Source organism: Rutidosis leptorrhynchoides, chromosome 10, assembly GCF_046630445.1.
Source record: "Rutidosis leptorrhynchoides isolate AG116_Rl617_1_P2 chromosome 10, CSIRO_AGI_Rlap_v1, whole genome shotgun sequence".
NCBI lineage: Eukaryota > Viridiplantae > Streptophyta > Magnoliopsida > Asterales > Asteraceae > Rutidosis > Rutidosis leptorrhynchoides.
Window position 1 is genome coordinate 99,630,896 of NC_092342.1, and position 72,089 is coordinate 99,702,984.

The window sequence follows — 72,089 nt, forward strand, 5'->3', positions numbered from 1 at the left end:
TGATTACAAATACAAGAACCATAGTGAAAAGGGAACCCTTGATCTTGTGATTGTGTTTGCGTGTTTATTCAAGAGAACTCTTAGTGAACCTATTAGATAACTTACACACATAATTATTCAATCAGGCCTTAATATCAAAACTTACATCCAATACCTAGGGTAAAATATCTAGATGAACATTTTATCTCTTTGATTTAAATCAAAACTATCTTACTTGCTTTCTTTGCATTTATTTTCATCTTATAAATTTAAAAGACCAAAAATATTGTTTTTACATTTAAACCTTCTCTGATTTGGCTAAATCGTTAAATGGCCACCAAAACATAAAACTTGTACCTTTAAGTTTCATTTACTTAGTTAATCATAATATAGTTTCTAATTCTAGTTTGGCTAATACAACTGTCCTTGAAACGATACACGGAACTAAACCAGTTACTATACTACTATACGATCGGGTACACTGCCCGTTAGTGTGTAGAAATCTTTAATCGGTATTTTTCCATATTATTTTATACGACAATTTATACGACACTTCTCGCACATCAGTTCTGATTTCCCGCTTTACCTAGTTGAAGGATTGAGAGATTGTGTTCAGTCACAATTTTTGTATTGTTATAGTATAAATGATGATCCTAGAACCTTTGATGAGGCTATGAAATCTCATGACTTTGCTTTTTGGAAAGAAGCTGTTCAAAACGAGATGAGTTCTATTTTGGAGAATAATACTTGGGCATTGACAGATTTACCACCTGGATGCAAACCTCTGGGGAACAAATGGATCTTCAAGAAGAAGATGAAAGTCGATGGCACAATTGACAAGTTTAAAGCTAGATTGGGTATCCAAGGCTTTAAACAAAAGGATGGCATTGATTATTTCGATACATATGCTCCTGTTGCTCGTATTACTATGATTAGATTATTGATAGCACCCACTACTACATATGATCTAGTAATCCATCAAATGGATGTCAAAACAACATTTTTGAATGGTGATTTGGAAGAGGAAGTGTATATGAGACAACCAGAAGGATTTGTTATGCTAGGTCAAGAGCATAAAGTGTGCAAGCTAGTTAAATCATTGTACGGGTTGAAACAAGCTTCTAAGCAGTGGCATCAGAAGTTTGATGATGTGGTGTTGTCTAATGGTTTTGAGTGAAACCAATATGACAAATGTGTAAATTGAAAATTTGATCAATCTAGTAAAGGTGTGATCATTTGCTTATATGTGGATGATATGTTGAACTTTGGTACTGACCAAGATCAAGTTGATAGAACAAAAGTCTTTTTGTCTTTAAAGTTTTCCATGAAGGACATGGGAGTGGCGGATGTAATCATAGGCATAAGGATTAAGAGGGATGATAGAGGTACCACTATTCCTTAATCTCATTACATTGAGAAGATTTTGAAAAGGTTCAAATGTGATACATGTTCTCCCTTGAACACTCCCATTGATTAGACTGTGAAGCTTATGCCCCATTCGGGTAAAGCTGTATCACAACTTGAATACTCTCGAGCAATTGGATGTAGATGTATGCTATGACTAGCACACGCTCAGATATTGCTTTCATAGTGGGAAAACTAAGTAGGTTTACTAGCAATCGAAATGCTACTCATTGGCGTGCTGTGGTAAGAGTATTCAAGCACTTGAAGGCTACGATGGATTATGGTATCACTTATTCTGGGTTCCCTTCAGTTTTAGAAGGATTTTGGGATGCAAGTTGGATCACCAACTTCGAAGACCATTCATCTACCACTGGTTAGATATTCCTACTTGGAGGAGGTGCTATATCATGGGCTTCTAAGAAGCAAACATGCATTACAAATTCAACCATCGAGTCTGAATTTGTAGCTTTGGCTGCAGCTGGTAAGGAAGCTGAATGGTTGAGAAATTTAATACAAGAAATTCCTTTGTGGCCAAAGTCAATATCTCCTATCTCCATCCGTTGTGACAGTGAAGCTAATTTCAAATGGTTCGCGAGCTGATTTCAAATGGTGTGATATCCTTAAATTTTGTTAGATCACAACAAAATTTGGTAGATCACTTAACGAAAGCATTAGCCCGAGACTTAGTGCACAAGTCGGCTATTGAAGTGGGATTGAAGTTCGTATAAATCTTCGAAAGTGAGACGCCCGATTCCCTTATAGTACAACGCTATGAGCTGAATTCAATGAGGAAAGCTTACTTTCTGAAGATTGAAACGCATAAAATTTTTTGATCCCAAAGTATGTGTTTAGACCTGCAAGTTGAGTTAGGTTGAAGTTACTCTTCTTAATAGTTCTTTTGAAAAATTGCATATGCAGGTGCAAGATGTAAAAGAACTATCTATGTGAGCATGAAGTTTTGCTGCTTCAAGGAGCTTTGGACTTAGCTGCCGATATGTTCACTGAAGGATTGGGACACATGACTTATAATAGTGTCAATTTTATCTTAGGGATATGTAAGAAACTGATTTGTATATTATTTTATAGTTTTTAAATAAATTGAAGGGTTCAATTCTTCATGAACACCCTGATTTATTCTAGTAAATATTATACTAAGTGGAAATTCAATTTTTCATGAATATTTTCATTTACGCATTATTTTGTTCTGTTTGTTTGATTATTTTAGTAAATCAAAGATTACACTAAAATGAGGGGGATTTGTTGGTGATTTTAGAGTCATCCAACATTCATTTTAGATAATTGTGATTTACTTGAATGCAAGAGTTAGCTAGTTATACTTAACAACGGGTTCGGAGAGTGTGGAGTACACGTCCGTAAGAGTTGGCTACTAACTGTCGCGTAATTTCAGGGGTCTAGGGGGATGTGCCCCCTTGCGAGGTCCAAGGGGCAGCGCCCCTGGCTGGGGTCCCGCTCCCAGGTGAGCGGGCAGCGCCACGAAACCTCAACCAAAATACACTATACGTTATATTGTGAAAGTGTATTCCAGCCAAGTGGTGTAACAGTTTTTCCCGCTCGAAATGAAAGGTTATATCCTTTCAAGTATTAACTGCCGAGAACCGGAGTTTTTCTTATTTCGGTTTTTGGTCATTCTGCAATCATAAAACAACAGAAACACACACAAAATCTCTCAGATAATTCTTTAGTGATTTCATTGCCAAAATCATTAATTGCGTTCTTGTCTTATCTCTGTAAAGATTTCATAAAACCAAGACAATTATTGGGTCGAAATACTTTACAGAGAAAGTGAATACACGATTCAAGAATCAATCCAGATAGTCAATTCATAGCCAATTTCTAACACATTATGTATTTCTATAGATAGTAAACCAATAATGCAATATACCGCACAGGGTTTATATCATTCAAGATATACTCCGTATTAATTAGTGTATGGGTTGGAGGTCCTTCTGGAAGCAGTCACTAATACATGGATGACTTGCTCTACTTAATGTTAATGGTAGATAAATAACTCCCTTTATCTTTGAGTAACTGAATGGTATACTTCGTACCTTAATTCTCGTACCTCGCTTTGCGATATTGTGTGTTGTTGTATTCTTTCTAGAGTAGTGAATGACAACTGATCAACATGGACATTTGTCAACAATTTCTTGACTTGACAACCTCATTAAATGGGTGTTAAACAGTCGAAGAGAGTTGAATTATCTAACATATTACATATTGCATCTCTCAATATACATTAAATGAACATATGTTAAAGAGAGTCAAGTTAAGATAGTAAGGGTAAAAAAAACATTACAAGGAATCAAAGACAGAGCTATGGAAATGAAAACCTTTGAGAAAGTGGAAGAAACATTGAAGAAGCCAAACTATAGAGGAATCAAAGCTATGCCATATGTCATCGGTAACCCCTTCATATCGTTTTCATCTTCCGATAAAAGTTCTCTATTATAGTATTCGTTATTTTTGAAAAAACATCACTTGATATAATTTTATTATATAATTAATTTTAGTAAGTTTTTTAACAACACACCTTGCACTGTAACTAAAGTGCATAAATTTTTTTTACATAACGATTGTATATTTTACTTTCAAAAGGTAGGTTTGAAATTGTATGAGTTTTATGCACCTTAGCTGTTGTTAGGAAAAATTCACATTTTAATTATTTAATTACTTAATGTACAACATTGTTCAAAAGATTTACTAATTTTTGTAGGAAACGAGACATTTGAGAAAATTGGGGCGATTGGGACACAATCAAATCTACTTGTGTATCTAACAACAGTATTCCATATGAACTCCATAACAGCAATGAACTTGGTTAACATCTTTAGCGGTACTTGTAATTTCGGAACGTTAAGTGGTGCTTTGCTCTCGGACACTTATTTCGGTCGCTACAATGTGTTGGCATTCGCTTCCGTTTCATCATCTTTGGTACGACATTAATTAACCTCAATGATTTTCAGTATAGTTACGTGCTATGACGAGTTAAACTTTTTAATTGGATTAAATTTTCGTTGCGTGAATAATTGAAGTTTTTGGAAGTAATAGAAGTAATAGATAATGCACTGAATGCGAGAGTGACAAAACTCTACTAATGGAGTAGTCACTTAATGCAAGGAGAGGTGATATTTCCACTTCTTTTTCCTATAAATTTACTACAATTTCATACAATGTTCCATAATACCTTTCAATAAATACTAATGGGAGATTTATTATCATTTAAGGGCGAATTAGTAAATCTAAATGTATAAAATCAAACTTGAAAATATCTATCTTCATAACGGAATTGCATGTCAGTAAATTTATTTATTCATTTATTATTTTTCTTTTGTGAAAAACAAGCAAATACATTAACAATATAACATTTCATCAAAACGCATATAGAAATAAGAGAAAATGACGTAGATACATTTTTTTCAATTTTTATGAGAAAATACAATTTTTTTCTTCGAAAAATACATCATTCATCTGCACGGATGTTGTGGGGACACAATGTGACCTGTGTTTTTTGAAGTTATCTAGTAGTCGAGGTTACGATATCGTTAAATGAGTCAAAACGTACCCGCACCCACATACGCTCTGACTCAGATTTGAGATGTTCGTTTCTTCGTAATAAATTAACAAGCATAAAAAATATTGAGTTAGAGCAAAAAAGACTGAATCCACACAAAATAATGTTTACGTTTGTGCGGGTTTAGATCCGCAAATCTTTGCGCAAGTACTTGTGCTTTTAAGTTCGCACAAAAGTTAAGTCCACACGTACTTTTGTGCGGGTAAATGCGGACTTCATACAAGAGGTCGTAATTTTTGCTTCATGGAATAAAGAGGGCGTCAGAACAATCTATGTCCTAGCGTGTGTGTGCGGATATGTTCGAACTAAGGTAACATTGTCGTAACTTATCGTGCTTGGTATGATATAAAAATAAAATAAAAAAAGTCAGGAGTTCGCACAACTTTTGTGCGGACGAGTTGTATATTTTTGCATTTAAAAAAAGCTCTTCCAAAAGTTTTTAAAAAGTGCATCTACGTCATTTTCCAAGAAACAATGACGGCACGGGCGTGACTGACCCCAAAAAAATTAACCAACAAAAAGGCTAGACTTCTCTCCAGCCCAACAAAAACACTAGAACGTTTAGAGATGTCTAAAACAAGAATATAGACCCTATTACATTACAAACTATCCCGAGCGGGTCCTATGCTTTGGACCAAATTTGTCCAAATAAGAGAAAGAATTGCACGAAATTTTAAGATAAATATGTAAATCCAACACAATTAATAGGGTAATGATTATATTCTATAATTTTTATCACTTATTTTGTTATTGTTATTGTTATTATTATATTAACTAAAAATTAATAACTAAAACTATAAGATTAAAAGTTAATTATAATTAAGAATGTAAGTGGGTAATCGATTCTTACGTTTTGTTGGACCACGTTTGAGTTTTCAAATAAATTTTTTGGTTTATAATTTTATATTTAAAAACAACTTCTTTTTTTTTTTTTTTGAAAACCAACATACACAAAAGCTAAATTAATTTACGTTAACGTTTTACGTTTACAATTAAATTATGTTTTATGAAAAACGTTAATGTAAAACGTAAAAGTATAACGTAAATAGAAAATGTTAATGTAAAGCTTAAGACACAAACTAAAACTAAAACGTAAATGAAAGACGTAAATGGAAAATATAAACAAAAAATGTAAATGCAAAAGGTAAAAACGTAAATGTAAACGTAAAATATAGAGGAAAAACATAAGCGAAAATATATAAACGGGAAGCGGAAAAAGTAAGTGTAAAACGCAAATAGAAAATGTAAATATAAAACTTTAAACGTAAATGTTTTATGTGTGTGTTTTAAGTATTTAGTTTAATTTTACGTTTTATATTAAGGTTTTACTTTTACGTTTTACAGTAAACTTAAACCGGAAATGCAACGTACATATGTTATTATTAATAGGAAAAAATAAATAAGGTTTTACTTTGAACGTCCATGATGGAGCGATTTTATTAAATATAGAAGATGGCTTATGTACATATTTAATTATTATTAATTATTAATGGATAAAAAGAAATAATACTTCCTAATATTGGTGTGGTAAAAATGAATAGTACAAATGGTGATGCATCATGTACATATTTTATAGTTGCTAGTTTATTTGTATAGAATTTTAATTAAATAGAAAGAAAATGAGACTAATTAATATACAGGAGAGAAATATGATGAATTAATTTTGGTAATTACAGAAAAGAGAATTAATTAATACTATAATCATAAGTTAAAGTTGGTCCAAATAAGTTAAATCATGGTTAAAAAGGGAATTGATATTTCCAACTTCTTTTTTTATAGATCCAACATTATTTCAGCAAACTTCCTAAAATACCCTTGAAAAATAAGTTAATTTATTTTATTTAACCTTCTTATATCCTTACCTGATTAGCTAGGTATGTAGGGGTCAAAACAAAAGAAAATGCATTTGTCTCTCTCGTATAACTTTCTGAGGCTACTTATGCCAAAAATAGAAAAACAACCCCAAAATTTGGAATGAATTTTATCTTGAATCGTATCAAAAGCCACTACCTATACCAATAAACTTCTTGTATTTTTCCGAACTTGAGAGTACAAGTTTCTCCGAGAATCATCGCCAAGCACGCCGCCACGCGCCACCGTTTCACGTCGCCGGAATATATTCCGGCCACTATTTTCTTTGATTTTTTCTGGTTGTTTAGCTGTATCTGGTCTGTTTCAGCACCAAGTTCAGTATAGATGGGTTTTTTGGGAACTAGAAACAACGGAAATCGTTGTTTGATTTCGTGTGCCGCCACTGGCCGACGAAAATGTTCTTTCTTTACAGCTCTGGTCTGTTTCCGGTTACTCTCATAAAAATTTATTTGCACCTTTTTTTACCGGAATATCTGTTGTTCCGGATGATGAATTTGGGTTAAGTGCAATTGATTTTTTTATAAAAGTTGGTTCTTTAATACGGAGTAAATTACAATGACACCTCCGAATACGACTGGCTTTTGTATGTACAAGACTTTTTGAACTTGAACGATCCCCATGTCTTTCCCTCTCCCCACCTCCCCCTTCACACCTCCTCCGGCAACTAAGAGATGGATCCCGGTAAACAGACAACAAATCAATCAAGATGAAAACAATGGAGTATGGATCGAAGTCACACGCAAACAAAAAACCAAACCCAATCTGCAACACAACAGACTGCGAAACTTAATCCACAAATATGGAAGTTACAAACCCACAAACTCACCCCCTCCTAAACACAATCACTCTATTGCCACCTACCCCAACAATATTCCAATCCGTCAGTTCTCATCACCTGAATCCTCAGAACCCACTTCGATACTATTCTTCAATCATCCTGACCACTGGACCGACAATGACCTTCGCATCTTCTTTAAAAGATATGGCATGGTTAATGATGTATACCTCCCTCCTAACAAGGTCCTAAAAAATGGTAAAAAATTTGGTTTTGTTAGATTTTCTGGTATTAAGGACCTAAGTTATCTTCTCAATCGTTTAAACACCATCTACCTTGGAGGGAACTGGCTAAGGGCTTATCGAGCTCATGCCAGGACAAAGAAAACAATCGAACACTCCAATCCCAATCGAAATCACAATATAACCAGTCACTCCGGCCAAAACAACCCAACCTCCCCTATCCAACCCAACCAACACAAGCCCCATCAACCACCAAATCACATCCCCAAAGTAAACCTGCAACAACAAAGCAAATCAGGGATCAGAGACGATCGCTCTTTCAATGATGTACTTAATGGAACACCCCCTACAAGAGAGGATATTACCCGAAGAATCCATATCGAAGAAGAAGATTCTAACATTCAATTGCTGGAACATTCAATAATTGGGGAAATTATAAACATTGACCTTATCGAGCAATTCCCAACTCTATGTTCTGCAGAAGGTTTAACTGACTTCAATATCAGATATTTAGGTGGCCTGGATATTTGCCTATCCTTTGATAATGAAGATACGGTAAAAAACATTCTGTCAAACGAAAAGCATGTTGTTCATCAGTGGTTAAAGAACGTCAGAAAGCTCAAAGATAAATGTTTTCAATCTTCAAGGCTAACATGGCTATGCATAAAAGGGGTTCCGATATCCTGTTGGTCAGAAAAAAATTTTAAAAAAATCGCTGAATGGTACGGTCCTGTTTATGGAGGGTAGTTTCCCATTTAATTACCTAGGGTTACCTATTGGCGCAAATCTCAAACTTTACAAAAATTGGGTACCCGTTATTGATAAATTCAAAAAAAGGCTCTCCACTTGGAAGGCCAAGTCGTTATCATTTGGTGGTCGTCTTACCCTCATAAAAGCAACTTTAAATAGCCTCCCCCTTTACTACTTTTCTCTCTTCGTAGCCCCTGCTCGTGTCATCAAGGAACTAGAAGGTATGCGTCGCGACTTTTTTTGGGGCGGGTCCTTTGATAATAAAAAAATGGCTTGGGTAAATTGGAAGTTAATCTGTCTACCTTATGACTCCGGTGGTTTAAATGTCGGGTTTCTTAATTTTAAAAACCTCACACTTCTAACAAAATGGTGGTGGAGATTCTTAACTTTAAAAAACTCTCTTTGGGTTGAAGTAATTAAAAGTATTTATGGGGATCATGGGGGGCTTGGATGTCTTTCTCCACAATCGAGCTTAAACCTTAAAAAATTTTCGGGTCGAACGTGGTTTTCTATCATTAATATCGAACACACCCTAAACAAGTTAGGGTGTGATATTTCTAATTCTTTCGTTAAAGTGATAGGCACAGGCTCAGACACAAGCTTTTGGGATGAGGTATGGTGTGGTAACGAAGCATTCTTTCTCAAATATCCCAGGTTACATAGACTTGAACTCCACAAAAACGCTTCGGTTGCTGACAGAATCTCTCGGTCAGACAGCAGGCCTTCTATCACCTGGGAATGGACCTCGCAACCAAGGTGGAGGGCGGCGGATGATCTCGAAAATCTGGAAAAACTTCTAAATGTGATCCCCCCTGCTTGTGGTAAACCAGATACATGGACATGGAAACATGAAAAGCATGGTAAATATTCTTCGGCTTCGTTAGCTGCTGTTTTAACGAATGCTTTCTTGGCCAATAAGCCCCTGCCCGAACCTACCTTGCTCAACAAGTTAATCCCTCAAAAAATTGGTATTTTCATGTGGAGAGTGCAAAAAAATAGGCTCCCTGTTAGAATCGAATTAGATAACAAAGGGATTGACCTTAACTCCGTTCTTTGCCCGGTCTGCAATGACGATATCGAGAGTATCAACCATGCACTTGTCGCCTGCAAATCAGCTGCGTCTATGTGGGAAAAGGTTCGGTTGTGGTGGGGTTTTGATAATCTCCCAATCACGTCCTACTCCGATCTTGCCTTATGCCCTTCTCCGCATATTCGTGATAACTTGGGGTCTCAGATTTGGCAAGCGGTGATTTGGGTAACAACCTATTACATATGGAAAAATCGCAATGCCCTCGTCTTTGGAAATAACGCATCAAGCATCCCCTGCCTTTTCTCGGATATCCAATCTAAGAGTTACGAGTGGATCAATTGTCGCGGCAAAAATATTGAACTCGAGTGGCTCACGTGGATTGCCAATCCTATATCATGCTCCTTCAATTTAAAATCTAAAGATGGAATAGGTTAAATTGTAGGTTTTTTTCACACTCTGAAATTTTGGCCGAGGCTATGTTTTGGGCTAAGTGAATGGGGGCTGAGTTGCTTTGTCGCCGAATTACCGGTACTGTAATTCATGTCTTCATTCGGCTTGTCTTTTTCAAGTTGTCCCAACGTAGTGGAGGTCTTAATGAAAGAGTGTTTTTTCCTACGTTGTCGAGTTCCTTCCTGTTTTTTTCTTTTTTTCGAGCTCTTTATGTATATGTATTTATTTTTACCTGTAATGTGTCGCGGTTTAGGTTGGGTTTTGCCCTCCTCTTTGTATCTTCTCTTTATTAATAAAATCTCTGTTGATCTTTCAAAAAAAAATGACACCTCCGAATGATTCGTGAACAATTGCCTTCTAATTGTGGCTGTTTTTAATTTATTCTTACATTTTGATTTGTTTCTCATTTTTAATTACTGATATTCAAAGAATTTAAAGAATTGCTATGAACAAACTGGAAACAAAAGCTTTAAGAATTAAAAATGAATAAACAAAATGTTATATATTAAAATAATGATAATGATACAAGGGTATTTTTGGAAGAAACCTAAATTAATGTTGGATGAAGTAAAAAGATGTGTGGAAATATCACTACCCAAATAGATAATGCCATCCCGAGCCAACTTACTGAGATTTGAACTCTCACGAAAAACAATTACAACCCAATAGCCATGGTTGTGTAGTCCAAATGTAATATTGACAAGTGGAACAAGAGCCGCCGCCAATTGAAATACTTGAAACTTGATCACATGTCACTTTTTATGAAAACAATATGACGATATTTAATAAATACTGTATGTAATAATGTAACAATGTTGATTTGGGTTTTTTATTTTATGAAATTATCGATTAAAGTAAGGAAAGAGATGGACTTGGAAAACATGTTACATGATGCATGTATATTAATTAGAGCACGAAGAGGGAAATGCCATCATGTCACGTTTGGTCGTCATTCAAGCTCAACGTCTAGTAGTATTCATTGGTTCGGTTTTGATTTTCTAGATTTATTCGGTTTTGAAAATGTTGGAAGCAAACTTGAAAACTGAAACCGAATTCAAATTTAAATCCAAAACCGAAATCAAACTGAATTTGGTTCGATTTTAGTTGAAATCGAAAAACTCGAAAAATCATAATTTAAGCAAAATAATCATAAAAAATCGATTTTAAAATCGACTTTTTTTTTTTTTAACGGCAAGCTTGCATAAGTCCGGACCGAAGCCTAGTCATCATTTGCACACACACACGCGTTCGGGCAGGAAACCCGAACCACACTCAGTGGATCCGACCCTTAAACCATCCCATACGGGGCAGGCGGGCCAGACCTTAGTCCCGAAGCGGGTCGGTAAAACCTTCCCTTTGGGCCACCCTCAAGGAATTTCTTTCAAATAATATCCTTTGTAGGTGACGAGCCTCGAACCTGAGACCTCTAGCCCGGCGGGGGTGCTAGGCACCACCACATGTCCACTGAGCCAAAGCTGCGGGGACAATCGACTTTTTCTTTTAAAATCGATTTTTTGTCTATATTTATTAATAATCTAATATATTATTTTTTGAATTCAATTTTGAAATCGCTTGTCAGTAAAACCAACTTCAAAAAAGTTTAACCGAAAACCGAACCGAAATTTAAATTAAAATTCGGTATAATTTTTTTCTCGGTTTTCATTCAATTTGGTTTCAATTGAACACCCCTAACGTCCGACCACATACACTCTTCAAATTTTCTTTTCCTTATTTCTTTCGCAAAACAGTTATTTTGACTGAAATTTCTAATTTTTATTTTTCAAAAGATCTTTTTTGTCTCTCTTTTTATCCACATAAATACACGCATCATAAAACACATCAAAACACAAATTATAATCTACGATTTGTTATATTTCAGTAGGCTTATAACTACCTTTAGTGGCCTGGTTCAATATATTCAAATTGAAAGAACCAATAAAAGAGAGATGTGTTGTAGAAGATATAGGAGTGAAAGAGGTTGAAGAGGTGTGATGTATTTAATGTATATGTGTGTTTTTGTAACTTACATTATGCACATATATATGGTACAAATTTTACTATCCATATTTGACTAATTACCATCCATATTTAACTACTAAATTTACAATACTCCCCCTTGGATGGTAATTTTTTTAAAGAGCAATTATGTGACGACCCAGAAATTTTCGACCAAATTTAAACTTAACCTTTATATGTTTCCGACACGATAAGCAGAATTTGTAATGTTGAATCTCAAAAAGTTTGGAACTACATTCATGTAATCAATTACCCTTTGACCGTGTTCGAAGATTCACGAACAATTATGAGTATATAGATATGTATATATAATATATAATATTAACTGAAAACATTAACAAAGTATTAGATATATGATACTTTACATGAACGTATTTGTTTCGATATATTTATCGACAGAATTAAGAGATAATATCAAATGATTGAATTATCAGATACATTATGATATGATTACGGGCCTATGTTATGAGGTCCACTATGATTTAAGAAATCTATTCTTTTTGACAACATTCGGAAAATGGTAAAGTGATTTATAAATAAGAACAAATGTGTCAATTAACGGAAACTAGACAAGGGTTAGTGGAAATTTCTGTTTAATTTCCAAGGCATGTTTTATAATATTTTTCTCGTGACCTTGATAAGATAACTATGTTAACTTTCATTTTATTTAATATGAAAATAAGAACGTGGAGTGTAAATAACTTAGATGTTGGATATCGACAAGTTAAGTAACTCGACATTTTTCATTAAGATGATTTCATACGTTTATTTAACCTTTGGACTTTATCCCATGCTTCACCAATAATTGTAATTTAAAAACTTGAAACCTATTATGAATATATATAATTCTACTTTTCTAAAATGTTTTATGATATAACGATTTCCATTATTTTAACCTTTTAACAAAATGATTCTTAAATATATTTAGTTTTGGAAAACAAAATTATCATATTTATTTGATTTAGTTTCAAAAGTACAAAAGACATTTTCAGTTTAAAAAGAACTTTATTATTAAAACGTATATATCTTTTATAAATATCTAGAACCACTTTTAACAACTCATTACTTAACCAGTATGATAAAGATAACGATATTTATATTTTATTTTATTAAATATACATAACGATTTAAATTAATATTATATATATTTATACGCATATTATACGTATATAGTTTTATACTTTTACTATACTTTAACTTTACCTTTACTTTACTTTTACTTTACTTTAACTTTAATAATTCATACTTTAATAATTCACTTTAATAATTCATACTTTAATAATTCACTTTAATAATTCATACTTTAATAATTCACTTTAATAATTCACTTTAATAATTCATACTTTAATAATTCACTTTAATAATTCATACTTTAATAATTCACTTTAATAATTCACTTTAATAATTCATACTTTAATAATTCACTTTAATAATTCACTTTAATAATTCATACTTTAATAATTCACTTTAATAATTCACTTTAATAATTCATACTTTAATAATTCACTTTAATAATTCATACTTTAATAATTCACTTTAATAATTCAAAAATCTATTATAAATAGAATTGAATAGGTTTCATTATTTCATAGAAACTTGAAAATATATTTCTCTAAACTCTCTCAATCGAATTACATATATATATTTTCTTTGTATTAATTCAAGATATTATTAGTATACATAAAATACTACGACGGAGTTATACTTAGACGATTTCAAAATAAGTTTTCAAACGGGATAGAGCTAAGGAAATTATGGGTTATAACTATGGAGGTTATGGGTATTGATCGAGGGTATTGCTCGTGAGGTCAACCTAACATTTATCATTTTCGTTGTGTCTACGTACTTTCCTGCAATATTGAATCACAATATTGATACGTTCGTGAATCCGAGACAAACCCTGCACTTGTTCAGTGCCGTCATATACATAATTGCTACGAAATACAGTATTGTGAGTTTCATTTGCTCCCTTTTTAATTGATTTTGCAATATATATTTTTGGACTGAGAATACATGCGATGTTTTATAAATTTTTTACGAAGTAGGCACAAGTACTAAAACTAATTCTATGTGGGTTTAAACCAGAAATATACCCTTAGCTTGGTAACATTAAACTACTTGTCTATGTACGGTAGGCGCGAATCCTAAAGATAGATCTATTGGGCCTGACAAACCCCATCCTGACTATGGGATGCTTTAGTACTTCGAGGTTATTTTAAACACACCTGATCTGGTGTACTTCAGAGGGTAAAACATGAATGTTAAGGCTTGTTACCGGGTGCCTACAACTTATAGAATACTTTTAAACACTTGCGAGGGTACGGATATTTATGGAAACTAAAATCTTGTGGTCTATTACTATTACAGAAATGATTGATTATGATAAACTAATGAACTCACCAACCTTTTGGTTGACACTTTAAAGCATGTTTATTCTCAGGTATTAAAAAAATCTTCCGCTGTGCATTAGCTCATTTTAAGGATATTACCTGGAGTCATTCATGACATACTCTGAAAGACGTTGCATTCGAGTCGTTGAGTTCATCAAGATTAATATTAACTCAATTATAGTTAGATGTAATATGAAATGGTATGCATGCCGTCAATTTTTGATGTAAAGAAAGTTTGTCTTTTAAAAACGAATGCAATGTTTGTAAAACGTATCATATAGAGGTCAAATACCTCGCGATGTAATCAACTATTGTGAATCGTTTATAATGTATATGAACGGGTCCTTTCAGTTGGTATCAGAGCGGTGGTCTTAGCGAACCAGGTCTTGCATTAGTGTGTCTAACTGATAGTTGTTAAGATGCATTAGTGAGTCTGGACTTCGACCGTGTCTGCATGTCAAAAGTTTTGTTTATCATTTTTAGTCAGAAATCATCTACTTACCATCCTTAGGAAATTACCTGCTTATCATTCTTAGTCTAGACACGTCTTGCTGCATTGATTGCATGAATAGTGTATAGACAAAATTCATATCTTAGCGTATCTGCTAAATCATATCTTATCGTATCTATTACCGTAAACTTTGCCTGACATATTCCGTAAATTCCTCCGTAATCTATGAAATCTTTTGATCTATATATATAGATATTCTATGTAGTTAGAATACCACCCGATAGCCGGAAAATCATTTCGTATCGAAAAATCCTTTATCAAATCGTACGAAATGGAATTCGTCATCAGTTCAAGTTCCTCGGATTCCGAAATGGAATCCCACTCAAGCTCCGAAAGCAGTGTGACTGGAATGGATCAACCAATCAGCCATCATTTATTCTGGATGAATTGGGGATGGGTTCGTAGCCTCCTTAATCATTGGAGACAAGAAGAAGGCGATCCTTTCCATCCACCACATTGCCCTCTTGGCAATGAACCTGAAGCACTTACCGGCGAACCTGTCCGAAACACCATTTTCTCTCTCATTTCCAGAGTATCTCGTCATGATTATATACTACACCAAATTCTAGATCTTATTTATCCGCTCGTCCGAACCGACAATCACCCCGATGTAATAGAAGAAGTCAACGAGCTTCACGCTCAGGTAGTGGCTTTGGAGAATATGGTGCAAAGATTACAAACACCAGCAGCAGCACCAGCAACATAACCAGTACCACCATCAACAACATCAACAGTACCATTACCACCACCAACAACAACCGCATCGCAAACCTCAACTTCACAATCTGTCTGTAACGACCCGTAAATTTCCGACCAAATTTAAACCCTAATCTCTATATGTTTCCGACACGATAAGCAAAATCTGTAATGTTGAGTCTTGACAACTTTGAAAACTATATTTATGTAATCAGTTAACCTTTAACCTTTCTCGACGATTCACGAACATTTGTATGTGTATATATATATATGTGTTATTATGAGTGTTTTTATTATATATTGATATAGAAGTTAATACATGTGACTTATTATATTTAATAAAATTTTGGTTATCACTGTTAATATTATTATGACTAGTAGAAGAATTATAATTAGCAAAGTAAATTACTACTATTATCATAGTTATTAGAAAATAACACAATTTATTATCCTTAATAATATCATTATCAATTTAATGATTATTAGTATAGTTTATTTTTAACATTATTATTAATAATTATTATTATCTTTATCAACATTATTTTTTCAAAATTAATATTAATAATTATTATAATCAGTATTATAATTATTTATAGAATTATTATATCTAATGTAATTATATGTATTTATTAAAATAATACAACAATATCTATACATAAAGGAATCTGATTATATCACTATCTAACTGTAATTGATTGTTGTATTTATCTGAATCTGTTTTATTCTGTGTCCATCGTATCAATTTATTTAGCAATAAATCCGGCTTTTGTTTTTTGTTTTCTTCTCTTAATGGAATTGTCTGAAAATTTGTTTGTCTATATAATCGATTGATTTACACATTCATATTGAACAAGACTTTCTATTATAAACCATCTATCTTTTTCTGTTTAACTACAACCATCACCAATATAATCGAGCCATCGACACCCACATGAACAACCATTATCATCACCAAAAACCCATCACCCATATCGCCACCAGGAATCATCACCATCCTTCTTTCTCATTCTCTCTCTAAAACGTCTTCTGTTTCAGTTAGGATACAACCATCATTAACACCTCAAACAACCGCCATTAAACTCACCAAACCTACCTGCACGAAACCTATATCAATACCACTGCTGCTGTAGGCCTTTTCTATTTCTGTTTTCTTTTAAGAAAGATCATTAATGTGTTCCAAATCTATCAACAACCACCTCTACAGAAACCGCCGGCTACAACCCTAAACCACCTCCACAATCCTACCTTCACCCCTCTCTCACCGTCTTCTCTATACTCTTTCTCTCAAATTCTTAACCTCCACCATCAACCGCCATGAACACCCCTTGTTTGTATGATACTCGAAATTAACCAAGACCCAAACCATTACCTTTATCATCACTGCAAGTACATACATATATTCTTTTCTGTTTAATCACTAGTAACATACTTAATATCACGATACAAACCTTTATAAACTGCTGCAAATCACTTCGGTTGCTATCCATCTGTCGAACAATCCTGCTATTGAATTAATGATTCATTGTCACGCTGCCATGAATGCCAAATAGGTTGCTGCAACTTCGCATACCTATTCCCGTTTCAACCGCTCTATGTTTCTTTTCCTGTTTCACAATCCACGAAACAAGATAGAGATGTAGTGAGGATAACGATACAAGTTGATAAAAATTAGAATTTTGAATGATGATGAGAGGATGTAGACCGAGTTCTTTTGCTCTTTTCTGATCCCACTTGTGTCACCAGCTATAAACAACTCCCATTTTTTTATACTGGCCGACATTTATTAGCAATTAACCCCACTTGATAAATAATTGAGCTGTCAAGGGACAGCTGCAAAAGTGGATTGATACTTCGTTCCTGTGTTGTTCGAGGTTCAGCAAGCCCACACGTACACTATTATATCTGTTTGGATTACAGGCCTATAGTTATATGGACTAAATTGATGTTGGGCCGAGAAAAACGAGTTAGTTGGGCCTGGTTAACGGGTCTTATTAAGTAGAAGGAAACGTAAACGTATCGGGTTAAAAAAATTAAAACTCTAATTATAATTACATATGCAAGGACAGAGGGACGGTTCGCGAGTGTTATGTATGAACGGGAGGTCTTGAGTTCGAGTCCCATTTGAGACCTTTCTTTTTGGAAAACCATTTTTTTGAGGTAGTTCTTTTATTAAATTATTACTATCATTATTGTTATTATTATTATTATTATTATTATTATTATTATTATTATTATTATTATTATTATTATTATTATAAAAATTATCAATATGATTATTAAGGTTATTAACATTCTTATTACCAATATTATTTTTATCATTATTATTAAATCACTAATTTTAGTAAAATTATTATTTTTATCAAAACTATTATTATTTTTATGATTTTTTTTAATAAAATATTATACTAAAAATTTAATATATAATAACATTAATAAGTTACCTTTTAAATAAACATTAATAAAATTATTTCAAATATTGAAAATGAATATATTATCAATTTGTTCGATTACGACTATGTGTATTAATAAATATCCAAATGATATAGGTTCGTGAATCCGAGGCCAACCCTACACTTATTCAATGATGTTATATGTATTTTTACTACAAAATACAGTATGGTGAGTATATAGTCCCTTTTAAACTTTAAATATTTTGGGCTGAGAATACATGCGCTGTTTTTATAAATGATTTACGTTATGGACACAAGTGATCAAAAATAAATTCTACGTTGAGTTGTACCATGGCATATTTCTTTATACTTGGTAGCTAATATTTACGTGAGGAGCGTAAACGCGATTCCTGTTGATAGATCTATCGGGCCTGACAACCCCAACCGGGCTGGACGACCAGCATTTAACGGTTCCACAGTACTTTGTTTCGTTACTACACTTGGTACGCTGTAGGGTTTATTTAAGAATATGCTGCTGTGATTTAAATGTTAAGTATGGTTACCAAGTGCTCAACGACTTTTTCATACACGAGGAGTGTATTATGTATAACACGAAATCTTGTGGTCCATAGTTATAACGCTGCTAGCATCAAACCTATATATCTCACCAACTTTATGTTGACTTTTTAAAGCATGTTATTCTCAGGTACGAATTAAGTCTTCCGCTGTGCATTTGCTCATACTAAGGACATTACTTGGAGTCGATCATCGCAATGGGACCAACTGTTGAAGACTTTGTCCGGGAGGATTAGGACCGGTCCTTTCAGTTGGTATCAGAGCGTTGGTCTTAGCGAACCAGGTCTTGCATTAGTGTGTCTAACTGATAGTTGTTTAGATGCATTAGTAGGTCTGGACTTTGACCGTGTCTGCATGTCAAAAGTTTTGCTTATCATATCTAGTCGGAAATCATCTACTTATTATCCTTAGGGAATTGCCTGCTTATCATTCATAAGTCTAGACACGTCTTACTGCATTTACTGCATTGATAGTGTATAGACAAAATTCATATCTTAACACATCTGTAGATTTGCCTATGCCGTAAGCTCTTCTGTAGTCTACGAAATCTTTAGAATTATAGATATTCTATCTAGTTAGAATATCATTCAATATCCAAAAATCATTTCACATCGAAGATCCCTTCCATCCACCAAATTGCCCTCTTGGCGATGAACCTGAAGCACTTATCGGCGAACCAATTCGAAACACCATTTTCTCTCTCATTTCTAGAATATCCCATCACGATTATATAATATCCTATATTTCGAATCTTACTCACCCGCTGGTTTCAATCGTCAATCATCCCGACATAATATAAGAAGTTAACGAACTACATGCTCGAGTAATGGCTTTGGAGAATCTGGTGCGGAGATTACAAACACCAGCAGCAGCACCAGCAGCATAATCCATACTACCATCATCAACGCCGACAGTACCCTTATCACCCCTATACCACAACCGCGTTGTAAACCTCAACATCGTAACCTGTACCTCGAATATCAACATTTCACGCCTCAATATCACCATCTGTACTTCGAGTATGAACTTCGTTCTACACATCGATCTACATCGATTATCTCCGCTTTACGTATCATTCTACCTCATTTTTCCCCGTTCGACATGGTGATTATGTAATTTCTAAAGTTTTAGAGATTATGTAATCTAGTATTAACGATAAATCAAATGAGTTTTTGACTCATTAAATCCATAATTACATCTGACGAAAATATATATGCAAGTATATTTTCATAAAGATTGTAATTAAAAATTCTTTTGTACAAACTGTTATTGATGAAAATATTTTAACGGGTGGGTAGTACCCGAGGAATATTTAGATTACACATTAATAAGTTACACTGTACATTCTTCGAATCTGATTCAACGGTCATCTATTATCCTACTTACAACCACCGATATTTGTATCCGCTCACCCCAGAATAACCATTTTCATTCAAATTTCATATTCGGATTTTAACCTATCAGAATTCAACAAGTGGCATAACGAAGAAAACATTGGACAAATAAAATTTGTTAGAAACAAACAGATTAACTAATTGAAATTTGGTTAGGATTACACGCTAACTGTTCCGGCTAACTGTTCCCAGCTAACTGATTAACAATTAATTTATCGCAATTTACATTCTCGCAATTTTATTTATTGTTATTTAATTTCTGCACTTTACATACCGTCGGGACACATGTACAACAATACGTCGGATAAATTCTGAGACAACACGTTGTATAATGGGTCATGATATATATTTATTTATTTTACGCACTTTAAATAACGGGACACGTATACAAGGTTTCGACCTATCATATTGACCCATCTATATATATATTTCGAAACAACCGTAGACACTCTATATGTGAAGGTGGGAGTTGGCTATACAGGATCGGAGTTGATTCCAAAATATATATATACTTTGAGTTGTGATCGACACTGAGACCGGTACACGGGTCACGATACGTATTAATTATGTATATTAAATTATATATGAATATATTGAACTGTTGAACTATTGGACCATTGGACAATCGGACTACTGGACTGCTAACTTTGGACAATTAAAATGAATTAAAATATTGATTATAACATATGAAACTAAACTGATCTTCAAGTTTGCCACTTGATTTTATCTTAAACCTCATTCATATCTTGACGATTACAATTCGCATTCACAACTTTTTATGATTCTTGAAAACGCCTAGATCGGAAAGATGAACCAACCGCACTTCATCTACGGAAGAAAAGATTTATGCACCTGAAAAACTCTCGAATCTAAATTCATAGTTTAACACATATCGTGTTGAATCCTTTGCCATTTATTAGCAAAAACAACCCTACAATTTCTTTTCAGGAAGCTAATTTTGTCACAGCTCCACTTTGACTTCTCAGTGAGATTACTCCTATTATAATCTCGATATTTATACCTTGTCCTTTCGCCGTCGTTACCAGAGAACCTTTTATATTTCACAACATCATTAGCAGACGTACCAGCAACTCGTTATCTCTTTGGCAAAATCCGCAATCAGTAGGATGAAGTAGTTCTTGAGATGCTGATGAAGCAGCAAAAACTGTAAACGACTTTAACAGTCAAAAGTTTGACGATAAAGTACAGTATGTTGGTAAAGCTCATAAAAAGAGAAGGTTGAGAATTGGAAAACGAATTGAGTAAAGTATGAAGGAGGTTGTGGACAAATCACAAAGAATAAGTTTGACTTCAAAGAATTCAAACGATTCAGTGCCTGCTGAAACCGTTAGTAAGAACCCTACTCTTTATTCTAAACCTTTCCCGGATGATATTCTTCATCATCATCTTATCTTAGATATTATAAGATATCTTCATATCTTCCGTTATACATATTCTCCATATTTCTGGAGATATTTTCACAACTATCTTTATCTGAAAACATTTACCACTCCGTAACATCTGCGTTACAACATAAAAGAAACTGTGTTAGTTTCTAAGTTCTAAAATCTTCGAGTTTAAATATGAATGTTTTGAAGTAGTGTTGGGAACTGATGCATGAATTAGTATAATATAATGAAACTTGATCAACTTCATTATATTACAATAAGTCATGTTAAGTTTCTAATGGAATGTGATGATTCACAGTACCGTCATCATGTGCCATGTTACACGGCTCTTACATTCTATCCAATCCCCAAATGTATTAGGAACATATCGTCTTGATAGTTCTATCTTTTCTAGGGTATTCTGGTAATTTAACAAATCAAAATCGTGCCAATACCCTTTCTTTCTTAGAACATTAGCTATGTTCATTCCAAATCTCATACCTACGAATTCCGGACCATTACAAGAGATGCTTAAACACAAGAAGAGGAAACGAAAGAATGAAGCTTCGAAATAGAAATTGGGGTATAGATCACAGCAAATAGGAGAAAGCATTAACTGTGAATGACAATGATTATAGAAGACAGAAGTAGGAACATCGAAATATAAGGGAAGATATAAAACCCAACAACTACCCAGAAACTACAAACCGTGTATATCAATACGTATTGCAACGAAAAGACACGGGAGAATTAGAAACATTATAATTCCAAAGAAAGCATAAAAGTAAATAGATTCTTCTGGTGGCAGATGAAAGAGAAGAATGAAAGATATGAAAGTTAGAAGTATAATAAGAATCAGGATTGGATGGAGCATATTAAGAATGAGTAAAGGAAGAAAGAATAAAAGGTGTGGAGAATAAGGAAACGAAGGGGGTGGATTTATAGCAATATATCCGACAGAGAAATCAGAACAGATTATTGCATTAATCAAAGAAGATTTTGATTTTCTAAATCGCCGCAGAACTAGATCCTATTACGAAGATTTTCTTTCCGTAAATTCCAGAAATCAATCATAACTACGTCATCGGTTAAAACAATTTCATATTTACCCATTTCACTCTTTTATGATAGCTTCACTCGTACGCTTCACATGATCGAATAGTTTTATCCATATCTTCCAATAATGATAAAACTCTATTATTACCTCATATTCGTCATGAAAACATTCCTATTGTTATTTATGACAACCTCTACCAAATTTCGGGGACGAAATTTCTTTAACGGGTGGGTATTGTAACGACCCGTAAATTTCCGACCAAATTTAAACCCTAATCTCTATATGTTTCCGACACGATAAGCAAAATCTGTAATGTTGAGTCTTGACAACTTTGAAAACTATATTTATGTAATCAGTTAACCTTTAACCTTTCTCGACGATTCACGAACATTTGTATGTGTATATATATATATGTGTTATTATGAGTGTTTTTATTATATATTGATATAGAAGTTAATACATGTGACTTATTATATTTAATAAAATTTTGGTTATCACTGTTAATATTATTATGACTAGTAGAAGAATTATAATTAGCAAAGTAAATTACTACTATTATCATAGTTATTAGAAAATAACACAATTTATTATCCTTAATAATATCATTATCAATTTAATGATTATTAGTATAGTTTATTTTTAACATTATTATTAATAATTATTATTATCTTTATCAACATTATTTTTTCAAAATTAATATTAATAATTATTATAATCAGTATTATAATTATTTATAGAATTATTATATCTAATGTAATTATATGTATTTATTAAAATAATACAACAATATCTATACATAAAGGAATCTGATTATATCACTATCTAACTGTAATTGATTGTTGTATTTATCTGAATCTGTTTTATTCTGTGTCCATCGTATCAATTTATTTAGCAATAAATCCGGCTTTTATTTTTTGTTTTCTTCTCCTAATGGAATTGTCTGAAAATTTGTTTGTCTATATAATCGATTGATTTACACATTCATATTGAACAAGACTTTCTATTATAAACCATCTATCTTTTTCTGTTTAACTACAACCATCACCAATATAATCGAGCCATCGACACCCACATGAACAACCATTATCATCACCAAAAACCCATCACCCATATCGCCACCAGGAATCATCACCATCCTTCTTTCTCATTCTCTCTCTAAAACGTCTTCTGTTTCAGTTAGGATACAACCATCATTAACACCTCAAACAACCGCCATTAAACTCACCAAACCTACCTGCACGAAACCTATCTCAATACCACTGCTGCTGTAGGCCTTTTCTATTTCTGTTTTCTTTTAAGAAAGATCATTAATGTGTTCCAAATCTATCAACAACCACCTCTACAGAAACCGCCGGCTACAACCCTAAACCACCTCCACAATCCTACCTTCACCCCTCTCTCACCGTCTTCTCTATACTCTTTCTCTCAAATTCTTAACCTCCACCATCAACCGCCATGAACACCCCTTGTTTGTATGATACTCGAAATTAACCAAGACCCAAACCATTACCTTTATCATCACTGCAAGTACATACATATATTCTTTTCTGTTTAATCACTAGTCACATACTTAATATCACGATACAAACCTTTATAAACTGCTGCAAATCACTTCGGTTGCTATCCATCTGTCGAACAATCCTGCTATTGAATTAATGATTCATTGTCACGCTGCCATGAATGCCAAATAGGTTGCTGCAACTTCGCATACCTATTCCCGTTTCAACCGCTCTATGTTTCTTTTCCTGTTTCACAATCCACGAAACAAGATAGAGATGTAGTGAGGATAACGATACAAGTTGATAAAAATTAGAATTTTGAATGATGATGAGAGGATGTAGACCGAGTTCTTTTGCTCTTTTCTGATCCCACTTGTGTCACCAGCTATAAACAACTCCCATTTTTTTATACTGGCCGACATTTATTAGCAATTAACCCCACTTGATAAATAATTGAGCTGTAAAGGGACAGCTGCAAAAGTGGATTGATACTTCGTTCCTGTGTTGTTCGAGGTTCAGCAAGCCCACACGTACACTATTATATCTGTTTGGATTACAGGCCTATAGTTATATGGACTAAATTGATGTTGGGCCGAGAAAAACGAGTTAGTTGGGCCTGGTTAACGGGTCTTATTAAGTAGAAGGAAACGTAAACGTATCGGGTTAAAAAAATTAAAACTCTAATTATAATTACATATGCAAGGACAGAGGGACGGTTCGCGAGTGTTATGTATGAACGGGAGGTCTTGAGTTCGAGTCCCATTTGAGACCTTTCTTTTTGGAAAACCATTTTTTTGAGGTAGTTCTTTTATTAAATTATTACTATCATTATTGTTATTATTATTATTATTATTATTATTATTATTATTATTATTATTATTATTATTATTATTATTATTATTATTATTATTATTATTATTATTATTATTATTATTATTATAAAAATTATCAATATGATTATTAAGGTTATTAACATTCTTATTACCAATATTATTTTTATCATTATTATTAAATCACTAATTTTAGTAAAATTATTATTTTTATCAAAACTATTATTATTTTTATGATTTTTTTTTAATAAAATATTATACTAAAAATTTAATATATAATAACATTAATAAGTTACCTTTTAAATAAACATTAATAAAATTATTTCAAATATTGAAAATGAATATATTATCAATTTGTTCGATTACGACTATGTGTATTAATAAATATCCAAATGATATAGGTTCGTGAATCCGAGGCCAACCCTACACTTATTCAATGATGTTATATGTATTTTTACTACAAAATACAGTATGGTGAGTATATAGTCCCTTTTAAACTTTAAATATTTTGGGCTGAGAATACATGCGCTGTTTTTATAAATGATTTACGTTATGGACACAAGTGATCAAAAATAAATTCTACGTTGAGTTGTACCATGGCATATTTCTTTATACTTGGTAGCTAATATTTACGTGAGGAGCGTAAACGCGAATCCTATTGATAGATCTATCGGGCCTGACAACCCCAACCGGGCTGGACGACCAGCATTTAACGGTTGCACAGTACTTTGTTTCGTTACTACACTTGGTACGCTGTAGGGTTTATTTAAGAATATGCTGCTGTGATTTAAATGTTAAGTATGGTTACCAAGTGCTCAACGACTTTTTCATACACGAGGAGTGTATTATGTATAACACGAAATCTTGTGGTCCATAGTTATAACGCTGCTAGCATCAAACCTATATATCTCACCAACTTTATGTTGACTTTTTAAAGCATGTTATTCTCAGGTACGAATTAAGTCTTCCGCTGTGCATTTGCTCATACTAAGGACATTACTTGGAGTCGATCATCGCAATGGGACCAACTGTTGAAGACTTTGTCCGGGAGGATTAGGACCGGTCCTTTCACTGTCCCATGAGCATCGACGTCATACGCTCTGTAGATACTAAGAAATACCACAACGATGAAGTATTGATTCATAACTTCATTGGGAAAACATTCTACGACGATTATGTAATTTCTAAAGTTTAGAAATTATCTATCCTAGCCTTAACCATAAATCAAGTGAGTTTAATTTAATATTAACTCATTAAATCTATATTACATCTGAAGAAATATACACATATATTTTCATAAAGACTGTAATAAAAATTTTTTGTACAAAATATTAATTGTGACATTTTTTTTAACGGGTAGGTAATACCCGAGAGATATATAAATTCACAATTAATATGTTACAATCTTCGAATCTGATTCAGCAAATCATCCATTATACTCCCTACTTTCACAACAATATACATTCTTTTATAGAAATCAAAACAACCATACTCATTCAAAAATCTAATTACATATTCTGATTTTGAAATCGCCGAATTCAATTCAAGTTATAACCGGTATCATCACTCTTAGATTCTTACATCTTTCAAAGCTATACTTTAACTTCAAAACTGTGTTAGAACATCGTATGTATATTAACGATTATAATCTGTGTTCAAGCCCTTCGAAATACCTGAAGACACTTTAAATAATGAACAATCGAGATGATGATCCAACCACATGTTATCCACAGTTACGTACCTGAAAAACTCTTGAAACCAAAGTCATAATTTAACATGTATCCATGTCAGACCTTTTGGCATTTACTAGCTAAAATAACTTTTCAATCCCTTCTAAAAATAGACGGTTTTGTCACAGCTCCAGCAAACCAACTTCAATTGTTCATACGAATAAGCCTTATTATAATGATTACCCCTTCATCATTATTACCGGAGAACCTTTCATATCTCGCCACATTAGCAGTAAACTTATTAACAACTTCATTGATCTTTGACTTTCTGAAAAATCTTTATATTTATCAAAACCCCATCATTTACTCATCTGCATCTTGTAACGAGAATTGCCATACGAATCATCAGAAATTAGCAATCAGTATTTTGATGTAACACCCCAGCTTAACATGACCACAATATTGTCCGCTTTGCCCACAGGCGCACGGCTTTTTCTTGGCGACCACACACGAGAAGCACTTTCCCAGGAGGTCACCCATCCTGGTAGTGCTCTCGCCCGAGCACGCTTAACCACAACGTACTCGCACTTCTACTCAGCCTGTGATCCCAAAACGCGTTGTGTCATTTAAGCGTGAGTATTACCTTACAATCCCATGATCACTCATGTTCGTGGGCGATGTGGGATTTGCCTAGGGTGTTACATTCACCCCCCTTAGGGACTCATCGTCCTCGATGAGGTTTGCCCCACCACCCCCAACGGCACATGAGTGACTCTGATACCATTCTGTAACACCCCAGCTTAACATGACCACAATATTGTCCGCTTTGCCCGCAGGCGCACGGCTTTTTCTTGGCGACCACACACGAGAAGCACTTTCCCAGGAGGTCACCCATCCTGGTAGTGCTCTCGCCCGAGCACGCTTAACCACAACGTACTCGCACTTCTACTCAGCCTGTGATTCCAAAACGCGTTGTGTCATTTAAGCGTGAGTATTACCTTATAATCCCATGATCACTCATGTTCGTGGGCGATGCGGGATTTGCCTAGGGTGTTACATTTGAAATCTCGCAGCATGTCTACGCCAACAATTATATGTGTCTATCTTCTGGACTTATATACTTTGAATGTGAAGTTTCTGAAAAACACCCTAAACTGCGAACTAGTTCTCAAAATACTGATGAAGCAGCAAAAACTATAAACGACCTTAACAGTAAAAAGTTTGATGATAAAGAGTAGTGTGTTGGCAAAGCTCAGAAAAAGAGAAGATTTGGTACCGAAAAATACGGATTGAGCAAACCATGAAGAAGGCTGTGGATAAATCACAAGGACGAAATCTACCTTCAAAGAATCCAAATGATTCCGTGTCTGCTGAAGTCATTATCGAATACCTTGCTCCTGACTCTAAACCCTTACGGACAATATTCTTCATCATCCTCTGATATTAGAAATTTTAAGATATCATCGTATCTTTCATTATAAATATCCTCCATATTTCTGAAGATATTTCCATAATTATTCTTATCTGAAATCATTTACCTCTTCGTGTTGTCTATATTACATCATAAAAGAAACTATTTTAGTTTCTAAATTCTGAAACTTTCGAATTTAAAATAGGAATATTTTTGAAGTAGTGTTGGGAACTGAAGCATGAACTAGTATAATATAATGACACTTGATCAACGTGATTATATTACAGTAAGTCATGCTGAGTTTCTAAATGGAACGTGATGATTCACAGATCATAATGTCATCATGTGCTACGTTACACGACTCTTGTATTCTCTTTAACCTCTAAAATATCAAGAAAATATTTCTTGATGATTCGGCCTTTTCCGAGGTATTCTAGTAATTTGACAAGTCAAGATCGTGCCATTACAATTTCCTTCTTAGAACATTAACAATGTTCATTCCGAAATTCATATATGCGAATTCTGGACCATTACAAGCGGTGCTTAATCGCAAGAAGAAGAAACGAAAGGACAAAACTCCGAAATAGAAATTGGGGTATAAATCGCAGCAAATAAAAGAAAGCATTAATTGGGGATGACAATGATTATAGAAGACAGAAGCAGGGACATCAAAATATAAGGGAAGATATAAAACCCAATAACAACCCAGAAACTATAAACCGTATATATCGATGCATATAGCAATATAAAGACACGGGAGAACTAAAAACACTATAAAACCAAGAGTATAGTAGAAGTAAATAGATTCTTCTGGAGGTAGATGAAAAAGAAGAACGACAGATATGAAAGTGAGGAGTATATCGAGAATCAGCACTGGATTAAGCATATTGACGAATAATTTTAAAGTAAGAATTGAGGAAGAGAGAATAGAAGGTGTGAATTAAAAGGAAACGAAGGAGGTGGATTTATAGTGGAATATCCGACAGAAAAATCGAGATGAATCATCGCATTAAATCGAAGAGGATCATAATTTCCTTAATCACCGAAGAATCAAATCCTATATAGATTACAAAGATTTTCTTTAATCCGGAGATCAACCGTGATGACGTCAAAAGATAAGATGAATCCCTATTTTCTCATTTCACTCTTTTACGATAGCTTCACCCATACGTTTCGAGTAATCGAATTATTTTATCCATATTTCTCAATCAAGATAAAACCCTATGAATCAACTTATATTCGTCATAATAACATTCTTATTGTTTGCCATGACGACCTCGATCAAATTTCGGGACGAAATTTCTTTAACGAGTAGGTACTGTGACGACCCAGAAATTTCCGACCAAATTTAAACTTAACCTTTATATGTTTCCGACACGATAATCAGAATTTGTAATGTTGAATCTCAAAAAGTTTGGAACTACATTCATGTAATCAATTACCCTTTGACTGTGTTCGAAGATTCACGAACAATTATGAGTATATAGATATGTATATATAATATATAATATTAACTGAAAACATTAACAAAGTATTAGATATATGATACTTTACATGAACGTATTTGTTTCGATATATTTATCGACAGAATTAAGAGATAATATCAAATGATTGAATTATCAGATACATTATGATATGATTACGGGCCTATGTTATGAGGTCCACTGTGATTTAAGAAATCTATTCTTTTTGACAACATTCGGAAAATGGTAAAGTGATTTATAAATAAGAACAAATGTGTCAATTAACGGAAACTAGACAAGGGTTAGTGGAAATTTCTGTTTAATTTCCAAGGCATGTTTTATAATATTTTCCTCGTGACCTTGATAAGATAACTATGTTAACTTTCATTTTATTTAATATGAAAATAAGAACGTGGAGTGTAAATAACTTAGATGTTGGATATCGACAAGTTAAGTAACTCGAAATTTTTCATTAAGATGATTTCATACGTTTATTTAACCTTTGGACTTTATCCCATGCTTCACCAATAGATTGTAATTTAAAAACTTGAAACCTATTATTAATATATATAATTCTACTTTTCTAAAATGTTTTATGATATAACGATTTCCATTATTTTAACCTTTTAACAAAATGATTCTTAAATATATTTAGTTTTGGAAAACAAAATTATCATATTTATTTGATTTAGTTTCAAAAGTACAAAAGACGTTTTCAGTTTAAAAAGAACTTTATTATTAAAACGTATATATCTTTTACAAATATCTAGAACCACTTTTAACAACTCATTACTTAACCAGTATGATAAAGATAACGATATTTATATTTTATTTTATTAAATATATATAACGATTTAAATTAATATTATATATATTTATACGCGTATTATACGTATATAGTTTTATACTTTTACTATACTTTAACTTTACCTTTACTTTACTTTTACTTTTACTTTACTTTAACTTTAATAATTCATACTTTAATAATTCACTTTAATAATTCATACTTTAATAATTCACTTTAATAATTCACTTTAATAATTCACTTTAATAATTCATACTTTAATAATTCACTTTAATAATTCATACTTTAATAATTTACTTTAATAATTCACTTTAATAATTCATACTTTAATAATTCACTTTAATAATTCACTTTAATAATTCATACTTTAATAATTCACTTTAATAATTCACTTTAATAATTCATACTTTAATAATTCACTTTAATAATTCATACTTTAATAATTCACTTTAATAATTCAAAAATCTATTATAAATAGAATTGAATAGGTTTCATTATTTCATAGAAACTTGAAAATATATTTCTCTAAACTCTCTCAATCGAATTACATATATATATTTTCTTTGTATTATTTCAAGATATAATTAGTATATATAAAATACTACAACGGAGTTATACTTAGACGATTTCAAAATAAGTTTTCAAACGGGATAGAGCTAAGGAAATTATGGGTTATAACTATGGAGGTTATGGGTATTGATCGAGGGTATTGCTCGTGAGGTCAACCTAACGTTTATCATTTTCGTTGTGTCTACGTACTTTCCTGCAATATTGAATCACAATATTGATACGTTCGTGAATCCGAGACAAACCTTGCACTTGTTCAGTGCTGTCATATACATAATTGCTACGAAATACAGTATTGTGAGTTTCATTTGCTCCCTTTTTAATTGATTTTGCAATATATATTTTTGGGCTGAGAATACATGCGCTGTTTTATAAATTTTTTACGAAGTAGGCACAAGTACTAAAACTAATTCTATGTGGGTTTAAACCAGAAATATACCCTTAGCTTGGTAACATTAAACTACTTGTCTATGTACGGTAGGCGCGAATCCTAAAGATAGATCTATTGGGCCTGACAAACCCCATCCTGACTATGGGATGCTTTAGTACTTCGAGGTTATTTTAAACACACCTGATCTGGTGTACTTCAGAGGGTAAAACATGAATGTTAAGGCTTGTTACCGGGTGCCTACAACTTATAGAATACTTTTAAACACTTGCGAGTGTACGGATATTTATGGAAACTAAAATCTTGTGGTCTATTACTATTACAGAAATGATTGATTATGATAAACTAATGAACTCGCCAACCTTTTGGTTGACACTTTAAAGCATGTTTATTCTCAGGTATTAAAAAAATCTTCCGCTGTGCATTAGCTCATTTTAAGGATATTACCTGGAGTCATTCATGACATACTCTGAAAGACGTTGCATTCGAGTCGTTGAGTTCATCAAGATTAATATTAAGTCAATTATAGTTAGATGTAATATGAAATGGTATGCATGCCGTCAATTTTTGATGTAAAGAAAGTTTGTCTTTTAAAAACGAATGCAATGTTTGTAAAACGTATCATATAGAGGTCAAATACCTCGCGATGTAATCAACTATTATGAATCGTTTATAATGTATATGAACGGGTCCTTTCAAATTAATACTGCCTCGTTAAAAACCTTGCTAAAGAAAACCCAGTGGGATAAAACTTTAGCTAAGGGAAAAAGAGTGTAGCATAGAGTTGACTCTCCCTCAAGTAGACAACATTGAGTCGTCACATCTTTTGAACTTGCCTCATGCCAATATTGTGAACGTATGTTTTGAAAACAGCGATTGACAGTGCTTTGGTATAAAGATCAGCAGAGTTGTTGATTGAACGTATCTCATTTTAATCTGGTTGTCTTTTACGAGATCTTGTGTATATGAGAAGAATCTGAGGTTTTCATCTGAAACTGTATCATCTAAATCTTTTATGTACAAGTTTGACCCATATGATTTGTCTACAGTCTCCTTCATGGTTTGCTCAAACTGTTGTTTCAATTCCTATTCCCTTTCAGTCTTTTTCTGAGCCTTACCAATATACCATTCTTTTCCATCAAACTTATGACCGTTAAGACCGTTTATAGCTTTAGCGCCTCGTCAGCATTTATGTTTTGTTCTGTCATTTTTGATACTCTTCTTTCATTTGTACTATGTAAGCTGTATTATCTTCATAGATAGTTATTGGGCTTTTATAGCGTTCTAGTCCACAAGAATCAATAATGATTTGTATCATTTATCTTAACTAAAATCATTCCCGAGTAGCTTCATGTAATGCAATCACTTCGGCATGATTTGATGATGTTGCAACAAGTGTTTTTTTTTTAGAACGTCATGATATTGCGGTGCCTCCATTTAGGAATACATATCCAGTTTGAGATTTAGCTTTATGTAGATCAGATAAATAATCTGCATCTGTATAACCAAACAAATCTTGTTTCGAGTTGTTAGAATAAAATAATTATAAATCAGTAGTTCCCCGAAGGTATCAAACTATTTGTTTGATCCCATTCCAATGTCTTTTGGTAGGGGCTGAGCTGAACCTTGTCAATAAATTAACTGCAAAAGAAATGTCAGATCTTGTATAATTTGTAAGATACATAAGAGCCCCAATTGCACTAAAATATGGAACTTCTGAACCAAGAAGATCTTCATGATCTTCTAGAGGATGAAATGGATTAGAATCAATATTAAGATCTAACAACCATATGAGTACTTAATGGTTTTTGTCTTGTCCATATTAAAATATTTTAAAATCTTTTCGGTATAAGTTGTTTGATGTATAAGTAAGTCATTAGTTATATGCTCAATATATAAATCAACGTAATACTTGATTTTTTATTATTTTAAAATCTTTCTTTAGAAGTTGAATGACTTCATAGATTTCTTTATTTAAGATAATTGATATAAACAGCTATGATCACATATCCGAACATTGTTTTTATAAAACACACGTGCAAATAAGTTTATATGTATACCCTTTTCTTATCAAGTAGTAATTTAATCGATTATACCACATACGTTCCGATTGTATAAACCCATTTAGAAATCTTTGTGATTTAATGGAATATATTCCATCTTTGTGATTTAATGGAATATATTCCATTGGGTTTTGCATTAGATGCTTATGATACCTTAACCCTTCAGGTATATTCATATATATATATCATTATTAAGTGATCCATACAGATAAGTAGTAACAACATCCATGAAATGCATTTAAATAACTACCAGGTTGATTAAGTATCTAATAAGTAATTGTATTCATTATAGGAGGATAAGTTTTTCTCCTAATTCATTTCTGGTCTTTGTGTGAAATCTTGAGTTACAAGTCTAGTTTTGCCTTGTAACTTCATTTGCACATTTATTTTCGGATAAAAATTCATTTGTATCCCATTGTTTCATATCTTTAAAAGTGATAACGATTGATCCAAAAACTTTTCTTTTATTGAGCGATTCTAATTCAGCTCGTATTGCTCCTTTCCGTTGAGTTCAATCACGTCTATTTTGATATTCAATGACAGATTTTGGTTCCAGATCATCATCTTTATTCATGATGTCATTGTAACATTATATGAAAATATCTCATCAAGATTTTTCATTTCATTTCAGTTTCATAATATTGCATAATTTATTGCAATTTATGTATTTACATTTATCAATATCCTCTGCAGAAGGAGTATTGATTTGTGGTTCTTCTTGAACACTTTCTTTTACCTCATTATCAGCTGATTTTCTTTTTCGAGGATTTTTATCTTTGGAACCAATTGGTCTCCCACGTTTGTGCCGTAGCAAAGACTCATGAGTGACATTATTGCCAGCTTTTGTAATTTCAATTCTAGCTGAAGCATTTACTGCTGGTATATATGATTTAGTCACTTATTTTTTGTATCTTTAAATGCATAAAGTAATTAATTTGCAAGTTCTTGCATATGCATTATATTTGAACTTTCTTTTCGCATTCTTTTGTGCGATGATCAATATTCCTTAATTGATGTTCACACCATGAAACATCATTTTATTTATATTTCATTTCTCCCCCTAATATAGGGAACAATGTTTCATTAAAGTGACAATCGACAAAACTTGCTGTAAAAACATCACCCGTCATGGGTTCAATATATCTTATGATTGAATATGTTTCATATCTAACATATATTTCAATCCTTCTTTGAGGAACCATTTGTTGTGGTTGTTCAATTAAAAATACACTGCACAACCAAATGTTCTAAGATGGAAAATATTTGGTCTCCACCAAAATTAAGTTGGTAATGGAGAATATTTATAACTTGCACTTGATTTAATGCGAATTAATGTCACATCATGTAAATTTACATGTCCCCATATAAATATTGAGAGTTTTGTACTCATTTCTAATTGTCTAGTTATTAGCTGTAAGCGTTTATCTATTGATTCAGCTAAACCAATTTTGTGTATGCACATGAGCAACTGGATGTTCAACAACAATCCTTGTAGACATATAATAATCATTAAAAGCTTGAGATGTTAACTCACCAGCATTATCAAGTCTCATCCTTTTAATGGTGTAATCAGAATAATGTGTTCTTAATTTAATAATTTGTGCAAGAAACTTTGCAAATGCCATATTACGGCTTGATAACACACAAACATGAGACCATGCGTTAGATGCGTCTATTAGAAAAATGGTCCACATGATGGATGAATTGTTCCATATATATACCCTTGAATTCTTTCAAGAAACATTGGTGATTATTTCTCAATGTGCTTTTCATTAATCGCCATATGTGCTTTTCATTAATCACCATATGTGTTTTTCGTTAATCACTATATGTGCTTTTCATTAATCACTATATGTGCTTTTCATTAATCACCATATGTGATTTTCATTAATCACCATATGTGCTTTTCATCATATATCATTTTCACCATATACGCATTTAATCATATGTGCTGCGCTTTTCGTCATATGCACTTTTCATTATATGCGCTTTTAATTATATGCGCTGCGCTTTTCATCATATGCGTTTTTTATCATATGCGCTTTTAATCATATGCGCTGCGCTTTTCATCATATGCGCTTTTAATCCTATGCCCTGCGCTTTTCATCATATGCGCTTTTCGGTGCTACATAGATATTTCTCATTTTCGATTATCATTGACTGATAATCATATCCATTATGATATATATCAGAGAAACTTAACAAATTTCTCTTTGATTTGGGAGAAAACAAGACATTGTTTACCAAAAAATTCGTACCATTTGGTAATATGAAATTTTTCCTTTTTCGTTCCTTATATCAAGTTTGCAAGAGCTGATATAGTATTTATAATTCCTTCATTTGATTTAAATCAATGAAATATTTCTTAGATTTGATCATAGTGTGTATGTTACTACTATCTGCAATACATAGGTCTTTACCATTTAATTGATGTTGTATTTCAGCAGGATTCATACTAAAACTTCAAATAAGATAAGCAAATAATGAGTTATATTTCAGCAAGATAATCAAATTATATTACCTGCAAACAAGTTATAATCTGAAGTACATAAAAGATAACACTTAATAAAACATATGCGTTATGGTCTAAAACCATTTATTTATGAGTGATACATAAAAAAAACTAGGCATCTTAGAAAATTCAAACCATTCAAGTCTCAAGGTAGCTCAGGGTTAATTTAATCAAGATTTGTCAACAGATTCACTCTCGTTTTCTTTTCTTTTGGGACTTATTTGTAGAGCTAAACAAGATGTTCATGTATTCAAGAAATACTAGACTGATGATCCACGTTACCAGATCATTAATAAGAATCTCCGAAATTCTTATAAGAGCGTCTACTAATATCTTTAATTTTATTCTTTCATGGATCACCGTTATTATTATTTTTTTTATTTTTTATTTTTTATTTTTTTGATAATTAATATCGTATCTATCTTTGAGTATTTTCCATAATACACTTGGATTTTCGATCATATAATATGTAGATTCTAAGGACTCGTCAATATGTTTGCTAAGAAAAATACTTAATATTGCTTTCTCTTGTTCGGAATAATTGTTATTTTCATTCAGGGTTTCTAAAATACCGTTTGATTCGAGATGTTTTTCTACATTCATAACCCATGTTAAGTAGTTGTTCACACTTGTTCTAAATGAGCAAATTTAAGCCTTTTCAAATTCGACATTTTCTATTATCAAAAAGATGAATAACATAAATCATAATCATAATCAACTTCTATTCATAGACAAATAATAAAATGAAATTACAATCATTTTAAATTCATAAGTAGCAAATAACAGAATAATGGTATGATTACAAATAATAAAACCACAAGGGCAGGATAGAATATAGGTTCACCCGGTGGTATATTAACAACAATGAGGATAGTTAATATGACCAATACAATAGGAAAAATCATTCTTATGTGAATCATTTTTACAAAAAACTTTTTGAGAGTAGTAATCTGAAAAATGAAGATTGATTTGTGAAAATGTGAAAACGGAGATGTTTATTTTATATTTGAAAAATATAGTTGTTGTAACGTCGTCAGTTGACGTTAACAACCGTTATGTATATATGACCGTTGTAACGTCATTAGTTGACGTTAACGAATAAAGTCACTATATCAAAACGCGTATGAGTAATATAAAGGACAAGATTTTTTTTTCTTATTTTAACTTTTAAGATTTAATTTTAATAAAAATACAAACTACTTTTTCTTATTTTAACTTTTAAGATTTACTTTTAATAAAAATACAAACTACTTTTCTTATTTTAACTTTTAAGATTTACTTTTAATAAAAATACAAACTACTTTTTCTTATTTTAACTTTTAAGATTTACTTTTAATAAAAATACAAACTACTTTTTCTTATTTTAACTTTTAAGATTACTTTTAATAAAAATACAAACTACTTTTTCTTATTTTAACTTTTAAGATTTACTTTTAATAAAAATACAAACTACTTTTTCTTATTTTAACTTTTAAGATTTACTTTTAAGAATAAACATTAGTATGCATGAAATAAATAATGATTAATTGCATAAGTAATCATAAATGTTAGATAACATATAAAGACCCCATCGTATTCGTATTGATCGGAATTAATCTCGACCCATGGTACCGTGTTGTCAAATGACGTGTTGTGTACATAAAGTACCGTGTTGTCAAATGATGTGTTGCGTACAATCATGAGGTCTTATTAACATAAGTATAAATGTTAGTGAAGTTAATAAGAGTTAGATTACAGAAAATATAATTCAGGCGGTATAACCGACCATATATAACTTAAATAACATAAATATAAATGTTAGTGAAGTTAATAAAAGTTAGATTACAGAAATATAATTCAGGCGGTATAACCGACCATATATAACTTAAATACCATAAATATAAATGTTAGTGAAGTTAATAAAAGTTAGATAATTTCTTACCTTGATTAGTGACGTGTGCTTGCTTAGATAAACCTTGATTATGCGGAGCACTTCGTGCTGATAACGTGTTATATTTCAGTAGGCTTATAACTACCTTTAGTGGCCTGGTTCAATATATTCAAATTGAAAGAACCAATAAAAGAGAGATGTGTTGTAGAAGATATAGGAGAGAAAGAGGTTGAAGAGGTGTGATGTATTTAATGTATATGTGTGTTTTTGTAACTTACATTATGCACATATATATAGTACAAATTTTACTATCCATATTTGACTAATTACCATCCATATTTAACTACTAAATTTACAACACGATTCACTTTCATTCTTAAACTTTTAATTATTGACAAAATTACTTAAATCATCCCTATGTTATTCCATTGTTGCTCTTTTCATCCCTTCTAATTTATAGCTGCACAAATAGTCCTTAAAGACATTATTGATTCTCAATTTCATCATTAGCCCTAACGAAAGTTAACTATCACATTAAAGTTAACTCATGTGCAAGTCACGTGCTTATTATCCTTTAAACTATGTATTTCATCTTCCTTTTCACTACGATCAACAATTCCGTTATCATCCTTTCATTCGAAATAAATTTCAGATCCACAGACACCATCATTGTTCCAGGCCCGATTCAAATGGGTGCTCATTGTGTGTGTGGGAAATAGACATGGAAGAAACTGGTTATTGCAATAATGTCGTATATTGTGACGATCGCTCCAAATCCATATGGACGAACACGTCATTCATCGATTTCATTGCGAGGTATTTGACCTCTATATGATAAGTTTTGTAAACATTACATTCTTTTGAAAAGGCACACCATAAATGAATATTTAAATCAAAGGTTTTCGACATCTGATAATTTCTACATATAGACAATCACTTTAAATAATAGTTTACAATAGTAATTCCGTTGACAATGCAGTCAAAATAAGATACATGGTGATGATTTGGTGAATGCAACGTTTCCTTGATAAATATGCCATGTAAGACTCCATGCACATAGCTTGTCTAACATATAAGCAAACAGCGAAAGACTTCTAGGGAACCTGAGAATAAACATGCTAACAAGTGTCAACACAAAGGTTGGTGAGTTCATAGTTTTAGTGTTTCGCATAATCTGTATATAAAGGTGGACCATAAGATTTCAGTTGTTTCATCCAGAAACGTTTATCAAAATATTCTACAAGATTGAGCACCCTGGTAACTAAACTTAACGTATATATAATTTGTACCCTTTGTATAATCATCTTAATAATACACGCAAACCAACGTGTACGCTTTTCAAATAGCATACGTCCGTTAAAAGGTTAGTGCTCTAGCTCGAACGGGATATCAAGCCCTATGGATCCATATACTACTACTCGCGCACACCAGTTCTTATAACTGGCAGTTACTAGTTACCAAAGCTAAGGAATTTTCGGTTCAAACTCAGTGTAGAATTTATTATGTACTTATATCCATTGTGTTTAAAATAAAGTGCATGTATTCTCAGTCCAAAAATATATATTGCAAAAACAATTAAAAAGGGAGCATATGAAACTCACCTTAGCAGCACATAAGGTCATTCATCAAAAAGTGACCGTAACTCGGAATGCAAAATTAACCGTAGATCTCAACGTATCAATATTGAGATTCAATAGTGTAAGAAAGTACGTAGACGCAACAGAGATGATAAACACTAGGTTTGACTTGTGAGCAAAACCCTCGAACAATACCCATAACCTTCTTTGTAATAACTCATAATTTCCTTAGCTCTATCCCGCTCGAAAATTCATTTTGAAAGTGACACGCTCATGACCTCGTCATAGTATTTTTTGTATAATACTATTAATAATAATAAGATTTATAATAATAATAATAATAATAATAATAATAATAATAATAATAATAATAATAATAATAATAATAATAATAATAATAATAATAATAATAATAATAATAATAATAATATTAATAATAATATAAATAATTATAACTAACAGAGGGAGTAATATGTATTCGGATATGTGTGTGTGTTATAAGTGCAGGAACCAGCTCGATTTATAGATGTGGCCTGAAATCCTTATCCATGCGATCGCATGGATTATGTGAGGGGATGCCATGCGATCGCATGGCTCCCATTTCTAGCTCACAATCTTTTGTATTTTTGTTTGTCGACATGTTTATATATAATATATATAATTTAAATTAATTAATTATATATTATATTATATTCTCGTGTATAGGTGACTTGTAATTTTTGTTCCGATAAGTCGTACGTCATCACTCGACTTATGTCCCGGTTCCGGTTTTTCGAATGTCCTTTCGTACATTTAGAAAACTTGCATTTACGTTTCGTGACACGTACCTTTGTCAAAATATAGCCTTAAATTATTCATAAACTATATCACTCGAAATATAACTTATACATTTGAATGTTTTGGTCATTTACTTCTATAAATCAATGTCTCGTTATCCAACAAAGTATATTTAATAATATTGTTTTAAATCAAAACGTTTTATGACCAAGTTAATATTTTATTTTATCACCTTGTAAAATATATATATACATTTTTATTTTGAAATAGTGTTTACTGTAGCAAAGTTACTGTATCGAAGTTTTTTTACTGTAGCAAATAGTGATTTTCGAAAACACTGTAGCATTTTGGGTACTGTAGCAATTCGAAAATACTGTGGCAAATTAGTGTTTTACTTGTTCATCTTAAACGTTTTAGTTCACTTATCTAAATATCAATCGAATCAACAAATGAATGTTATTATCGTTTACTAAATAACTTGAAATTATATATATGTATATATCTTTATTTACATAAATCAGTTTTTAAATACACATTGCAAGTTATTTATAATTAATTTTAATAATTAATATTTCAACTTATTATATTTATATATATATATATATATATATATATATATATATATATATATATATATATATATATATACTTATATATATCTATTTACAAATAGATGTTCGTGAAACGTCGGTCAATAGTCAAAGGTTAACTGAATATATAATATTAATTCAAAAATTTTGAGAATCAATATTACAGACTTTGCTTATCGTGTCGAAAATATTAAATCATTTAAAGATAAAGTTTAAATCTGGTCAGAAATTTCTGGGTCATCACATATATCCAGCCCTAGGGTTTATCTACTGTACTTATGACATGTACAAGAAAGAAGGCTACTAGCTTAATAAAATTGCCTTGCTAGGTAACATGAAGCCATTTTATCCGAGACTACTAAATTCCCTACTGCCACCGGTCATTTCAATCGGTTTACCTCAAATATCTTAATAGTAATTATGAACGATGATCAAAATAATTGACTGGACACTCAAAGTATTCATCTATGTTTTCACACATATCATCATGCATATACATAAATTATGCAAATTTCGTGAGATGTCCCCTAGATAAAAGTAAACATATGTACACATAAAAGTCCAAATTCAAACCTGGGAAACAAAATGTGAGCTAAAAGGCGCAAGCTTTGTTCTATAAGCTTAAGGTTTAACTTGAAGTACTAAGGCTTAAGATGAACGTCAAAATACCAATAAAAAATGCTTTAATAACATTAAACTAGTTAGGGTAAGAAAGATTCGTTTCACAGGAGATTGTAGTTAAAAGCAAGCAGTTTTCAGAAATTGTTTTGTAATTAAACTAAGTTAATAACTAATTATAAGACTTGAATAAAAAAGACTTAAAGTTTATGAGTTTAAGCAATAAAACAAAATAAAAAATAAAAAACAAAGTTGTGATCAATAGATTAAAAGACTTTATCCCTTCCGAATTTCAATTGCGTATTAATCATTCAAACAAATATTATGCTCATCTAGTTTTCGTCAAAATCACTTAGACATGACTTCTTTAGTTTATCAAAAACATTATCTTGGGTTCAAATGTAAATCACCCAAATCAACTTGATCCTTATACTTAGAACAATTGTTAAATCGCAATAACTTGTTTTACGATAATATAAATCAACAAACGTGCATTAAAAGTTTACTCAATCAATTCATAATTCATAAATCAAACGACTTTATCAATACAAATCATGAATGACATAAATAAATATTTGAATGAAATCATAAATACAACAATTCTTCATCGGAAGGAATAAAGAAAAGAACTTAGCCGCACATGCTTGTGATGATGAACATGATGAAAAGTTGAAGAAGAATGATGAACGGCTTGCAAATCTTGAAAAGCTTGAACATTTTAGGGTGTGATCTCTAGCTCCAAAAGTGATAAAAGAGGTGATAAATTCGCAAGTATAAGGTCTCCTGTATATAGTCATCAACTAACTTGCTCCTTAAATCAGAAAAACCCTCAAGAATTCATGGCCGATACTTTCCTAAAATCAACCAGACGTAAAAATACGCCAGGCTAGGCGTATTTTTAGGGCTGGTGTATTTTTACGTCTGATGTATTTTTACGTCTGGCGTATTTTTACGCCCAACACAAATCTGCTGCAATAACCACCGTAATTTTACAGTCAAAACAGCTGTGTCCACAATTTAATTATAAAGGACGTAATTTTACGCCACTTTCACCTTATGTTTACAGTCCTAAGTTAACAGCCGTAAGACCCAGTCGTAAATTTACGGCACGAACACGTCTGTCTTAATTTTCAATACAAAAGACGTAATTTTACGACAACGTTAGCGTATATTTACGCCTAAGCAAAACTTCAGCAATCTTTCGTTTTTAGCTCTAATTTGCGCTGTATCATCTTTAATCTTCAAATAACATGAAAACTATCAAAACCCCTTGTTTCCACCATCAAACTCTCGTAAATCTCCTCAACTAAGCACAAATGTGAGTGTAAATTATGAACCGATCATTAACCAGGGCCTTTTCATTGTTTTATTTGCTTGGTCATCAGTATATTAAAATCGGTCCAAACCATAAAAATCATTGGTGAAAACAATTACCTGATTTAAAAGCATTTCTGAACATAGTCCTCTGTGATTGCATTTGTATACTCCAAATTTACTATTTATAACATATATAAGTTCTAAAAATCGTATTTCGAATGAAAGGATGATAAAGGCATCATCGATTACGGTGAAAAGGAAGATGAAATACATAAATTAAAGGGTTATAAGCACGTGATTTCCACATGAGTTAAACTTAACGGGACAATTAACTTCGTTAGAGTTAGAGATGTAACTAATAATAAATAATGTCTTTAAAGACCAATTGTGCAGTTATAAATTGGGAGGGGTGAAAAGAGGAAAAAAGGAATAACACAAGGATGATTTAAGCAATTCTGTCTTTAATTATTATTCACCATTCAACATTAGTAATGTCGAAAAATGCAAACAATCTCTACAACTTTCACTATCATTGGAACCACTCTCTTAATCACCTTCTAACCCATCAACACCGAATTCGGCAAACTCACAAATGCCTGAATTTTGCGATCCATACGATACGGATCAAACCCAACTCGCTCAAACACAATACCATCAACCACGACTACCGTCTAACGAGAAATAACAAAATGCAAAAGGCGAGAATTCGTGTCAAGTTGATTTGTTTAAAGATGGATCGGGATCGTCTAGTTTTTAAATATCAAGAATTATCAATGCCTTTTTATTCGTATTTTAGGTCTGCAATGTTTTTTATATTAAAAATAACTTATTTTATTTTAAATACAATTGTTATTTATATACATCAATTTAATAAATTATCTTCTTACAGGGAATGCTTATACTAACACTCACAGCAGCCATCACAAAGCTTCATCCTTCTCATTGTGAAGACACACCCTGCAATGACCCAACACCACCCCAACTGGCTTTCCTCTTTACTTCTTTTGGTCTCATGATCATTGGAGCCAGTGGCATCAGACCATGTAACTTAGCCTTTGGTGCGGATCAATATGACCCAAACACCAAATCGGGTCAGGCAGGAATCTCAAGTTTCTTCAACTGGTACTACTGCACCATATCTTTCGCACTCATGTTATCATTAACCATTATCATCTACGTGCAATCAAATGTTAGCTGGACTCTCGGTTTAGCCATTCCTAGTTTCCTCATGATCCTATCGTGCGTGTTCTTCTTTGCGGGCTCAAGTATTTATGTTAAAGTCATGCCTGAAGGGAGCCCATTGACTAGCAATGTTCAAGTATTGGTTGCCGCCACTAAGAAAAGGAAACTCGTACTGCCTGAAGAACCCGAAAGAAGCCTCTTCAACCATACTCACTCAAAAGCTAAAAACTCAAAGCTTCTCTACACTGCACAGTTCAGGTATGTAACAAAAGATTGACTAGTTTGACCAAATGATCATGGGTGAATCTACCTTTGCCCCAATTTTATTGTCCAGTATTCATTTTTAGGCTGTCTCACTTTTATAAACATCTTGGCAGTCTACATCTACAATTTAAATAATTAGAGCACTGGTTATGCAAAATGATCAATATAATCCGCGTCCAAATAAGGATTTAAAGGTCTATCTTCGTGTCAGTGAAGCCCAGTCAACCTGAACTGACCCAAAATGCCTTCCTAAGTGAGACTGTACACAATTTGTATTACCAGAAATACTAAGTAGGTTGTGCACTATCTAGTATAATCTTACAATTAATAAGGTATGTTACCCCAATTTTATGTGTTTGGTTTGGTTAGCATAGACATCATGGTTGCAAACAGCGGTTGCAGCGGATTGGTGACTAGCCGTTCCGTTTTGGCCATAAGCGTCTAATTAGTCGACCAACGCTAAAATGTAAGGACAAAGTCGGTCAAAAGACAGCTTTTTGTATGGTCTTGTTGTCTTGTTCTAGAGTAAACGAATAATCACAAGCCCATTTAAAACTTAGCTGAAAAAAAAAAAAACACCGATTTACATAGTATCTATTAAAAATCTTATATATATTACTTAAACTAACACCACATCATCTTATTTATTTTCAAAATAGTTATGTTAAAATAATCATGTTAAAAATATTTATGTTTTATATAATTTCATTTAGAATTCAACATTGGTCAACGTGCGTCTCGACCGAGTCGACCTTTGACCGACACGTCTCCGTTTCCCGTCTTTTTCGACACGTCTCCGTGTCCCATCTTTTTCAACTGATAGAGATTATATGTTTTATTCTTTTCTTTACTGTTTCAATCATGAAACAGGTTTCTTAATAAAGCAGCAATCTTTCATCTCGATGATGAGATAAACACCGACGGATCATCAAGAAACCAATGGAGGTTATGCAGTGTGCAACAAATAGAAGAAGCAAAGTGCGTGATAAGAACGATTCCTATATGTATCGCAAGCGTTATCTACAATGTTTCAATTCACATAATGGATACATATATAGTTTTTCAAGCCCTTCAATCGAACAGGCGACTCGGGAACCACACATTCAAGATTCCAGCAGCCTCATACATTGTGTTCCAGTTTCTCGCCGTCACCATATGGATTCCAATCTACGACACAATTATAATTCCATTTATTCAAAAACAATTAAAGAAAAAAGAAGGAATTACGCTTCTTCAAAGAATGGGAATCGGAATAATCCTCGCTATTTTAACAATGTTATTGTCTGGAATCGTTGAAAAAAAACGAAGGGATGAAACACTTTTTAAGCCAACATTCGGATTTGAACCAAGAAAAGGTGCAATTTCTTCAATGTCGGGTTATTGGTTGCTAATTCCGTTAACAGTATCTGGTATATCACAAGGGTTTACTCTTATAGGTTCGATCGAGTTTCTATACAAACAGTTTCCAGATAACATGAGGAGTTTCGCGGGCTCTGTAATGTGCACCGGGCTAGCAATGTCGAGTTACTTAGCTAGTTTCTTGATATCGGTAGTTCATAGAGTAACAAAAGAAGATGGTACAAGAAATTGGTTAGCGGAGGACTTAAACGAGGCGAAACTGGATTACTTTTATTACTTGTGTGCAGGTTTGCAGGTGTTGAACTTGTTGTATTTCTTAATGTGTGCAAAGTGGTACAAATACAAAGAAGTTGTGAACGAATCAGTTGAACTACTATTATTGAACGACAACGATCGTGAGAAACATGACGTATGAAAACAGAATGAGCGTGAAATTATCGAAAAAACTAAATAATATGCAACATTATATAAAGGTTGTCAAGAGTACTTACCATACTAATTCTCTCGTTTCATTTTACGGTTTGCTTGCTTTGAAGTATAGCAGTTGGAAAATGTTTTGTTTTGCATATGTTAATTACTGCATAAAATCACAGTTTTACAAGTATCTAATTGGATTTGAATGAAAAAAAGAAAACTCATGATATAACTTAAGGGTGATGATATGTACACAATCATTTTTTGTTATGTACACAACCAACATGCTTTATAGTGTTGTACTGTACAACACTGTAAAGCATGTTGGTTGTGTACATAACAAAAAAGAGTTGTGTACATATCACTCTCCATAACTTAACCGATATAGTATGTGGCTAACTATCAGACAGTGTGATTGTTCAATAGTTTCAATATTAATTTAACATATGTGCCAACTTTCATTGACAATAATGGTAATATGTATTTTGTTGATGCCCGAAAACGACTTTATACTTCATATTATCACAGAAAAGACTATGATCTCAAAAAGTGTGAAATTGGAGTAATATTATCAAACTTATTAACAACCATTTGGTTAAGTGCTGAATTTTGTCAAATTATGTTACACAGTTGTCTCTAAATTAAAAATAAAATAGAAGTAAAAAAATAAAATAAAATGGAAGTAATATTAAAAAATAAAAAAATAAAATAGAAGTAAAATTAAAATCAAAAAATTTTAAAAATTTAAAATATAATTAAAAATTTTTAAAATAAAATTAAAACAATTAAAATAAAATTAAAAAATTTTATAATAAAATTAAAAAAATTAAAATAAAATTAAAAAATGAAATAAAAATCAAAATTAAAAAAATAAGAAATAAAAAAATAAAAGAATATTGAAATTACCATTTTACCCTCAATTGAAGACAAGGTTCAAGGACCAACCGTGTAATTTTGTCCCTCACATGCCAAGCACATGTAAGAATTTAACGGATTTTGACTAATAGTCGTTAGTGAGTTGGACAATATTACCTAAAGTTTACTTTTTGAAATCATAGTCGTTTTCTGTGACAAATTGAAGTATAGAGTTCTTTTCGGGCATCAACAAACTCATATTACATTTATTGTTAAATTGTGTAACTTATATTACTTTTTTCGGGCCATTTGCTCTTAATTTAAAGTGGTTGAGGAATGTTGTAATTGTTGAGAGTGATATATGATGAGTTACTGTTGAGAAGGAAATGAGGTGGAAATAGCGATTTGACGTTGATATGGAGTGTGTTAATTTGAATAAGGACGTCATGGTCGTGAGTGCTCTTAGTGTAACATCGACAAACTTGCAGACCCCATGAACTCCAGTACATAAAAAATATAAAAGTACACAACTACTAAGGGTATATTTGGTAATGAAAATTTTGAAGCCTTTATGAGCTTTTAGTTTTTATTTCAAATACCGAAATACATCTAAAAAGTTAAACAAGTGCCAGCTAATAAGCAACCATTATAGCAGCGGTAGAAGTTCCCTTCATTCCTACCGCCTCCTTCAGTGAAAAGTTCACTTCCCTTTTCTTTTTCTTTTTCTATTTCTACTAGTCAATAACTTTTACTAAACATAATGTAATAGGGTACAATTGTCACAAAACTATCCTTATAAGTTTTTCTTTGTAATGCGGTGTAATTATAATAACATTTTAGCCAAAAACAATGCAACTTGCACTATATTCTATAGTAGTGTTTTTTCTTCTCACTTTACATTCTCTTAAATAGTAATTACCCTCAGTTAGAAAAAATGAACAAAAATCTGTAGCAAACACATGACCAATTAAATTATTACTAATTTACAAATTGAAACGAATTCTCAAAACCAACAACATACACACTGAAGTGAGTATGACCACACATTAAAATTCAACACTTGCTTTTTATATCATTTATCCATGCATTTGTCAAACACTTGCAAACAAACTCCCATTTATTCGCACTCTTCACTTTTACTTAGTCTTTTTTTACCTCCACCAAATCCTCTCATATATCAGACTTCTTCTTCTTCTTTTTTCACACAATATGCACCATTTTTACATCATTTCATCAATCAAATTCACCATCTTTCATTACACAAATTATGACCCTTAAAGGCGGCACAAGCCAAGCCTGCGCTGCCTGTAAATACCAACGAAAACGTTGCACCCCTGAATGTGCACTCGCCCCACATTTTCGTCCTGAACAAACCGAAATCTTCAAGAACGCTCATAAACTTTTTGGTGTCAAAAACATCTTGCAAACACTTAAACAAATAGACCCGTCTCAAAAAACAGAGGCCATGAGGTCCATTATTTACGAAGCTAATATGAGAGAACGTTTTCCGGTTCATGGCTGTTTAGGGATCATATGTGAGCTTCAACATCACATTAGACAAGCTGAAAAAGAACTTTACGCTGTTTTATCACAGCTCGAATTTTATAAACAACGTCGACAACAAGAAATCACATTATCACCTATGGACTCACCAGAATCACAACAGTTACAATCTAGTAATCAAGGGCTAATTCTTTTTCAAAATGAAACTACTCATGATCATCATACTAATAATCAGCTATATGTTCCTGTGAACGCTTTACCGATTTCTTCATATCCTGATTGTGGAAATGAGAATGTGAATAATGGTAATGGGTATAATTTTTGTAATGATTCAGAGATTCGTATAGATTCTAAAGGAAATATGAATATGGGAAATGTTATGTGGTGTGATCAACTAACATTTGTTAACGAGAATAACGGAAAAGGACTAATGTCGTCACAATCTGAAGTGGTGAACACACCGCCGTTGAATATCCAAGAAGAAGTCACTCATGATTATGATGAAATCTATCCCTTTTTCGATACTATTGATGACACTCACTCGTATATCGATTCTAAGGAGGCGAATGAGTCAAGGTAAAAAAAAATTGTTATACATTTATTGGAAAAATGTTTGGATCATATAGCATCTTTTTACTGCATCCACCACAAATTATGCAGTAACATGTTGTATAGTACAACCTGTTAATGCATAATCATGATGGATATATCAAATCAAATCGTTTTAATTCATGATCTAAATTTTTTGCAGCTGTGAATCGTCATTCAAAGAGACTACACAGTCTATTCATCATATTGCAGGGAATAACTTAAAGAATGCTGAACTCCAAGTATTTAATAAGATTTGTGCTTACAATGAGGTTAATTAATTAATTATTCTTTAAATAACATTATTTTTAATTTTAGTGTGAATTATCTGCAGCTTGGATTAGTGAGTGAAGATTACGGGGCCTTTGCTTAATTAGACGATCGAGTTAAGAGGTCAAATAGTACAAAGCTAAAAGAATGTCAACTACTTTGTTACAGTCAGCCAGATTAATAAAGTAAGGTGATAAATGATATAATCTTGATTAGCAGCTGGTTATTAGAAGTTTTTGTTTGAATCATGTTTTCGTTATTTGTTATATCGTTAAATACATTCGTCAAAATTAAGGTTCTTTCTGTTATATTTGGGTTCCATAAATGAAACTTTGCTTCTACTGTATATTTATGATTCATATAAGGAAACATAATAGTAACGAAATCCTAACACGATGAGCTATTGTGGTAATGCTGATAAAACAGATTAGTTCTTTTCAATCTACTAATCAGTTTTGAAATTTGATCTGAATTCGCGCACCTCACACCAAGCATATGTATGTTTCCACAATGACACAGAACTTATCTGATTATTGTGGCTTACGGTTTCAATGGTCATTAATTTTATGTTTGGATAGTATAATACATTCTGTTTGGTTAAGTTCAGATCTGTATAAACACTTTTATACTAACTACAACAATATTGAATTATTGATACTACTATACTTCAAACATATCAACACTTTGTCATCTAAATTGTACATTCACATACACAACACCGGATACAATATATTCAATCTGAATCGCAAACATGTATTAATATCTGGTAAATTTGCTTTATCTAACTTTGTGACCATAGCCCCGAAGAAATCTAATTCAGGGTGACAAATCGGATGAAGAAAAACAGTTTGATAGTTCATTTGGACTTGAGATTAGTGCTTGTTAAATTATATTGATTGCGATAAGTAAAATTGTAAAAACAAGTGCTGTTTAATATTTCAATTTGCTTAAAATTCGTAAGGTCGGTCTGTTTTATTTACTAAAAATTATGTCCAATGAATAAGCTACAATTTGTTAAAAGGAGAGATTGCAAATAACCTTTAAACAGTTATTATGATTCAGTCAGTCCAAAATATCATAATAATCTAACCTCTTTCAGATATAAACATATATAAATGTTAACTAAGTTCACAGTAATATCAGATTAATATGATATTAATTTCTTCCAAATCCATCACACAAATATGCTAATCTGTTTCATTAAATAAAAATATTAAAATGATACAAGAAAATATCATTAAGCACACACAACTTCATCAGAATGCATATCATTAAGCGAAAACAAAACAAAAGAATTAAAACTATATATGCAGCAAAAGCATCAAAATTTAAAGACTTTTCGAAGCAAGGTAAGTCTTCCGCTTCCAAAAACACATATGCTTCCACTTCATCACCTTCAGCATCATCCATCAAACACGCTGAATTTTTAAAAAGCATCGTTCCAGGGGCTGCACAAATTGGCTTTCGAAAACCAAAATCAGGTTCATAAAAAGGAAACTTACACCAACTACTAATAGTCACCACATTACACAATTCAGGAACGTTGATAGTCTCTAAGAAAGAATTGAAAACCATCGTTTGCCCTTCTTCACTATGGTGATCTACCTTCAAGTAGTCATCAATCGTTTTTGTTATCGAATCGTTTAAAAGATCCGCCAATTCTTCAGTGGTTTCAACAAGCCTTGATTTGGTACAACACATCCCGCAAGAATTTTTCGGTATAAAGGATCCCATTTTACCCCTTAGGTTCATCGGTTGAAAAAGTATAGACTCTCGTATATAACTATGTGACGTCCATGAGTGCCTTCCAAATGATTGTTGATACCAAATGTACCTTTGACCATCGGCGGTTGATATGTTTTGACTTTTCGTTAGCCTTTTTTCTTACGTTCGATATTTCAGTCCCATTGAATGAAAGTTTCTTGAATACACACTTTCTTAACATTTCGTTGCTTACCGGGTGTAATGGTAATTGTGATACGCTACGACTAGGAAACAATGTTGACGAGATAAAACCATAATTAGTGAATTCAGGTTTGCTTTCTTCTCGATTCGTAATAGCCTATTCGTTTAGAAACGTACATAAAGTGGACGCATCAACGATTTTGTGTGAAACACTTACACCAAGTGCTAAACCTCCACACTCAAACTTGGTTACTTGAATCACAAGTAATGGATCACTGAATTTATTACTAACTTGGTTACTTGAAGGTTTATGTTAACGTACACGTGCATCAACTCAACACCTTGATCGTTACAATCGACGGTGTGAGTTTAATCATTGTATCTACCAGCAAGAGGGTAGAATTGTGTTAACGTTTTCTCAAGCGATTCTTCTAGCTTTGGAATTAACTTTGGGTTGTGATTGTCGTTTGAAGAGGAGAAAAGAACTAAAGCAACATGTGTTGCCAGAATAAACTCATCGATCGGTGAATCCAATCTTGTAGTGATGAAGCGTTTGAAGAGTTCGAACGATGGTTTTTTGAACATGCTTGCTTTTCTTACAACCTTCATCGCCGACCGTTACTATTAAGTAAATGCCAGTATTAATTCAAGCAATTTATAAGCTGAAAATGTGAGTGATAAAAAAAAAAAAAAAAACTTACACGTCTTGCACCAATATTTCCATGAAGATATATACTACAAATTTGGCCACAATTAAGTGTATTCGAACCCGCAACCTTAAATTGAAGGGTCACCTTGCTAAGTCAAAGCTCCTTTGGTAAAAACGAGGATAAAAAGTCCGCGCTTCGCTGTGGGTGGTTTTGATTATTTAACGGTTAACTGAACGTTCAAAATCGGTTAACGGGCCGGTTTACGTTTGTTGAGTGGATGACAAAAAAAGGGTTAACGGTTGAACAAATAAACGGTAAAAAAATAAAGGAATAAAAAGGAGGGGAAAAAGAAAATAATACGGTTTACGTTTGTTGAGTGGATGACTAAAAAAAAAGGATTTACGGTCGAACAAATAAACGGTAAAAAAATAAAGGAATAAAAAGGAGGGGAAAAAGAAAATAATAAAAGTTAAATCAAAGAAGTGAAAAAAAAGTTTACGAAAATACCCTCAAAGTTGGGGGTATTTTCATAAATGCAAACGTGAACAGTGGTTCACCACATTTAGTATTATAGATAAATGTGTGAGTAATCTCTAGAAATATTTTTCATACTAGCTAGCAGCTTTACTTTCAAAATGCCCCCATCCTTTTCAAAATCTTCCCAAAATCAAATTTTTGAATTTCAAAATACCAACTTTTTTCCACCACTTTCCACCCCACCACCACCACCACCGCCTTCATCCATCTCGTCACCTCCACGTCAGATTCCGATCTCCGGACCTGGTATTCCTACCTCTCCTTCCACTTGCCCAACCTCCGATTCCGTGACGTTTGCTTCGCTCCTCAACAACACTGGAGACTTTCCTGGTTCTGGCGATTCGTCTCGTTCTCGGCATAAAGATGGAGACAATGGGGTCGTCTTCATCGGCAGATTACCGTTGGGGTTTGATAAGGCAGTACTTCAAGAAGCGTTCGGATCTTGTGGGTTCATCACTGAAGTTAAATCTTGGATTGATCGTAGATACGCTTTCATCAGGTATGGTTCTTGTTCGGCTGCACAAGATGCTATTGGTAACTTGAATGGTATTACTCTCTTTGGTAAGAAATTATTCGTTGGAAAAGCATCTCGTCGATCTGCGTTTGGGCCCTGGTTTTCTGCTTCGAATAAAGTTTGTTCCACGGTTTTGAGGGCTAATCTTAATTTTAACTTTGATATCTTAAACAAAACGCGGTTGTGTGCTTTGTTGGTTGATCATCAACCTTTTTCAAATGCTAAATTGGTTTCTTGTTTAACCCGAAGAGGTGTGCTCGCTAATCGGGTTTATAAATGGGGGCTTTTTGGTTTTATTGTCATGTGTGTTGATGCTTCAAACTTGGAAAGATTATGTTGTGATCATCCTAGTAAGGATGGACTGCTTCACATCAAACGTTTTTCGTCCCGAGCAGATCACTTTTTTCGATTTTCGTGGGTTGGTTTTTCGGGTATTCCGGCAGTTTTTTACTGAGAGGAGAACATCAAAGAAATAGCTGCAAATTTTGGTAAAGCGCTCCATGTAGCACGATCATCTTCTGATCTCAAGTAATTGGGGGTTGCTTATGTGTTTATGGAATTGGAATGCCCGTCATTGTTTGTTGACGTGATCAAAGAGGTCAAAAACAATTTAGGCCCGGAATCTTTTGCTATTCGATTTTTTGAAGTTTTCCCGTCTGACCTCGATTGTGTCCTCAACAGTGATTTTCCTTTGGTGGATTTGGCCATCTCTAACCGGGCTGTGTGTGAGGGTGATTCGTTGCCGATGGGTGCTACTGTTTGTCCTAGTGCCGTTGATTTAGATTCGGGCCATCTGGATATCGATTCAGCCTATCCCATCAATATGGATAGCGTTTCTATGAAAGTTTAAAAGACGAGTCTCAATTCACCTTCGACTCCCACCGTTAATTTCAATGTTGGATCTGTTTGTCCCTGTTTAGGGCTACGTTGTGAGAAGAAGTGCTTGCAATCTGTAACACCCGTTTTCAGTTACGAGTTATTTCGAAGGACATTCGAAATACGAGGCATGTAAGTGTATATTTGGATCCCAAATAAAGTTGGAGTTGATGTTCTAAAACCTTACCATTGAATAGTAAATCTCATTACGTTTCCAACGATATTTGATTCGTCGAAAACGGAGTTACGGTTTGAAAGTTACGACCAAAACAAGTTCAGTTTCAGACTCAGTTCATTGGGACTCCGTCCAGACTTTGGGACGCCGTCCAACAATGAAGGTTAGGACGCCGTCCAAGCTTTTTGGACGCCGTCCAGAAGGCCTGACGGGCCAGCAGCTCTATTTTACTCAAATTAAAAGGGGTATTTGGGTCTTTTCACTTGGGGTCGGTTTGGGATCATCAAAAATGATCTAGAACTCCATTTGGAGCTCATTCTCACCCACACAAAACACTCTCATCTTATTTTAGAGAGAGAGGGTTAATTTAGAGTGAGAAAGCTTGGTTTGGTGAAGAAGATGAGCGTTTCGGGTCAAAGCTCGAGAGTTAAAGTTGTTCCTTTCGTTCACGGCTACATTTTGGTAGTATTGGTAAGTCTCAACTCCGAATTTCATTGTTAAGATTCTTGTGTACATTTAGGGTTTGAGCTTGTTATTTGTAAAACCCTTTTAGATGATGAAGAGGTTTATGGAAACCCACTATTTTGATATTTTGCGGGTTTTCGGTTGGTTAATGATTTAAGCATGTTTAAGGTTTGTAAGTGGGGTATAATCACTAGTATTAGTGATTTTAGGAGTGTTGGAACTTGTAAGACCCATTTGGGGGTAAAATGGGTGAATTTGGGTTATGTTGAGATAAGGAAAACCCTAATAGCTATGATCTAGGGTTTGGCCATGTGAATTGAAGTTGTAAGTGTTAAATTGTGTTGATTGGTCATTAATACACTTGTAAATGATGGAAGAATTGTAAATGGGTCATGTTTGGCTAAAATGGTATGTATAAGTGTTGAAATGGGTTAAATGAGTTAAGGTTGACCTAATTGGGTGAAATGGGTATGAAACACTCTAAGTTTGTGCTAATTGGTGTTAGTAGACTTACATCACTAGTTTTAGTAATTAAAGATGAGTCTTGGCCATTTTATGGGCGGTTTTGGGTGTGAGTGAGTATTGTGGTTAATTCCACAAGTTGTGTATTAAATGTGTACTTATGTATTAGGTACCTTGCTCGAAGCATACGGAAGTGCTAAATCACCACCGACGTGATAAGGTGAGTGGAATAATTATATGCGTATGTATATAATGTATCTATTTGTTGTAGCGTGAAAGGTGTAGTGTCGAGGTGTTAAGACACCACGTTTCACGTGAAGAGTGTAGCATCGAGGTGTTAAGATGCCACTCGGGTGTAGCATCGAGGTGTTAAGATGCCACCTAGGAGTGTAGTGTCGAGGTGTTAAGACACCACTCCGTACAATAATGAGTGTTGCATCGAGGTGTTAAGATGCCACTCGGGGTGATGTGCCGAGGTGTTAAGGTGCCACCCTAGGGGTTAGTGGTGCGAGGTGTTAAGTGCCCTAACGGATGTTATGAACACCGATGGCGTTTTCGCGAGCGCCGTTCCCCTGTACTATTGGTTAACCATGGTTATTGTGTTGTAGTGAAAGCATATTACTTTGTTCATGTTATATATGCTTGTGTTATGCTAGCATGATTATTGGAGGTTATAGCTTGTATTTGTGACGATAAGATAATTGTGTTTGCTAGCATGTTTGCGGTATTTGTGTAAGTGATTGCAAGTAGGTATATTATATATGTATGTGTATAATTATTGCATTCACTAAGCCTCGGCTTACCCCTCTCGTTGTTTACCTTTTTACAGGTATTGTGTTATTGATGCTAGCTAGTTGTTAGACTAGACGTGCAGGAGCGGTTGGGCTTGATGGGGTAGCTTTCGGATAATTGGACGCGGATGGGGGTTTTGGTAGTCCCCGGGATTATGCTCTTGGTATCGGGTTGGGTTGTAGAGTTCTAATCTGTCTAAAGAGATAAATGGGTCGAAACTGCTACTTTATTTGTAAAACGGGTCATTGTGAGCCCGGGGTTGTAAAACTTGTTTTTATGGTGGCAATATCTTAGTTTTACTTAATATGCCATATTGTGAAAATGGTTTCGTTGAAAAGTGTCGGGGAGCGAGTTTTTCGCTCGCGTGTAAACAAAAAACTGATCAGTACTTTTTAGTTCATTGGGACGCCATCCCAAATCCTTGGACGCCGTCCCAGTTGTAAAGGCTGGACGCCGTCCCGATTTCTGGACGCCGTCCAGATGGGTAGTCACAGAAATTTTTTTTGTGTCGTGTTTTTGGTAAATCAATGTTGGGTTGTTACAAGTGGTATCAGAGCATAGTCTAAGGGAATTAGGTGACCTTGGAATAGGTGCCTAGTCTTAGACTTATTGACAGTGGTGCGTTATTTGCGAGACTTGTAGGATTACGGGTCGGATTGAGATTTGTTAGTGCCTTAGAGTAGGTGACTAACTAGGACTTGTTTTTGTCCAAAGTGTGATGATGTGGGGCCTTATTTCGCGTGTAAATTAGTGCCTTAGATTGCTAGTGCCTAAGGCAAGTAGGCGAACTTGGACGTTATTTTAGTGATAGTCACCTAGGTTGTAGGTTGACTTGTCGTTGTGGTGTACTTGTGTACATTTATTACTATTGTATATTGGTGTATATATATATATATACAGGTATCTAATTGGTGCGTTGTCTTAGAGATGAATCTATTGGAGAGATTCAAAGGTTTGGCGGTTTTGAGTGATCAAGTTCACGGTAAGGACTTTGGTCATTCGGGTAATAGGAGTTATCGCGTGTTATTTTGTGTGAATGTTGCGTCAGTCCGGGTAAAGTACTTTGCGTGACCATGTGGAAATGGTAAGGTACGCATTTGTAATAGTGACCGATCACCATTATTACGAAAGTGTATCTTGACCTCAAGCATGACATGACGAGTACCAAACGGAGGAAACGTGGCATGGTTGGGGTAGATTCGGGATAAATGAGGAATCTTTATTGGTTCCTAAGTGATAGTTGTCTCGGATGATGTGTTTGTAGTCGCATCGGGTTCGTTGCGAGTTGTGAAGTGTTACGATGGATTCGGTTAGTTAAGTGAGCGAGCTAACTCACGAGTTTGGTGCGTGCTTAGCCACCCTAAGTAGTGGGTGCGTTATTGAGATTGTAATTGGTTTTAGTTACCCATCGTAACTAGGATGACTGATTTACGCTTGCGTGTGTGCGATGAGGACTTGAATTCCGTAATGGAATGCGACAAGTCTAATGATTGTAGTTTTGAGTTACACTCGGTAGAGTGTGTGGGTAGAGAATCGTGTTAGGATTCTTGTTGTGAGTCGCCTTGGAATTGGCGAATCGAGGAGTCTTCGGGTCGTTAAACTCATGGGAGTGGGACCCGTGTAATGTTGATTGCGTTAGTGTGTTGTAGATTATAGGGCAACATTCCTAATGGAATATCCCTTGTAGTAGTGGTTTTATCGAGATGTAGAAGGGTGTAAGACTTGGTATCCCCGAGCATCTCCTTGTGTCAGATGAAGGGCCTCATTAGGCTATATCGTTTGGCCTTGTGGAAACTGCGGGTAGCGTGTGATCGCTAGGAACTTTCGATAAGACAATAAACCGTAAGGTTTTCGGGTAGGTATGACTTCGGGTCATTATTATAGAGAGATGGGTGACATCGGGTGTATGGAACCTAAAGATCGATTTTCTAAAATTCATTTGATTGTGGTGGGAGTCTGCATGACACTGCGTCAGGTGCCTTTTTATACCTGCTAGTGTAATGTTCAACTCCGGTAGTGGTGTGATCACTTTGTGCCTAGGGTGCCCGTGAGATACCCTTGGAAGCATCGGAGATTAAAATAGTGATCGACGGGTGATGGTAATTCGACGGTTGTGAAAGTCGAAGTTTAAGAGCATTGTGACGAATACTTCTTATGAAGTGACGGGTGAGCAAATCTTGTTGCTCTTAAGTGATAGACGGGTAAAGATGACCGGCGAGCCGGTGACGGACTTAATGGTCGGTTAGTCCGAAGGATATGATGAAGTGTTGACATTGTGGTGGACGCAATTATGGTGTCAGAAATTGGTCACTCTTCTCCATGAGAGTGAGCAATTGTTGAAAAAGTTCGTTGCGTGGAAGGGCGGGTGATCTCGACTGAGATGCACGACTGAGTAAGCAGAGTGACATATGCCTAGGCTTAGAGGCATATGTAGGACTTTGGTGGAGTTTGCTTTTCAAACAATTAAGGTAGTTAGTTGTGAATTGTGGTATGAATGTGCGATGTCATCGCGTGTACGACGTCTCAAGTGATTGTGCATGTCGGCTCTGAGAGCTTAAAGTGAATTTGCGGTGAATTGATATTTATGACCAACGGTGACAATGGTCAGGTGTGACGTGGAATTTCAATTCCGCGGGATGTTATCATCTTGGCGGTGAGAATAGGGAGATAAATCCTAAGTGGGGGAGTTTTTACTGTCGCCCGAGGAAAACTCCAGTGGTGTTATGTATAGTGAAATGTCGGAGCGTACCGTGCTAAGCCTCAATAGGTATTCGGAGTTCCTAACGAGGAAGAGTGACGGGTTGCTAATGTCGACTCGAGATCGTGCTTTACGATTGTGAGTTACAACTCTGGAATGTTATGCGTGAAGATTGTGAGGATGGGATCGAAGGAAGTGTAAGACTTCCTATGTAAGGTGGTCGTGTAGTACCAATGTGAAGTTTGAGATCCCGGAGTGAGAGAATGAAGTGTCGTTGCGAGTGCTCCCGTAGTGAAAAATCTGGGTTGTCATGAAACCCGGACAGTATAATTGAATGAGAACGAGTTCGATATCGTGGCGAATATCGTATTTTCCCTGTCGGAAAATGCAATCGTGAAGATTGTCAGTGGATTATTCCACTTTATGGACGAATGTGAGGCGGAGAGTGTCGATTCTGATTGTCTCACATTGAGACACGCAGATGTTGTTTGTTTGCGAGAGTGTTCTCCCTAGTGATACGACTGTTAGTTGCATTGAAATGTTGAGACCATCCTTAACGGACGGTCTAGGTAGGAAAGTTCACCCGGCGTGGTGAATATTTTTGTGAGTCGTGTGGCGAATTGCGGAAATTTTGTGATGATGATTCGCCGTTGACGGGATTTTGGTATACGAATAGCTTCTATGCTAGTACTAGGAAGCCGTATTGTATGGTTCAGAGGAGAAACCCTATAACGATGTGTTGATGCTTCATCTAATTCGTGGTGTATTATTGTTGTCCTGGATTAATCCAGTGACGGATTGGTCGTGTGCGGATTGACTGATTGAGTGATATGGTTACGGACGTAGCTTGTGGCGAGTTGTAGCCGAGAGAACTTGAAGGTATATGTAGTGATTTTCGTATTTTCCTAAATGGAAATTCTGGACGTTGAGTGTATGAGATATCGTTTATTGCGGTAGTGCACGCTAGTGATTATTAGCGTGTGGTTAGATCTTCGGATATTCTAGAAGATGTTATGGATGTCGGGCTTGGTTGTGTTTCGTAAGATCGTGAGGCGTGACGACGATGTTTGTCGGCAAACTGTTCTACTCTTAGGACGATTGCGAAGTGTATGGTATGAGTTTGGATACTCGGCGTAGGAGCAACGGTTACGGTTGTTTCGACTCGTGGGTTGATTACCCAATATTGTTGTATTATGATGCATTAGTGCACGAAGCGAGAGTGCGGATGCAAGTACTACTTTTGTGACTCCGCATTTGGAAGCGGAGATGTTCGAGGGAGAACTGCTTCACTTCTATTATAGGTGCGGATCACGAGGACGTGATCCAATTTAAGTGGGGGAGAGTTGTAACACCCGTTTTCAGTTACGAGTTATTTCGAAGGACATTCGAAATACGAGGCATGTAAGTGTATATTTGGATCCCAAATAAAGTTGGAGTTGATGTTCTAAAACCTTACCATTGGATAGTAAATCTCGTTACGTTTCCAACGATATTTGATTCGTCGAAAACGGAGTTACGGTTTGAAAGTTACGACCAAAACAAGTTCAGTTTCAGACTCAGTTCATTGGGACTCCGTCCAGACTTTGGGACGCCGTCCAACAATGAAGGTTAGGACGCCATCCAAGCTTTTTGGACGCCGTCCAGAAGGCCTGACGGGCCAGCAGCTCTATTTTACTCAAATTAAAAGGGGTATTTGGGTCTTTTCACTTGGGGTCGGTTTGGGATCATCAAAAATGATCTAGAACTCCATTTGGAGCTCATTCTCACCCACACAAAACACTCTCATCTTATTTTAGAGAGAGAGGGTTAATTTAGAGTGAGAAAGCTTGGTTTGGTGAAGAAGATGAGCGTTTCGGGTCAAAGCTCGAGAGTTAAAGTTGTTCCTTTCATTCACGGCTACATTTTGGTAGTATTGGTAAGTCTCAACTCCGAATTTCATTGTTAAGATTCTTGTGTACATTTAGGGTTTGAGCTTGTTATTTGTAAAACCCTTTTAGATGATGAAGAGGGTTTATGGAAACCCACTATTTTGATATTTTGCGAGTTTTGGGTTGGTTAATGATTTAAGCATGTTTAAGGTTTGTAAGTGGGGTATAATCACTAGTATTAGTGATTTTAGGAGTGTTGGAACTTGTAAGACCCATTTGGGGGTAAAATGGGTAAATTTGGGTTATGTTGAGATAAGGAAAACCCTAATAGCTATGATCTAGGGTTTGGCCATGTGAATTGAAGTTGTAAGTGTTAAATTGTATTGATTGGTCATTAATACACTTGTAAATGATGGAAGAATTGTAAATGGGTCATGTTTGGCTAAAATGGTATGTATAAGTGTTGAAATGGGCCAAATGAGTTAAGGTTGACCTAATTGGGTGAAATGGGTATGAAACACCCTAAGTTTGTGCTAATTGGTGTTAGTAGACTTACATCACTAGTTTTAGTAATTAAAGATGAGTCTTGGCCATTTTATGGGCGGTTTTGGGTGTGAGTGAGTATTGTGGTTAATTCCACAAGTTGTGTATTAAATGTGTACTTATGTATTAGGTACCTTGCTCGAAGCATACGGAAGTGCTAAATCACCACCGACGTGATAAGGTGAGTGGAATAATTATATGTGTATGTATATAATGTATCTATTTGTTGTAGCGTGAAAGGTGTAGTGTCGGGGTGTTAAGACACCACGTTTCACGTGAAGAGTGTAGCATCGAGGTGTTAAGATGCCACTCGGGTGTAGCATCGAGGTGTTAAGATGCCACCTAGGAGTGTAGTGTCGAGGTGTTAAGACACCACTCCGTAAAATAATGAGTGTTGCATCGAGGTGTTAAGATGCCACTCGGGGTGATGTGCCGAGGTGTTAAGGTGCCACCCTAGGGGTTAGTGGTGCGAGGTGTTAAGTGCCCTAACGGATGTTATGAACACCGATGGCGTTTTCGCGAGCGCCGTTCCCTTGTACTATTGGTTAACCATGGTTATTGTGTTGTAGTGAAAGCATATTACTTTGTTCATGTTATATATGCTTGTGTTATGCTAGCATGATTATTGGAGGTTATAGCTTGTATTTGTGACGATAAGCTAATTGTGTTTGCTAGCATGTTTGCGGTATTTGTGTAAGTGATTGCAAGTAGGTATATTATATATGTATGTGTATAATTATTGCATTCACTAAGCCTCGGCTTACCCTTCTCGTTGTTTACCTTTTTACAGGTATTGTGTTATTGATGCTAGCTAGTTGTTAGACTAGACGTGCAGGAGCGGTTGGGCTTGATGGGGTAGCTTTCGGATAATTGGACGCGGATGGGGGTTTTGGTAGTCCCCGGGATTATGCTCTTGGTATCGGGTTGGGTTGTAGAGTTCTAATCCGTCTAAAGAGATAAATGGGTCGAAACTGCTACTTTATTTGTAAAACGGGTCATTGTGAGCCCGGGGTTGTAAAACTTGTTTTTATGGTGGTAATATCTTAGTTTTACTTAATATGCCATATTGTGAAAATGGTTTCGTTGAAAAGTGTCGGGGAGCGAGTTTTTCGCTCGCGTGTAAACAAAAAACTGATCAGTACTTTTTAGTTCATTGGGACGCCGTCCCAAATCCTTGGACGCCGTCCCAGTTGTAAAGGCTGGACGCCGTCCCGATTTCTGGACGCCTTCCAGATGGGCAGTCACAGAAATTTTTTTTGTGTCGTGTTTTTGGTAAATCAATGTTGGGTTGTTACACAATCTTGGGATTTTTGCCGGAGGAATAACATTGCCTTTGATTGTTTGGCTCATAAATCGCCTAGTTATACTGAGCATGATAACGATTTCGTTCCCCCTAGTAAGTCTGTGAACAATGAACTATTTGTCGGAAGTGTTATAATCCCTACTACGGTGGCTATTGGAACGGATTCGACAACTGTTAACAAAGTTGCTGCTGTGCCAATCGAGTTTTCTGTGCCGGCTTCTGTTTCGGTAGAGGAATTGGATGTCAATTTTGTTGATGATGCTACTGGTAATGTTGCAACTCAAGGGGTTTTGCGTCTGACGTGCGAGTTATTGAGGAGGGCTCAGTTTCGGGTTCTAAAGATGCTCTTAGGCCAGTTTATACTTCCCCTTTGGGCCCCCCGAATCCTGTTATTGTAGGCACCAACGGCCCGAACCCCGGCCCACTTAAGGGCCCTTATTGTTTTGAATCGGTGGCGTCTAAATACGACAAGTCTATCGGTAAAAATCCTATCGCCTCGGTCTCTTATGGTGTTGATGAGGTCGGTTCCTTAGCGGCTTTTTGCAATATGATGGATAATATGGAGGGAGTCCAAATTGGTACCGTAGCTAATTCCGGGGATCCTCCGATTGAATCGGTCCATGTTAAGAAGACGAGATTAGAAAGAAAAATGAAATTGTCTCATGAAGAGGAGATGAAAGTTTTCGGCGATTTCATCAAAGACGCTTGAGCGTCGTTGTTCATGCTAGGATTGTATTTTGATGATTCTTAATCTCCCGGTCATCGGGTAGATTGAATTTCATCTTTTCGTGTTTTCCTTGTAAAGCTTGATAAGGATTGTTATCATTTTTGGTTTCGAGCTTTGGATAGGTTTTGTTTTAGTTATGCTCAGTATTTGTTTTTTTTTGTAAGTTAATGGATTCCTTGGATGAATCTCCTTTGGTTATATAAAAGCTTTTCTGTTTTTTGCCACACAAAAAAAAAGCTAGCAGCTTACATTTAATTATAATAAACTTATACATATATCACCCATATCAAACATCATACATATAGATAGAAGTACATTTAAAAAGTTTTTTTTATTGGTATGTTTTTGGACTGTTTTTACACAAACACATTTAATTTGCATGATTTACAAAACCGGTATAACCGATCTTGGGAAGATCGGTTTATACCATGTCAGCAAAAATCGATTTTTTCAAAACCGATTTATTTTACATGGATGAGTCTGTAACACGTGACGCAACTTCACTGAATGTCAACTAAAACCGGTCTTGTGAAGACCCGGTTTAGTAACTATACTGGCAAAAAACTATCACCCAATGTCAACAAATTTACTAATTTGTTAATTTTTTTTTAATTAGAAATGTCTTTTCCTGATGTTTCGATTAGGGCAACTGAAACTGGATGTTGTCAAATTTCAATTCCAAACCGCACATTACATTGTTGAGAATACCAAATGTTGACTTTGTTGGCATAGTTTGTCTTATAAATGACAACTTTCCCATTTTTATGACTGTGCGAGAGTTCTATAACCATTTCGAATATAGACGTCGTGGAGGCGTTAAAATGGTACATTTCAGGCTTGATGGCCAAGGTTACGTATAGGACCCAGAAATCATCAAAAATGTATTCGTTCTTCCAACGATTGGTATCAAATTTTACTCTAACACTTATGATTTTTTTCATTCTCTTGTTTCTGAACACTATACAGGTGTGGACATAAACGATGTTATAGAAAGTGTCGTAAGTGATTCACATGTAGACGGTGGTAAAAATGCTCCAACGGTTATATTTTGTCAACTAAAGACCCGTGCCAAGAAAATTTACAGAGTTATGCGGAGCAACATAACTTGTCAAGTACAAACGACCGAATATGATGTTGTGATAGTTATAGAGGCACTAATGATTTATTTGGATCATGGGTGGTACACCATTTGACGTTGGAAATATCATTCTTAATTAGATGCAAAACGTTATTGAAATGTCTTTGAATTCATTACCTTTTGAAATATTGCTTACGAAGTTATATAATTTTCTCAACCTAGCGGAACATGGTGAATCTCATACCGTACCTTGGGCAAATGTAATGGGGTAACTAGTTATATGTAATGTGTTTGCGTGTTTGTGTTGTACGCTCTAGTTATTATGTTTGTGTTGTAGGCTCTAACTGTTATATGTTACTTAATTCGAAAAATGATTTCCTTGCATATCATCTTCTGCTTACAACACATTTCTCTGCTAAATTTGCAATAACTAAAATGATTACACTGAAAACAACAAAAATGTTACTTAAATAAGAATTGATAATGATATAATCAATTAAATATTACAAATTGTCCTTTGTAAGGACACATTTTCCTTTTATGACCAGTTCCACGAAAAATACGACATTTCAGTCCTGCACGTGTTTCACCAATGTTAGGCTCATCCATCTCATTCGATATATGTCGTCCATGTCCCCTTCTTCTATGTGTGATTAGTCTCAAGTAATGTACATGAATGCTCTAAGTTTGATCTCTCCAATATGCCTGGCCTATAAGTGGAACTAATTAATCATTATATTGATCTCTCCACCTAATAGTTGTGTAATTGCTACTAATCATCCTTATGGATGTCAATGCATCGGATATGGATTAGGAGATGCCGTATTTATATCCATATTCATTTAATTTATGTTCATCCACATTCATATCCACTGGATTAAGCGGGTTAATGAATATCCGTTGGATGTTATAAAAATGTTATAATATTTTTTAATATGCGTCAAAAACAAAAACATGTAGTATAGTAATATAAATATGACATGACATAATTAAAATTTATCCACAAAAATGTGTAATGTTTGTCGAAGATAGAACACAAATTGTTGAATCTAGTATTAAACGTAGATTATGGAAAATTAAATATGTAATTTGCATGTTTATTTTGTTCGATATACATGTTTTATTGTAATATATCATAGTTATTTCATTATTTTGAAAGCAAAATGTAAATCAAACGGTAAATACATTTTTAATACTAAATATGTAAGCATATATCAATATATATGTATTTGTATATGTATTTCGGGTTTTAATGCATATATGCATGGATGAAATTTTTTCATCCATGTCCATATCCATATCCATTTAGGTTCATCCATATCCATTTACATTTCATATCCATCACGAAGCGGGTGGATCAAATAGATATCCATTAGATCGGGTGGCCATTGCCATCCCTAATCATTGCAGTTAATCAAAATCCAAATATCCACATACAGTAATGGCATGGGCGTATGAAAATCTTTGGTGTTGCCATCTTCCACATAGCAGTTTCAGGAATTTAAATAAACGGTGAATTCCGTCCTCCCATCCACGGATTTTTCATAAGATGAGTGAACCTTGTAAACACCTTACTGGACATCATAGGTTGTAATCCTGTAGGTCGTTACTTTTCCTTCACTGCTTTTATATAGTTTTCAGAATTCCCCGACAATGGTGCTTTACAACTCGTAGCATCAAAATATTATTTGATAAATTGGTTATTGTTGTAATCGAATGTATGTTCAATACACGCTTTGATGGGCATTATACGAGAATGGCGCAACGCATTAATTAGGGACTCATCTATGTTTGTCGTTAGGTTACCCCAACGACGATGAGCTTGGTCCCTATAGAGCGCTCACTTGACTGGACCTGCCCCCTTCATATATTTCCAATACATTAATAGATTTAATTGCTTGAATCCCACGAACATAGGTGATGTGTTGCGTTTTGGCACACGTTATCCAACACCACTTTCTAATCTCACGATTCTAAATTTTTTGTTCATAAACAAAACCGATAACGCCAAACATCGATTTGATTCATCGCATTTAGTATACCTGCTAGGGATGGAAATGGGCGAGAAAAAACACGTGACCCGCGGGTACCCGATCCATGATAGGCGGATAAAATCATAAAATCTTACCCGCGGGCATGGTACGGGTAAGAAATTATACCCGCCAACGAGTCACGGGCGGGTTGCGGGTACATATTACCCATCGCGGGTAAAACTCGATCTGCTAATTCGTGAGACTTTTTTTTTAATTTATTCGCGAGTTTATACAAACAATTATCAATTTAAAAGGGATTTTACTTGAAATACAATAATGATTAAAAATATAATATTATTATAAGCAAAAAACTTGACTTTCACGTCATTTTACACATGTTAATTGTACATATTGTTTATAAGTAATAAAATTTCCTAACTTTTCTAAAAAAAATTTAACTATGTTGTATATTATTATTACCCACGGGTCACGGGTATCCGCGAGTTACGGACATGAGAGAACTATACCCGCAGGCGGGTAACGGGTCTCAACGAGCAAAAAAATAACTCGACGAGCGGGTCGTGGGTATACAGAACCCGTGCCCATTGTCCGCGGGCTCCATCCCTAATACATGCATGTCGATCTGAAAAAAACACAATTGTCTTTTAGTATGGGAAGCGACATTGGTATGGAACTGTTGCAAAAACCTAGTCCAACTTCCGTTTGTGTTTTGGTCTACAATTGCGAAAGCAACATGTATATTTTTCCCTTCAGCATTTTTTGGTAATAGTAGCTAAAATTTTTACATGTAATTACCTTTCAAATGAGTGCCATCCGTACAAATGGGGTAAGAACACGCTTTTGAAAGGCTCTAACAGGTGGTCCAAAAGCCCAGAATACATGCTTGAATGTAACCGAATGACGTGGGGTTCGGGATTGGTATATAGCTGAAATGACCCAAACCCATATTCGAAAAATGACACATTTTTTAAAGGATCTGTGCGACGCACAAAATTTCTGCGCTATGCGCCATATAACGGAATTTCAAAACAGAACTTTGAACCAAAACTGGTCACCAATTACAACCCATTTGGGCGACGCGCAAATTCCTCGCGCGTCGCGCCGTACAACGTTGAAGTGTGAACTGAACCAGACCTTATCAGATCTGCACTTTCACAATTTTCTCCAAAATAATTATACACTTTGTTTTACAGTTGGGAAATGTTATACACCACAAAAACCGAATTCAACAAGCTTAGACATCAAAAAGTAATAATCAAACCACTTGGGACATTATGACCCATTACATAACAAAACGGTGACCCAATTGCAAAATTAATGGTTGAGACTCAACAACCCAACCCAATACAAAGAGCATGATCCGGAGACTATCCATCCCCATTTCAAGTTCATCAAGCCACGAGCCACCTCGCTATGATCTCAAGAACACCTACTTGCGGGGGGTAAGCTAATGCTTAGTGAATGCAATAATTTTATATGTGTATATATATATATATATATATATATATATATATATATATATATATATATATATATATATATATATATATATATATATATATAATACTTATAGTTATCACACTCACCTCGAAGTGCACACTGTGATAGGAAAACGATCTCCATCCTTGTATCCGAGCAAGTAACTACCTATATAACATATAGGTATAAAACACACATATCAAACATATTCTATATAAGAGAATTCGACACATCAATCCCATAACCGAGGGATTACACCTTGCTTGTCAAAATTCCGCCCATTTAGACATCTAAATGAGCACAGCTAATTAATTATTAATTATTCTAGTAAATTAGCGCAAAAAAGGAAATTTAAGCTTTAAACTATTAATTATTCTAGTAAAAGGGGAATTTTGATTATGATTTAAACTAAAATTAGCGCAAAAGTAAATTAACGAATTAACCAATAAGAGAAAAGCAAAGTTCACTCAGATGATTCACCAATGGCATGAATTGTTCTTTACACTTAAAACAGATTATAGTCTGATAGATATATAGTTTCACTCATACCCGTTGATATTTGCAAAACCTCAACCAATTAGAGTTATTGAACTCACATTTAATTTCTTCAAAAGATTGAACTATATCTAATTAAATCAATGAGACTCGATCTAGGTTGAACTCACATAAAACCTTAACTACAATGATAACTCAAAATAGTTACACGTCTGTGTCAATTGAGAATCACTCAATTACTAATTAAACTTATAAAACAATCACTTGAATTTACTCGTTTAACTATCTAGATCACTTAAGTGTTGAAGAATGTATCATTTCACTAATTAACTCACATTAAAAGCTTAACAACACATATAATCGAATTAAAGCTAGAATCAATCACAATAATGGATCTTTAATCGACACAATTGATAATAATCACTCAAACATTGAATCCATATAATAAGAACAATCCAACAATCATGGTTTCACATCTAAGCAAACGCTTAAAAGATCTAGCCAATCATGATGAATGATTGACCAAAAAAAGTAATGAAAACTAGTGAAAACATAGTTATAACCATGAAATAAAAGTTACCAATGATGTTTAACATAAACTAAGATCAAATCTTGAACTTCTATGATAAACTACCTTGAAGATGATGAAAAACTGATGTAGAACCCTAAAAATTGCCCAAAGTTGCTCTAGAATTCGTCTAGGTTAAGTTATGTGAGTTTCTATATCTAAATTGGCTTAAAAATAAATTCTGGCCCATCAGATGTATTCTCGCGACCGCGAGACAAAAAAAACGACAAATTTCGCTTTCATGAAATGATGATTTCAAGCTTCTCTGCGTGACTTCGAATTTCAGTAACTGAACTCCTCTCGGGAGTGATTTCACGTTCGTGAAATAAACAACAGCAACACCCTCGCGAATGCGAGGGTCAAAACAGGTGAAGCTTCTTTTCTGCTTGAACTTCCTGTTAACACCTCGAATCGATCATAGAATGAAATATTTATAACTTTTAGTTTCGAATAATGCAATAATCATCACAAACACTTCTAAAATCACTCTTGAACCAAAAAACTCTAAACTTCATCAATAATAATAATAAATCTTCAAAATCAACTCGACATACGCATAAACTAACCCGATATTGCGAAGTAGATTTGGTGTAAAATGACCATATCAGGGGCCTATGAAACTCATGATTGCGATATGCAAAAAGCTAAGCATTTGCTGTCATGACCCGAACTTTTTCCATGATTATATATTATATGAGATTAATATTTACACGATTAAATATTTCCAACATGTTAAGCAATCAAACTTGTTAAGACTTGATTAATTGAAACGAGTTTCATGTAGACAATTGACCACCCAGTTTTCCCGACAATTCACGAACGTTAAAATTTATAAACGACATGATGATATATATATATATATATATATATATATATATATATATATATGAAGCGACCCGTCCTAATCCATCCGGACGAAGTCCATATCGATTATAAACGATTCACAACAGTTGATTACATCGCGAGGTACTTGACCTCTATATGATACATTTTACAAACATTGCATTCGTTTTTGAAAAGACAATCTTTCTTTACATCGAAAGTTGACAGCATGCATACCATTTCATAATATATCTAACTATAATTGACTTAATAATAATAATCTTGATGAACTCAACGACTCGAATGCAACGTCTTTTGAGATATGTCATGAATGATTCCAAGCAATATCTCTAAGATGAACAAATGCACAGCGGAAGATTTCTTTCATACCTGAGAATAAACATGCTTTAAAGTATCAACCAAAAGGTTGGTGAGTTCATTAGTTTATCATAAGCATTCATTTTCATCATTTTAATAGACTACAAGATTTCCAGTTCTCATAAATATACGTCCCATGCATAGAGACAAAAATATCGTTCATATGGATTGAACACCTGGTAACCGACGTTAACTTAATGCATAGAATATCCCCAAAAACAGAACCTCTCATCTGTATAATAATCTCGAAGTACTAAAGCATTCGTACCCCGAATGGGACTTGTCAAGGTCCATAGATCTATCTTTAGGATTCGCGTCAATTAGGGGCCATTTCCCTAAATTCTTAGGTTACCAGACTTGAAGGGCGATATTCAATTTAATAATCCAACCATATAATGTAGTTTTTGATCACTAGTGTCTATTTCGTAAAATATTTATAAAAGCAGCGCATGTATTCTCAGTCCCAAAAATATATATTGCAAAAGCATTTAAAAAGGGAGCAAATGAAACTCACCTAATGTATTTTGTAGTAAAAATACATATGACTATATTGAACAATGCAGGGTTGGCCTCGGATTCACTAACCTATATCATTTATATATATACTAACACATATAATGGTAATCGAACAATTTATGTATTATAAGTGTATTAATTGTTACATTAGTTATGTTTTTCATTAATAACCTAATTAGTTATATTTATTAATATTTATTATAAAAGTATTATTATATTTATGTTATATGTAGTATTTATGGTTTTATATATCTAATAGTTATTTGATAAAATAATATTCATATTAATAAATAAAAAGTTATTTCATCCTATAATAATAATAGTAATAGTTATAATAATAAAAATAATAATTTTTATCAAAATGGTACTTTTAACAATAATGAATACTAATAATAATAACTATAAAAATAATGATTTTACTAATAATAATAATACTAATATTTATATTAATAACTATAGTGATAATAATACTACTAGTACTAATAATAATACTAAATATAAAAATAAACATTTTACTCCAATCGATAATAGGTTTAGTGATAACTATACTAATAATCATTTTAATGATAGTAATATTAATTTTAATGCTTATGTCATTAATAATAATGATAATGATAATAATAACTATACATCTATTAATAATAAAAACAATGACAATATTTACGATACTAGTAATAATAATAATAATAATAATAATAATAATAATAATAATAATAATAATAATAATAATAATAATAATAATAATAATAATAATAATAATAATAATAATACTTATAACTATGTTAACAATACTTAATTATAATACTTTTAATAATTATAATACTAGTAGTATCTAATAATAACAATAATAATATTCACAACATTAATAATGATAATATTAATAACAATAATTAAAATGATAATAATAATGATAATAAAAAAATTTGGTATTTAAATCTACCTTTGAAGCCCTTTAAAAAAAATAGTTGCACCAAGCAAGGATCGAACCTGAGACCACTTGAAACCCGAAAAACACACCTAACCATTAGGCTGTGGCCCCATTTTTGATTATTACTCCCATTAGCAACTTATTTATACTGTTTCTGTTCCAATTGTTTTTTTTCCTTCTTCTTCGTTAATCAATTCAGTCGACCAGGGATTTAAATAATTGCTACAACAAGGCTTTGAGTTATTTTTTTTATAACATAAACAAAACGTCCTCCTAGTTGAGTTAAATCAACAGACCATAAAAGAGAAAAAAAAATAAATTATATCAGTAGCAGCAGCGACGTGAAGCACTTTAAGAATTCAAACTTTGCTTTTGATCTTGAGACATTTTTAGACAAAAGTTACAACTTGAAAAAGGTTGTAATTCATTTATGAAATCTTCCTGAATCATCAATTGATCCTAAAACTCAAGAACAAATTCGAATTTAAGTGAAGAACAATGGTTGACTTTTTAAAATCTGAACTTTGACTCGCGAATTGAAACTCGATAAGGAAAATTGGAATCTGAGCTTTTGCAGAACTTTTATGTGGAGGATGTATAACATAATCGCATTTTATATTTTTAAAAATCATTCGAATTCGAAATATGTTTAAAAAGTAGAAGAAACAGAGTTACGAGCTGTTGGCTTGATTTTCTGTTAAAATAATCGTATAAAAACTGAAGAAAGTAGTAATTGATAATAGTAATGTAAAATCGAATAACTCTCCTTTACTAACATGAACTAATTAGTGGTCTTATAACAAAAGAAATATTCGATAGAAGAATCAATCAGAAGTAATGAAACAAAAATAGAAATTGACTTTAAGCAGAATTTTTGTTTTGTGTTAAATCTCCTGATTTCCATGTCTAACAAAATCTGAGATAGGGACAAGAATTATGTACAGGGTGATGGTTACAGAGAACAACTTGGTACGATCTTTACATATATATTACTTAAATAATTGAAATTAATAATAATAATAAAAATAAATAAATAAATATATTAGTAATAATAATAATTATAATAATTATAAATAATAATGATACTAATAATCATAAGAATGTTAATAATTAATGATAACAATAATAAATTGTATTATTTTCTAACTATAATAATAGTAAGGATTTTAAAATAATAATAATATTAATATCACAAATTACATATATTAGATTTTTATATCTATAATAAATAATAATATTCATAATTCTGATATTAATAATGGTAACAATAATAATATTAGTATAACAATTATATTTTAAACTTGTAATTTACATTTAATATAATAATTTTATATATTATATAATTTTTACAAATAATAACATATGATATTTAGACCTTTTATATATGATCCAATATACATAATAATTATTTA

At 33.6% G+C, this 72,089-nt stretch overlaps 2 protein-coding genes across 2 annotated transcripts; both read left to right on the forward strand.

The window, feature by feature from the left end:
- Positions 1 to 3,720: 3,720 nt before the first annotated feature.
- Positions 3,721 to 45,689, forward strand: LOC139870484 (protein NRT1/ PTR FAMILY 2.10-like). Its single transcript, XM_071858282.1, has 4 exons — positions 3,721 to 3,805; positions 4,118 to 4,335; positions 43,359 to 43,909; positions 44,786 to 45,689. The coding sequence occupies exons 1-4, from the start codon at positions 3,721 to 3,723 to the stop codon at positions 45,687 to 45,689; spliced, it is 1,758 nt and encodes a 585-aa protein (XP_071714383.1).
- A 2,121-nt stretch (positions 45,690 to 47,810) lies between these two features.
- On the forward strand, positions 47,811 to 49,007 carry LOC139870485 (LOB domain-containing protein 27). The gene is made up of 3 exons (XM_071858283.1): positions 47,811 to 48,622; positions 48,798 to 48,876; positions 48,969 to 49,007. Exons 1-3 carry the CDS (start codon positions 47,811 to 47,813, stop codon positions 49,005 to 49,007), a joined length of 930 nt encoding a protein of 309 aa, XP_071714384.1.
- The last annotated feature ends 23,082 nt before the right edge of the window (positions 49,008 to 72,089 follow it).

Bases quoted from the DNA above. Each gene is read 5' to 3' on its own strand.
- LOC139870484 (XM_071858282.1), top strand. From the start codon at position 3,721: ATGGAAATGAAAACCTTTGAGAAAGTGGAAGAAACATTGAAGAAGCCA. The intron at 3,806-4,117 runs GTAACCCCTTCA...TAATTTTTGTAG, and splicing joins AGCTATGCCATATGTCATCG to GAAACGAGACATTTGAGAAA. The intron at 43,910-44,785 runs GTATGTAACAAA...ATCATGAAACAG, and splicing joins CTCTACACTGCACAGTTCAG to GTTTCTTAATAAAGCAGCAA.
- LOC139870485 (XM_071858283.1), top strand. From the start codon at position 47,811: ATGACCCTTAAAGGCGGCACAAGCCAAGCCTGCGCTGCCTGTAAATAC. The intron at 48,623-48,797 runs GTAAAAAAAAAT...AATTTTTTGCAG, and splicing joins AAGGAGGCGAATGAGTCAAG to CTGTGAATCGTCATTCAAAG. The intron at 48,877-48,968 runs GTATTTAATAAG...AATTATCTGCAG, and splicing joins TAAAGAATGCTGAACTCCAA to CTTGGATTAGTGAGTGAAGA.